This window comes from Balearica regulorum, chromosome Z (genome assembly GCF_011004875.1).
Source record: "Balearica regulorum gibbericeps isolate bBalReg1 chromosome Z, bBalReg1.pri, whole genome shotgun sequence".
NCBI lineage: Eukaryota > Metazoa > Chordata > Aves > Gruiformes > Gruidae > Balearica > Balearica regulorum.
The window spans coordinates 4,851,478-4,923,566 of record NC_046220.1 but is presented as its reverse complement, the minus strand read 5'-3'; the positions used below and the strand labels follow the sequence as shown (position 1 = coordinate 4,923,566).

At 39.6% G+C, this 72,089-nt stretch overlaps 1 long non-coding RNA gene across 1 annotated transcript; it reads left to right on the top strand.

Moving 5' to 3' along the window:
- The first annotated feature begins 41,309 nt into the window (after positions 1–41,309).
- Positions 41,310–60,234, top strand: LOC142599542 (uncharacterized). The gene is made up of 4 exons (XR_012833105.1): positions 41,310–41,432; positions 57,274–57,355; positions 59,145–59,249; positions 59,869–60,234. It is a non-coding gene; the product is annotated as an uncharacterized LOC142599542 (long non-coding RNA).
- Positions 60,235–72,089: the final 11,855 nt, after the last annotated feature.

Genomic DNA, 72,089 nt, shown 5'->3' with positions numbered 1-72,089 from the left:
ACCTATTTTACATGATGTGCATAGAATATTTGACAGTTTAGATTGGAGGCATCATTGATGTGGGTAGGAATGGTGCAGTTGGTTGCCATGGATATGATTTTCCCTACTGGCAGTGCAAAGATTGGCAGGGATGGATGCTGAAAAAAAAAAAAAAAGACACACAGACACACACGCACACCCCTGCATGCACACAAAAACGCCCAAACCACTGCAACACTCTGGCACCCTTATTCTCTTCTTTTGATGAAAAGGTGTGTATCCTTCTTTAGCTAATGACAGCTCATCTACTATGCAGTGTAATCTAGAAACATTTATATTTCTATAATAAATCATTTATGTACTTATACCCTGCATACAAAGCCATAGACATACAAAGTATATTTTATATGCATATATTCTGTGAAATAGATAGAAAGATATAGATATCTAATACTTCAGGGAAAATGTATGTGTTTATAATAAGATTCTTTTTTCCTGATTTAACTTATAATCTGACACACCCATCAACCTTTATATACACATTCAAACTTGAACTGCAAAATATGTGTACCACAGTATAAATGTGACTTTGTGCAAGAAGAAAAGTGATTTTTCACTCATGGTCTGCAGTAGCTTTTTGATCAGCTGGTTACTAGTGCACATGTGAACCAATAAAAAAACCCCAAACAATCCCAAGCATAACACAAGTTCTGCCCTCATTTTACAGCTTCTGTCAAATGGTTGTTCAAGATGTTTTGATCTAATACAGCAAGACTGAAACATATACTTCACTTAGCTGAGAGGCCCTACTGATGTCAGCAGGACAAAAGTTGGACTCTTAAACGTTAGTGATTTGCTGATTTGCCACTTGAGTGCTGAGCATCTCAGGTGCTGTTACAAGAACCAAGCTCATGCTCTCCTACAGTCTAGCTCGGAAATAAAACAGCTGATATTAGCTTTCCTCCAAATTACTCTAATGAATGAGGCCAGGTTCCACTCTCAGTTAAAGCAGAGCAAACCGCAGCCAGATATAGTTTAACTGAGTGCTCATCCATTTGTGATCTTATGGGTATCGGTATAACTACCAGCATAGTGCTTCTTTTGAAGCAGATGACATTTAGAATTAACATGTGACTTCTTAATCCTTGGTCTTGTGGCGGTTTTCTTTTAATAGAATCATATTAAAACATAGGGAGACTGCTTATTAGAAAGAAAAAAAGAAAAAAAGCACAAGGCAAAATAAAAGTTTACATTTCTGATGAAACTTTTCTGTACGAAAGAGATATTCAGGCTTCAATCACTGCCCCCATAAAATGCAATGACCTTACAGCAAAGGGACAAAAATTGTCAGTTCTTTATTTTAATCTGGGAGACAGATTTATGGGCAAAGAGATGGGTGTTAAGGTCTCTGTCTAGTCCTACTTCTTTCTGGGTAGATTGTCTTTAAGAATTAATTTGACTTTCTCTTTCTGTATCCTCACTACAAATAGGAATAATTATGAAGAACAAAGTGCCTTAGGATCTGTGGATGAAAAAAAAACATCTAAAAGTGGTCATGTATATTAGTATTACCTTTTCCCTAGTTTGCTCAGCTGAAACAAGTAGTTCTTCTCAGTTGCAAATATGTATGTGAATAAGCTTCTCCACCACCTGCTTTGAAAATGGAGATGCTCGCCTTCCCAGTGGCTGTTACCCGAGCTTGCTGCATTAGAGCTACAGGGGCAGTAAGTTTTGCATTGTGGCAAATCCACATATAAATGAGACAGAGAGATTGTGAGGAGGGGAGAAAAAAGCAGGGAGAAGGAGGAAACCAGGACTGATCTCCCAGGCAGCAGTGATGAAGTCCTCTCCTTTTTGAATGAGTTTGAATGAGGAGACAATGACCAGCACTGCACTAATGCACCCAAACTGATCTGAAGGAACTGAAAAATGGACTGAAAATGTCCAGCTATTTCATCTCCTCTTCAGCTTCCTGTGAACAACATGATCCAGGTACCAGTGGTGATGGAACAGGAGTTAATGGCTTTCAAACCTTAATGATTTTAATCTGTTTGTCTCAAGAACAAAGGTTTATTTAATTCTTATCAAAAAGAACATGCATATTTCTGTTTAGTCATGTCCCGTTCCATTTTAATCCCCTTCAAATAACTTTTGAATTTCTTGGCTAATTTCAACCAAGCTTGCTAGCTAGGCTGAAGCATCAAAGACATTAAGTTCCCATAAGGTTTCTGACTGTTAGATAAAGGTAAAGGATCCTATTGATGTCCCGAGAGACTATATGGGAAAGATCCTTCGGAAAAGATACTCTGTTACTTTCCCTGCTCGTGAAACTATGTGCTTTGATATCTAATTAGAAAGGTGAGAGTGCGAAGCATAAATATGCAGCTGATGGATCTCCTTTCACGTGCCTGGCAGTTCAGGTGGGAAGAGATGACAGCATCTGTGACAGGCACTATGGCCTCATGGCAGCATCTAAAATATGATATTTCTCCATTTTCCCTGTTCCTGCTCATGGAGCAGGCGATGTCCTGCGCTTTTACTGCAGCGCAGAAGCAGATTGTCTTTCTGAACAAAAATCCCTTTGGTCTTTGAACATTTTTTTCCTAGGAGCATAGGTGATGAACGTTATTGCAACATTGCACAAACTTTTTCTGTATTTTGAGCTTTGAGTATAACTCTTCAGTGATCGATGGGGGAGTTTTGCAAACATCTGTTTGTCTTGAGTGAGCAACCACCAGCCTGAACTGGACTCTGAGACCTGTCTACAGTCTTGTATGCTCATTCTCAGTCCGGATAACCAGTACGAACCCTACTGAAGCCTTCCCAGGATATTAATTTAATGTTGGGATCACCTTGTCCCAGCTGTGTTGATGATTTACTCGGATATAACTCAGGTGAGAAGCCAGTGCAAGAAATCTGCACTGTTTTCAGCATGCTAATTTCACTAGCAGAATAGCTCTCCTTGCCGCAAATCAGCAGATGCTTCAAGATGCCGTTTTCTGGTTGATTTAAATGTTCTGATTTCCTTCACACTCTCTCCCTCTCTCTTGTTTCTTTTCTCTTCTGGGTGGAACATATGCCCGGCTTTGTAAATAAAACTTCAGGAAAAAGATATTTTGGGTTTCATTTTCTGACTAACATTGCCAGTACTAGTTCAAAACAGCCTTGTGATCTCTGTCTTTGGTGTAGAAAACAGCTCCACTCCTTGTTTTCTGAGCCACCCAAATTAAAGCTTGAAGTGAAGGGAAAACAATGAGCAAGGTGGATGTAGCCTTGACATTTAATTATATATTAATAATTACTCACAATATTTCTTTTCATATAGGGGTTTGAGGGGCCTATGAAGCCCCCTGCAGAGGGCTACGGGGATGATGAGGGGACTGGAGCATCTCTGGTGTGAGGAAAGGCTGAGAGAGCTGGGTCTGTTCAGCCTGGAGAAGAGAAGACTGAGAGGGGATCTCATCCATGCTTATCAATATCTAAAGGGTGGATGTCTAGAGGAAAGGGGCCAGACTCTTCTCAATGGTGCCCAGTGACAGGATGAGGGGCAATGGGCACAAACTGGAACACAGCAAGTTCCATCTGAACATGAGGAAAAACTCCTTCACGGTGAGGGTGACCGAGCACTGGGACAGGCTGCCCAGAGAGGCTGTGGAGTCTCCTTCTGTGGAGAGATTCAAAACCCACCTGGATGCGATCCTGTGCAACCTGCTCTGGGTGATCCTGCTCTAGCAGGGGGTTGGACTAGATGATCCCCAGAGGTCCCTTCCAACCCCTGCCAACCTGTGAATCTGTGAAACTGTGAAATCCAGTCTCACCACCATGGAGAATACTGCATCTCTTTCATCTGAAAAAGACATTAACAGAAGTTCCTCTATGAAACTAGTCTTACTGATATCTTATACTGTAGTTTCCTCACACTTAAATTAAAAATATATATGCATCCATTTCCCTACTTCAGTGGTGAAAACACATGCATGTATGGGATTTTTAATGGCCTGTCTGATATCTCTATTGTAAAAAGAGATAAAGGGGCCATCAGAAAGTTGAGTCACTTGAATGATCCAGCCAGCTGAACCTTCTTGGATGCTTTGTCATGTTTATGACAGCCTTGGAACCACTTTCCCACCCTTAACAGTAGCAGTAAAATGAACATGGAGCTCCAAGGTGATAAAAAGCAGCATATCAAGGACTACAATGCTGGAAGTCCCGTCTTTCCAATGCGGCTGAGCTTTGCTAAGGCAAATGTCATGTATAATACCTCTTGCATTGCCTCCTCTCACTGCTAACCTTGTGGTTCTAACTTTATTCTAGACCACAGGAAAGGAAAGTCAGCATATACAACCATGCAAATGTTTGTCTGCACCCAGCAGTGTACATTTCATCCCAGGTTTCACTACAAATTTATATTTTGGGACTATTCAAAGTGTCACAGATCAGTATACTCCTGTTTCTGCACTGTCAGCCATGATGAGTCAAACTGTGCAAACATGGACTTAGTATAATAGACTGCTCAACACAGTGATGCTCATCACCATTCAAACTAAATTTCAGCTATACGTCACAGCACCTAAGCCCCTATTCATTATTTTTTTTAAATGTGGTCACATAACTGCACTATGGCTTTCTCTAACGTACCTATCTCTATTATTATTTTTTCCTAAAGATAAAGAAAGTACAGAATGCTATGATTTACAGCTTAATAGGTTGACTTTTAAAACCATTATGCAAACTAGTAAATCAGGCTTTGCAATAAGCTGAACCTGTTTCTTCACATCAATTTTTTTTCTCCTTTCTTTGATATATTCTTTCTTTGAACATATTGCCCATGAACTTAATGTGATACAATACTGTAAAGTATGATAGAGAAACTACAGCATAATAAATAAATAAAAATATCAAACGTGACTGACTTCTTTTGAAGTATTCCTTTAATAATCCAGTATGAAATCTTGGTGATAATATCACGGAAAACAAAACCAAGGCTTTTTTGTGCATGCTGGCAGTAGAGTTTGTCTTTTTTTTTTTAACAGTGGACCTGATTTTCCAAGCAAATAGTGAACTGCAGAGTTAGACACATGCCACACATTATCTATGCATTATCTTATTTTCCAAATATATGTATGTCTATACAAACCAGAGGAGAAGAAGAGGAACTGAAGTCTTCCTTTTGCCTCTGAAACACCCAAAGGGTGCTCCTTTACACCTCTCAAAACCTTCTTCTTTCTTTATACCACTAAACTCTATTCTGGTGGCAGCTACTTGCTGCACTCTTTCTCATGTAATATTTTGAGAAACTCTGTCAACAGTTATGAAATATCTGTTCAAAAATCATTTTTATGTTAACCTTTGTGCATATTCTGTGAGATAGAAAACGTGGATTGGGACTCAGATTACTTGATAGATCAAGTTCATAGGGAATGGCAACCACTTCTCCAAAGTTCTGCCACAGAGGAAATTAAACAATCCAGACAGATATCTATCCAATTAAACCTTCTACTCATGCAGACTCAGGTGATATGAACAAATCAGAATTAAAATTTTGCTATGCATGCATTCAGTCAGTTTGTCTTCCAGTGGCCTGTTTTTTAAGAATGATATTTCAGGCTGTGATGTTTTGGTCCTAAAAAACTCGTTTCAGCTCATCTAACTATTTTCTCATTTCATCTCTGGGAAAATTAAAACTTCTATTGTTCTGGAGACTTTCCTTCTAATAATTTAGGTTCATGTGACCAAAGTACAGAAAAAATCCACCCCATAATGTACAAGACCAATCACAGTTCATTAACCAAAAATCAATTTTGCATATTGATTGCTTGGGCTGCATCAAAACCAGCGTGACCAGCAGGTCGAGGGAGGGGATCCTGCCCCTCTACTCCACTCTGGTGAGACCCCACCTGCAGTGCTGCGTCCAGCTCTGGGGGCCCCAGTACAGGAGAGACATGGAGCTGTTGGAGAGAGTCCAGAGGAGGGTCGCAAAGATGATCAGAGGGCTGGAGCACCTCTGCTGTGAGGACAGGCTGAGAGAGTTGGGGTTGTTCAGCCTGGAGAAGAGAAGGCTCCGGGGAGATCTTAGAGCCCCTTCCAGTCCCTGCAGGGGCTCCAGGAAAGCTGGAGAGGGGCTGGTGACAAGGGCAGGGAGTGACGGGACAAGGGGTAATGAGTTTAAACTGAAGGAGGGTCGATTTAGATTAGATGTGAGGCAGAAATTCTTCCCTGTGAGGGTGGTGAGGCCCTGTCACAGGTTGCCCAGAGAAGCTGTGGCTGCCCCTGGGTCCCTGGCAGTGTTGAAGGCCAGGTTGGATGGGGCTTTGGGCAACCTGGGCTAGTGGAGGGTGTCCCTGCCCATGGCAGGGGTTGGAACTAGATGGGCTTTGAGGTCCCTTCCAACCCAAACCATTCTAGGATTCTATGAAGATATCAGGCTTATGTCCTTGGAAGAGGGTGGTAGGCAGAACAATGATGGGGTAAAGGGCAGAGAAAATGACAGAAGAAAAACAAGAAAATACTTTCAGGTCAGTAAAATCAAGGCACAGTTAACTTCTTTGGGAATATCCTATTACACTAGATACCATACTATTTTTCATTTGTATTTAATAATAGGAAATCATAACTGAAACTCATGTTTAGATAAAACAAATCTAGCAGCTCCTGCTGCAGGTAGTGCTTATTCTGCCTTCAGTTTGAAGAACTAGTTGGATCTTATCTCCTTGATATATCCATATGAGTGTATTTCAGGAGACTAGAGGTAAAGTGACTATGAGACAGATAAAGGGAGACATTCTTCTTGTCCAAAAGAAAAAGACTAAAGAGATTCATGGCAATTAGCTGAAAGAAGGGGGTTGGAATAACATGACATCTAAATTGTGAGCCAGCTTTGACAACTGATCTGTGGACATTTTGGTTTTATTTAAAAGAACTGGAAATAGGCAAAAAACTTGAATCCATCTGCCAGAGTTCAACCAGCGCTCATGAAAACAGAAAAATATTTTTTCCTTCTAACTATGTGCACTGGGAGACACCACAAAGTTGTGTATCATTTGTATTTTCCTGATATCATAGCCTTTGCTGGTCATGATCACCTCTAGCAGTTCTGTTTTTTATATGCCCTGGATGTAAGTACAAGCGCAGGCTGTGAATACTCTGTGATTGGAAGTAACAAGACAACTCCTCTGATGCTTTAAAATAAAAGATGGGGGAGATTTCACTTGAATGTTACTGATAGAGATTAGGACAAAGGAATTCGTTCCAAAGTGTCTGCTTTCAATATCTTCAGAATAGTCTAATTTTTGACCTTTTCCTTCCAGAAAAGACTGTCACAGAAGGCATAAAAAAAAAGAAGAAAGGTCCCTTGAACCATGTAGTCCTCCTCCGACCACCCGAGAACAATCACCTTGTCCTGCTATATGATTTTCTAATGCTTAGTCCAGATAATTAAAGACCATGATGGCTGCCTGGGTGGACCACAGGGTCTGAATAAGAAAAAGTATTGGTGGCTCTCTCTTAGACATAACCGCAGTACTGCTTTATGCAAACCTGGTTCCTGTGCAAGAGACTTTCGTGCTGATGAGCACAACAGGCACGAGCAAAATGCCCCTGTGGCCGGCCATAATGTGGCACAACAGCTGTTCTTCAGGGACTGACCATTTACAGCTCTTTTTTTTTTTTTTCTTAATGAGGCAGTGCTGCCAGACAGTTGCATATCTTATGGAAGATGTCATGCAGACACTTTTTAATGAAGTCTTAGACATATTTTGCATACTTTTACCCATCAGCCTAGCCACACTTCAAAGTTTCAATGGTGTGATTGATCTCACTGATCCTGTTTGGAAAATCTTCAGTAGCTGGTTGGGGGTAGATCCCACAAAAAGTCAATAAACTTCTGGATGAAATAAGCCTCTAATGTATGTGAAAAAACTCTTTTTTTGTGGTGTTAATTCTGTTTCCATTCTATTTGTACACTTTCATGACCATGATTTTCTCCTTGTCAAATCACTCATTAACTATAGCCCACAGCAGTTAATTTCTCCAACTCTCCCTCCCATGGTTTCACTTTATTTGTTTAGCTGACAGGATTTTGATTCAAGCAGGGCTATGTCCTGGACATTATAAGTGTTCTTATCACATTAGAGAGACTGACATGTTGCTAGCATTTATATTCCATCCACAAACCTTGCCAAAGTTTGTCTCTTGAGAATTGGTCAATTTGCTTTGGGATGATTAAATATGTTTGTTTACGTTAAAATAGAGGGTGATGAAAGTTACCAAACCAGAGCTGGAAAAATTCTAACATGACATAAGAAATATCTTCCTCCTTCAAGAATATACACATGTTTAGCTGCTGATGAGAGAGGGTGCCTTGAGGACACCAGGAAAGGACAATCTGATTACCATTTAAGTTGGCTATTGATCCCACTCTTTCCACTGCTCTTCAGGCATCTTTGACACCTCCTTCAGCCTTATTGCATTAATTTTGTGTGAAACCTACCACTGACCAGAACCAGAATCCTTCAGAGTTATTACACAAAACAAGTCCTAATCCACTTAATTTCTCCTGCACTATCTCCTTCTACAGCTGTGTGAAGCCTTGCGGCTCCTGTCCTCACAGCATTTTGCAGACTTTTCTCTGGTTCATTTCATGCACAAATTGAAAGCTGTACGTTCATAAACAGTCCACTTTTGCATGAATGCAAAATCCCCCCTCTTCACCAAAGATGATTGATTGCTGCATTTCCCTTCAAACACCAAGCCTGGTGACTTCATTCAAGCACACTGGAATTCATGCAAAGTCACTGGATAGGGAGGAAGAGCCATTTTTTTTATGACCCTTCAGTTGTGTGTTTCTATCAGAAGATAACATGGAACAGAATAAGAATCACTGACATACCAGTGGAGAGTAAAAATGAGAAAAATATGCCCATTGAACACCACTACTCACAGGGACAGGACTTTTCCAGCAAAGTAATAGCACACAGAGGGCATAAGAAACAAGTAGTTTCCAAATCATCTTCCACTCATGAGAAAAGGCTCTCACCATAAAAACAAAATACGTGATGGCTGGGGCCATCAAACCGTGCCAGTGTGGTGCCAAGCATTTGAGTCACTTCCATGGGAACCAATGACCAGCTTAACAGCAGAGATGGAAAGAAAAAGATTTGGTGAAGGTCTCAGGTTTACTTGGGACTTGGAAAACCTGCCAGTCATTTTTTATTAAACCAATACATCCCACAAATATTCCAGGTCTGAGAAAATTACAGGGTACTTTACCAGCAAGAAAAGCAGTCAAAACATAAGCACCAGTTTGAGCAGGTGCTCATACACGTATCGTATTGTAGCTACTGAGTGAGAAAGAGCACTAACAGAATTTTAAGCCAGCTTTTAGAGGAATACAAGCCTTATTCTGTCTAGCACTGTAATGCACATTTGATTTCAGAGCCTATGCTTCACTGAAAGTCCTCCATGATGAGTAAGTACTGGCAAATTATGGGGATATAAATACGTGAGTCAGGAGGAGCTAGAGGAGGAGCTGGCAGTAGTGTCCCCAGCACTAATCCCTTACCAATATGCATTTTGAATGGTGAGTCTATTCAAAGAAAACCTGTGCATCAACTTAGGCTCAGGCAAGCTTCTGTATTAAATTCTTATTAAATTCCCAGAAGCATCAGGAGTATAATAAATGACAAAGGCGTTCGTAAGATGAGGCTTTCTGAGTGCCTCCAAGGAGAACATATAGAAATTATGACAGTGACCTATAAATAAAATATAACCCTGCCTGAAGATGTGCAAAAGATTTACTTGGAACTGTGTTTAACAGAGCACAGAAAAAGGGTCAGGTTTTGGATCTGGAACAGCTAGGACAAAGTTTTGGGAAGTTTTGACTTGGTGAAGTCTGTGGCTTTCTTCAGGAAAAATAATGAAGGATTCAATTGCAGGATTTGTGTTTATGATAGGGAATATACCCTTGGAGCCTCACTCTTTATACAAACCTGGCAAGCATGACACAGAGCCTGGTGGAAACCCAAGTCTTTCTGAAATGTCAGTCAGGTAGAGTAACACAGGGCTTCTCAAATAGCTTTAGAAACCTACATCTTGGTGATCGAGGCAAGCCCTGAGCATAACACTGCCACAGGTTGAAGAGAGTGTTGTAGATGTGAAGCTTTCTCTTCATCTTTCTGGTGGCCTATCATGGTGAAGTTTTTCCCTAGAGAAACTAAGGCCAGGTTGCAAACTAAATCCTAAGATGTTCAGGAAAGGAGTGGGAAATTTTCATGAAATAAAACCAAGCTGGTTTAAGGCAGTATCTGTTTGAGTGTGTGGATTTTTTTTTTTTTTAACTTGCACTTCTCACCTTGACCTTATGTAACCTCATTTGTCTTTACTCACACTTCCTTGAATTTTATCCACAAAACCCTGCTGCACTGTGTGGATGGCAGTGATGGGGCTGTGCTCAGATATCAAGAGGTTAATTTTCACCACGGTGCTCTTGCTAAACTGTACTTCTCTGTTTAAAATAAATAAAAATTTATTTAGGCAAAGGCCCACAACATCAGTCTGGGGAGAACACAACAATCCATCAGTCATGGGTGCTTCCCCACAACCAGGCACTCGACCCTCACATCAACTTCTCCATTCATTGGTGTCAATATCTGGTGCACACATGTCCCTTGGACGGCTACCCCCAGGCCATGCAGACCTGCCATACCACCAGCTGCTGCACTTTGATCTCACCTCTCACGCTCCTTTGCCACCATGCCAGAGCTTGGTCTTCCAGCTCCTGAGCAGATTCAGCTCTGCAGGTATCAGACAGGGGTGTCTTGTCATGTCCCATGCCTGGATCTGGAAAATCTATTCGTGAAAAGGTAATTAAAATGTGATGGTGAAGGATAGACACCTGGCTACTCATACTCTGCCCTCCCACATTGTCCAGCCTGGAGCTTGAGATGCTTGCCTTTAAGATGGACTAAGAGAGGTTAATTCTGTAGTTGATTAAGTTTGGCAGGAGGTTCAGTGCAGTGTAACACCCCCATAGCACCTATTCCCCAGGGATTTTATTCCTCATGAAATATGAGGAGAGTCTCCTCACTGAGCTTACTCAGGATGTTACCTGACGATACCTGACAAAAAACGACCGAGAGTTGTGCCTCAAAAATCCCTTCACTGCTCTGGCAGACTATGGCCTAGGATGTGCACTATTCCGTTTTCTTTATTGCTTCCATTCATCTATGACTATTGAGTTTCTTTGCTTTGCCTAACTTCTCATCGCCCTTTATCTTAATGTCTTTCAAAATTTTACATCGCAGTTGTTTTTTACTGCTGCAATTGCAGTAGCAGCACTCTCATCGTACTAAAAATTATGCAAACACTTGAGGCTGGATCTATTCCTGTAAAACTCTTTGCCTGATGGGGGGGATGCTAGTAAAATCAGCTGCCCATGATTTAAACACCACAGCACTGATATCCATTCAGAATAATTTTAAATGCCAGCAATTTGGGGCAACTGATTCCTTTCTTCTTGTATCTCAGAGTCCTGTCCTAGCTAGCAAGAATGACAGAATCTGTCCTAAAGCATTGAGAAAGAAGTTGATTAAAAGGTGTCTTAGGATCCATTTCCCTGGTGAATTAGTACCCTTTCATTCACTGAATAATTAGAAAGAAAAATACTCAGCTGAAAAGATTTTAAAACCTGAACAAGTTTCTTCTCCTTTCACCTATTCATTTCAAACTCCATCCTTCTATAAATATATAGCACTATTAATAGTGTGTCCTAACCAGAGCTCTAACATAATCCCATTTACAAAAAAAGCAACCCAATTTTCTTGATGTCATAATAGCAAATAAAAATTACATTTTTCTTGTCATATGGGGCCTGATTTTCACTTTTATATATAATACTTATCAGATGGTGATCTTATGTCATGCTAATGTAGCACTCCAGGAGCCATGGTGACATAGTCTTCAAGACAAAAAAATTTCGAACTTCTCTCTAGCTTTGTGGAGAAAATTAATTTTGGTTAGTTTATTTTTAGTTAGTTCACTGAAGCAACTAGCTGTAACATCTCCATGGCAATTAAACCAGACTGGATAGAAAGGTGGAATTAGGTCCAGACCCTCTTCCCTTTGTCCAGTGCTACAGGGAAGGTGTCATCCCAGGAGTGCTTGTCTCCTCGCACCATTGCTCCTGACCATGTTATCTGAAAGCTCACCCAATGTCCCTTGAAGAATTTCCCATGGATTCCTGGATATGTCCCTTCGCTCTTCACAGCCTTTCAATCCTGATGGCATTACAGGATTTTGCATATTTCCTCAGTGCTTCCAGACAACAAACAGCTTAGCTGAGACACCAGCTACTGCATACCAGAAAATCTACATACGTGCACCTCACATAGGTGATCAGCTTTGTAGTGCATGTGCTGAGCCCAGCCCTTCCATGGGTGTCAAATCTATAATGGACATGCAAAAAAGTCTGTCCCAGACTTACTGGATGCACTGCAAATGTGCATCCCAGCTCTGTAGAGCATGTGATGTAAGTCTAGAGCTTCTGAGAAGCATTAGCCTCATGATGTATACTTTAAACAGTGCACACGTGCTTTTTTTTTTTTTTTTTTTTTTTTTTTGCCTGGATCTTACCTTTAGACAAAAGAAATAACTTCTTCTTAGGGCTATTCATATCCTAGAGCTTTGATTCAAGACACCCAATAACATTATTTCCTAGTGCCAGCTGCATCACACTGTCATTCATTTTCATACAGCAATAGGAGTGCCATGCAGTACCAGAAATAATCCATTATTCCAGTGCCCATGCCTTGTATCCTGTGGGAGAAGAAGTATACAAAGCAAAACTTGTATTTCTGTGCTCAATGAAATAGTCTGCCAACAGTTACGGTGTGCTTCCTCCATGCCTTGACACCTAGGGCTCTTGTTTTGATCCTGGATGCAGAATTAGACTGTTCCTGGACAATGACAGTCTCCTTCAGTAACTAATTTTCTAAGCATTATGCAGGGTCTATCTAATCATCAGTAAAGTGACTGCCGGTGCCAGACCGGAAGTTAGTTTAAGGAAAACAGGGTATAAAATTTCTCAAAGGAAGTGTGAAAACAGCCATTTTAGAAGTACCAGTCTGGGAGGACATTTGCTAGCCTTGGCTTGGAGCTGGACTTACTTAATATTCCCATGAACGGTCTTTGCAGAAGGAGTAGGAAGATGCTGATGATATGCATTGACAGCACAGAGGCAAGGGGCATTATTTGTACAAAGGTGTATCAGAATACCACATAGGGAGAATTACTGAGCCTTGAGACAAACTGGGAGGAATTTTTTAAAATATAGATAAAAGGTGTCTTGATTAGGGAGTCATCAAAAGAATTTCTGCTATACGGTAGGACTAATTAGCCGGAAATGGTAGATAAAAACCTGAATGTCCCAGCTGGCAGGGGAATGGATGTGGTTTGCCACTCTGTGCAAAGAATAAGGATGGCAGATGTGGCCTTAAGATCCATGGAGAAAGATATGACCAGAGGGGAGTGTAAATACAGCAATGAAAGGCAATACTAAGACCTCATCTAGAGTCACTACAGTTGTCCAAATCCATGAGATATATATTGAAATTAGGCAAGTGTGGAGAAGTGCTACTAGAGTCTGATAGGCCTTGGAGTTCAAGCATATTGGCTTGGACATCGTTCCTGACCAGGAGGCTGGCGTGTCACAAGGCAGCTTGGGCTACGTGTGGAGGAGCCCAAGCTCGTTGAGATCTTCTGTACCCACCTATTACATATTTTCTAAAATAAATTGTGTATGGTTTAGAAGAAGGCTGCACATTAATTGGTTTTTATTTTATGAATATGCAAATACTATTTATTAATGACCAAATAAGAGGCACTGAGGTTAAAGTCAAAACCAAGGAGAACAAATAGGTATAAACTGGAACTATCAGAGCTAAGAGCTAAGGATGTCTAACAGCCTTCTCATAACAGTATGTGGGCAAAACAAGTTAATATATGCTTATCTGTTGTCAAAAGGAGAGTGGGCTGCCTTTTGCAGCTAGAGACTCTTTTAGAATTATATTACTTAGTCAGATGCAGAAAATTATACAAATATGTCCACACTGAAGGCTACTTGTCTTACCTGAGATTTGCAAGGAGGAGTAGTACAGATTGTAGAAGAATATATTGACACAAAGAGACCATGGAAAGGAGTGTCCCCATTGTTACTATTTCTGGCTGAAAACATTCCTTTCCGAGTTTTATTTGTATTTTCTGGAGAAAGCCATCTGGACTATCAGCAAACTCAGGGGAAGAGGAGCTAATTGACATTATCATTGAGAGGCTGTGGGAGGATGGTAAAGGATGAGGTCAGTCAGGAAAAGACAGTTAAAAATAGCTGTCAGGAGCCTGGGAGGAACCTGATGGCTCGTAGCATGACCAGTACGGAGTACTGGGGGAAACCTCCTTCCAGAGCTGTAGGCAAAGCTGGTGGATGAGAAACCTGTTCATCTTTGCATTTATTTGATTTTATTTTTTTTTTGCTTTGGATGGATTTGTAAGAAATGCTTATAGTCTGAGGCTTCCCTTTAGAGACCAGGAAGAAAAGCTTTTATCACACTTCTCAAAGAGAAGCAGAGTGTCCAGGTGAATCTGATCCACTGCTTAATGCCAGTTAGTGGTGGCTCCGTGATTTGATTTATGGGGCAAGAAGGCATAATGTCAAGAACTAGGACTTCTACCTAAGTCACTGAAAGCTGAAATCATCACCTCCATTTGCAGGTTGTTTAAACTTTTGCTTATAACCCTAATATGAGGGCAGCTGTATTACCAGGCTCTGTTGCCAGCCAGAATTATTTGTGTCTTGCTGTGCCCATCTCCTCCTTGACATCTTGCCTTTTGTCCATCTTCATCCTCACCTCCAAGGTGTCTCATGTTTAACCTATAACCTTACCTCCAGGTGGATAGTGGTGGAAGATGAGGTAAATCCAGTTCATGGAGCAAAACCTATGCCTGAAGTGTTGAAAATGGTTTATTCAAGTACATGAATAGGGAGAAAATCCAGTCATTTTCACCCTGATTTCCTTTTCCTTTTCATCTTGCAATGTATTTTGCTCTTTTTTGGCTCTTGCACTGCCAAAAAAATAGTTGCCAGATAACACTGGTCATCTTTGTGAAATTTTGCCCTGTCAACCAAAGAAGGAATAACTTCCATTACAGAAAAGCACTGGATTTAGTTTTATTTTGAGAGCAATAGAAAACCATAAGACTTGTGGTAGTGCAATTTTTATAAAAATACATATCTCAAAGTTCAGATCATTAGCATAAAAATTAGAAAGGGTGTTACTAATTAGGTCAAGCCAACTTAAAAGAAACAAAGTATTTGGGACCAATAGCACGTAAAAACACAGATAACCTTTAAACAAAGAAGTTTGCAAAATAAATGACAGATTATGTTTAGATCATGTGGCAAATAACCTGAGAAATTTTTAAATGTGCAGCATATGCTAATATTTTTAGTCAAAACGATGCTCATATGTAGTATGAGTAACATAAAATAATATCTGGTCAACAGAAAAATTGTTAACAAAATTGAAGACAACTGAATTATCAAACTTTCATTACATCACCAGTAGTTTGTAGGGATAAAAATCCACGATCTGGATGAATAGTGTCAACTGTTTGATGACAGATGGTCTGGATTTTGAAGTGCAGCTGACATCTTAAGTATCTGGAAAACCATGCATGAACTCCCTCCATCTCTTAATTGGCTGTAAACAAGTGGCCTGTTACACCTACCTGCCACTCAAGACTACCCTTTCATTCCTGTATTCAGGGTTGTACGGGGTGGGGGACACAGAGGAACTGTCTTCTGCAAATAGTGTAAAAAAAAAAAATTATGTGTAAAAAAAAAATTATATATAAAAAAAAAATTGTCTGCTTTGTCCTTAGAGATAGGCAAGTAATAATGTTTCCATTTCACAGATGGAAAAGGAGGCATAAATATGCCGAACAAATAACTCAAGGTTAAATAGGTCAAGAAGTGAGTTAGGTAAACAACCGCTAAGTTACTGGTAGTCAGAGGGAGAGGAAAACTGTATTTTATTGATGGAGAGACATCAGGAGTACCTATGGAAGAAGAGCTAACAAGAAAAAATTACATAAGTAACTCAAAGTATGTCCATTAGTATACAACATTGTAAAATCATTCTTCAAGCCTCATATGTAGTAAATTGTAGGTTGTAAAAATTACCTTTCTTACATTCTGAAAACAAAAGAAGTGAAAACCATTTTGAAGAGATGTTTAGTGTTCTTTTACACCTCCATGTCCTCTGAATTTAAGTTTATTAAAATGCAAACTAGTGATAAGGCTATGTGGTGATGGAGCTTGTTGTCTCATTTGTTGTAGAGGGGGTTATTTGACTGAAACTTAAGACATATTCTTTTTCTGCTGAGGTAAATGATGACAGGATATGATTCATCCCCTTCTCACTAGGGACTAATACCATCTGCTATGTTTGATTTCAGAAAAATTTTGTGTTTTTTTCTTTCTAGAAGCCTCATTACACCTGAAAGCATGGCTTTTATTTTTATAGAAATAATGCACTGCCAGTTTTCTCTCTTATCTAAACATATTAGCAGCTCCATAAAACCTATGAAATTAGTGTTGAAATAAAGCATTACTAGGTTCTATAAATTAATGTTAAGATACATTTAATTAACCTGGGTGTTCTAATCTTGTTGAGAAAGCTTTCTCAAACACTTGCAGCCAGAAGAAGGAAACATCTTTGCTAAGAGTGCCCAAGTTATTGGTACGGCCTTGGACCATCACAGCTGTCCTCTGGCTGCCTAAGCATCCCTTGATGTACTTCTGATTGACTTTCTCCAGATGATGGGGACTGCAGACTGGTCTCATGCCCAGGGCAGGAGATGGAGTCTGCAAGGAGCCCTGGCTCCATCCTTGGTGACTACATCTGCAGGGATAAGAAGTCACTTTAACAAAAACAAGGAGTCAGAATTCACTTTTTTCACCTGTAGAAAAGGCAAGTGAATAAGAAATTCTGCCACCTGAACCAGACCAAACACTTAATTCTCAGCTCAGTTCCTGGGTATCATGGCCACATGCCACCTCTTAGAGCAAACTACAAAATTACAATTATTGTATGATTGTTGTGATGATCATACGTTTCTTATTCTGCACACAATTGTTTCTACGACATACAGAGTTCACAGTGTGTGATCTTTGTGGTGTATAACTGTTATTATATGTATTATATTATATTAGCAGAGTGGATGAATAGTTTGTAATAGGTACGTTTTTGATGGCTTTTTTTTTTATATGTCTGTTCAGTTTTTTCTTTCCTTTCAAGCTGCTAAAAACTGGCCCATAATTTTCACAGATGCATTTTCTGTTTGAAATTATTCAACCAATAATTTCTGTGAATTTTCCTTAACTTGTAGCTCATTTGCAAGCTGAGGGTTTTTTTGCAATTCTGATATTGAGAAGTTGTGCTATTTTGCCTGAACGGGGGGGTCACACCAGCAGTTTCTGTTCTAGACTGAATTAACATCCTTCTTTGAATTAGTTTTGTGTTGTAAATTTAATTCTAAGGAATTATCTTTAAACAGTGAGGGTGTTTTGTCAATATTCTTGCCAGAAAAACTTACTTCCTGGATATTTCTGAGAATAGATAGAAATTTGTTCACAGGAAGCTCAAATAAAAAGAACAAAAATGCAATAAAATACATATATTTGTAAATGTGAACAAATACTCATTGGGTATTTTAAAGAATTTCCTTTTCTCTGATGGTGATTATCATTACCTCCCCCCTAGTCTGGAATCTGAGAAGGATTACTGGATTTTTTTTAGAATATTCTTTTTGACCCACTGCCACATTAATACTAGAAATGGGGGGGTTTTAATCACTGTATAGGGTTTGAGATTTTACTATACTAATGATAAAATATTGTGATAGATGGCAGTTCACCTCAGTTAATTGCATTAACACCAAAAAGGCTTCTTCCTAACAAATATTCACAGCTTGTATAAATACAAACCTTTTTCTTTGCAATATATGTTGTAAGCCACTTTCAGTCTAAAGGATCCCTCTGTCTTCAATCCCAGTCCTTGGTAAGCTGCCAAACACAATAGGGTATTAATTAACATGTGCCAGGGATTCATCAACGTGCACGGTGGTAGAGAGCAATTGCAGACACTTGTTTTGTGCTTTTATTTTTTTCCTTTCTCCTTTGCATTTCTGTGTAATTCATGAAAGATCTACTCCAGTATGTAAATCAGCTCTTGCTAAACACCCTGTAATACAGTTTCCTTTATTTTCCAGGGCGGTTGTCGAATTTTTCACACATCCAGGAAAGACATTTACTCTGTCTCTTTTTCATGTTCAGAATCCATTTGCAGACTGCAGACGGTAAAAATAACACATTTGTTTACTTGCCATACAGTCTACTCTGTAAATAAATCATCTGATAAACTAAAAAAAAAAAAAAAAAAAAAAAAAAAAAAGGAATAGAATGAGATTCATTTCCCTTAATGTTGTACTGGGGGAATGGTGGAATTACTCTCCCTGTTAGACCAGGGTGACAGTAAGCTGGTCTGCTAACTTATGCAAGTGAAATACTGTAAGTCATTCAGTATCTAGCTTTTACCACCCAGCAGTGAGTAGTCAAATAAATCAGCAATGTAAATTAAATTTCAATTAGTCTTCAGGTAGACCTCATTCCCTTTATCTCCAAGGAAACCAAAGTCTCCTCCCATTTCCTCATTATTGTGATTGTTATTATTATTATTAATAATATTATTTATAATATTTTTATTATTGTGATTATTATTATAAAAATACTTTTTAAAAACCTCTCTTAATCCTAAACATTCTCCTTTTATTATTCACTTATGCCCCCAACACCAAGGGAGTGTTGAGATCTCCAATTAGGTTGCTGGTATCTTTTTGCTGGTATAATTTATAGCACAGAAATATGAAAGCAGGTAACAGAGGGGAGTTTTGTTACACTTTTATATTGTAAATACCTGGCAAATAAAACGATGTACCTGACAGCCTGGAGGTTGCGAGAACTTCCTTTTTTCTTTCTTTTCCTTCTCAATCACTCCATCTCTTTTACTTAGATCCTTTTCACCTAATTTCAGACAAACCTTTCTCTGTCTGACCATACCAAGTCCACTGTCTTTGAAAACATGCCAGGGGAAGTTGCAGGTTTTACTTTTGTGCTTCTGGCTATCAATAACTTCAAATTACATTATTTCCTGGGATTCCCCATTAAACATGTTTCAGAAATTAGCCCATTTTACCTTAGAGTGAGTAAGGCTCGAAACATGAGCATCCCACTCATCTCCATAGTAAAAGGTGATTTTGGCTCATGGGCAAGACAGACGGATTTTAACAGGGCTGAACTTACAAAAGTATAAGAAAAGAAAAGTAAAAAGCCCACTGGAATTTAAAAAAAAAAAAATTCTCCCACCTTTTCCACATTTAATAGCTATTACAGAAAACTAAACATTATGTCAATCTGCACATCTTAGCCTCACCCTCCTATGAAACATGTATGCCAACACCAGTTTGAAACCCATTGAGGAAAGCTAGTAATACTCAAATCAATATTATTTTTTTTTAACATGATATCATGTAATCCAGAGATTTGAACATAATGTTGTCCTACTGAAAATGATGTTACTTCTGCAAACATTGGGACAGTCAACAATCTAATTTGCTGTAGTACTTCTGCAAGGAATAAGAAAAAATATTCATGGCACTCTAAGAAAATTAATGGGATTTGTCCATTTAGAGTTGCACCTAGATCAACAATTTTCCAGGTGTGCAGTTCTTCAGATCTTGAATTACTGAGTAAAAATGTCAAAAAAAAATCACAGAAATTATTATGCTTCACCATAATGTGTATAACTTTAACACAGCAAGTACTTAATGGAATGACTGTCTTCTAAAAGTTCACATATGATGTCAAATCAAGCAAGACCCATTTTCCTCTGGTCTTTGTAGACAGTAATGCCATGACTGTGTGAAGGAAATGGCTATTATGGGTGGCTGTGATATCTGTTAGGCTAAAAATAATCGTGGTACAGCGTAGACTTTGGACAGAGTGTGGCTCCTGGTCAAAAAAGAACAAATTGTTGTGCTCTTTAAGGATAACTAAAGTCTGAGTTTCTAAACTTTTTGCAGTTTCATGCCTGTACAGCGTAGCTGGCTTCAAAGCAGTTATTCTTGATAAGAAGTAATGCAAACAAAATGAGACTAAATACCTTCAGAATGTCTCTAAATAACTTTTAAGTATTGAGAGGAAATTTAGTATGTCCATATTATGCCCATGAGATATCTTCAAACAAGTTGTGTGACTGCAAAACTAGTAGGTTTTTCCTCCTGGTTGAATTGTACAGAATTTAGTTCTGGTGATAAATCCACATGGTTCTGTCTGCCAAGCACAAAAATGAATTGTAAATGCTGAGCTAGATAAAAATGCTATAAAGTCTAGCAAAGATAGGAATTAAACTCTACCACAAGCAAAGATTTTAGAGTTTTGAGGTTTGCCTGATTCCTGATGTTTGAGTTCTTCAACTTCTGCCCACTTTATGGGCAAATAAGGGTTGTATATATGTATAAGACCTGAATAAAAATAATGGGCAGTGTTTTCCCAGGGAAGCCTGGGGGATTTGAGGGATGTTCCATTAGTACCAGGTAAGAGGCATACTTAAGTCCTCTTGCACATCACTGGGAGAATGCAGCCTGACAGGTTTCCTCTTTGTCCTTTCATACTGCATGTTTAATCACCAGGTGAAAATAATATCCTCATACTGGCATTTTACATCATGAAATACTACTGTGTGATATTCTAAAACACTGAGTTATATCATCCCAGTGCAACAAAAAAGGATGGCAATGGCACATTCCTTTGTCAACATGAAGGAAAAATAAAACCAACGTAGAAATCTTGTGTAGAAATCCGCAGCATCAAGACATACACAAGCACTGAGTCAGATTTTATTTAAATCAGAAAAATCAGCTTGCCCAATGTCTGAATGTACAGAATGTACAGCAGCTCTGAACTCGAAGGATCAATATGGTTTTACTGAAATTCTTTTACTAAATCAGTCTGGAAGTAAAAAGTCATGGTAGTAACAGAAAAGGTAGGCATGACCCACTTTCGAAGTGGTGTTTCCAGTCTGAAACCATCCCATCCCATCACCATTGCTTGAAAGAAATCGAGAATACCTAACTTCTGTGAAGCAACAACTCAGGAGTGCTGCAAGGAACCTTTTCAGATATGTGGTGTGATAGAATATTTATTCATTATATTTATATTATGTGCATAGTTACAGTAGTGTACATGTACTCATATTTATTATGAGACCCAAAACAGATTTATCGCCAGACTGAGGTGTCTTTGTAATAAGTTAAAATACAGAATCAATGTAGAATATAAAAATTACAGGGATCTATATAACACTCTGCAAAACAATTAGGAAACTACTGCCCCTAAGGGATAAACTATTGAGCAGGATACTTAGGCATATGCTTTATTTGTGTATAGAGATGGGGAAAAAAAAAAACCAGTTACAGGAATATATTCAGAGTGTCAGTGCAATTTTTCATGTTTCCAAACTTTTCCATTTCTTCCATTCAAAATTTTCTATTATTTTTTTCTGAAGATTTTAATTTTGTCACTAGAATTAGTGTTGCTAAAAGCTATAAAATTTGAAATCTCAGCCAGCGGCAGAGAATTTCATCTTTGTGGCAATATGTAGTTTAAATCAGATATATGATTCTTTATTTTGCTAATAGCAAAATTTTCACTATCATTAGCCTGGCAAAACTTGTCTTCCTAAAAACTGAAAAAAGGTCTCTTTTTGTGTAGGTAGACTTCACAAATGGTTTTTTCTTTCTGTATGGGTAGACATTTCTTGAATAGGCATTGTGCTTCTAGCTTCTTAGAGACATGGCAAGATGTTACATTCTTACTGCTTTCAGACTAATACGCATTTTCCAATGATCAGTTTGGTCAATTTTATTTTCTATTCACCTGTTTTCTGAGATACGTAGTAGTAAGTACACAGCCCTTTTGTTTTGTGAACACTTTTAATACAATTATGTTAGCACAACAAATGTAAACTTGTAGTGAAACAAGGCACGGATATCCTATCAGCAGCATCCTTTGAAACACTGAATTTTGACATAGCTATCCCTATCATCCTGGGAGCCCAGCTGTCTTTCATATAGAGTATCTCTGATTTCTTTTCATCACCATCTCCTTTTCCAGATTGTTGTGGGTATTTGTTAAGAAACACATGAACAACAGGAACTACCAAGCCTGGCATCACTAAATAGTTAATTTGGTTGCTTTTGCTATTCAGTCTTGAAACTAATTCTTTCTGCACCGGGTAATAGCTCTGTTCGAAACCAACTTCACTGGGAGCAGAGAATCAATATGGTTTTACTGAAACTCTCTTACTAGATCGGTCTGGAAGTAAAAAGTTGTGGTAATAACAGAAAATGCTGGCAAGACCCACGTTCAAAGTAGTGTTTCCAGTCTGAAATGCACATGGTGAGAGATTTCCCCAAAATCAAACAGAATTCATAAACTGTACAGAGACAGACTTTTCTATGACTGATTCTTTACCCCCCCAAAAATTACCTTAAAGGTAAGAAACAGCACAGGGCTCAAGCTAGTAAACATGTTGGGCTAATTAGCTGGATTCTGCATCAGCCTTGCACTGCTGCAAGGAAGCAGTGGTGGAGTGTGTACAAAGAGCAAGGAAAGAGGAGAATGGCACTAGCAGCAGCTTCTCATCTGAAAAAAACCCATGAACACATGGAATGCAAGACAGAATGGTATTGCAGAGAATACTGCATAGTTGCATTGTGGTTGCATGGAGAAAGCACTAGCTGGAGTGTATCAAACTCGTAAAGATTAATCAGCACACATGATGGCACATACTACCAGCAATGCCTAAAGTTACTATTAAAAGCATAAGATACAGGGTTACATATGTATGCACAAACTTCTTCCTCCTATAATGTCTCCACAAACGGTGATTTAGGAATATTCCAATTTAGAGGTTGTATCTAGACTGTTTCATAGCCATCAGTGAACTTGCACTCCATGAATTTGTTCAATCTTTTCTTCTTTTTTTTAAACCTTTTTTTTAACAATTGGTCACCAGAACATTGGCTTTTCTTTGGCCCCATGGAAGTGAATCTCACAGTTAAGTTATCTTGATCTATTTTTTATGTTGCAAGTAATCACAGTTTGCAGCTTCACGTTCCTTTTCTCTGTATCTTTCATACTTTTATACACCTCTTGCCCAAGCCAAGAAGCCTAGTCTATTTAATCTCTTTTCATATAGATTCTGTTTCATATCTGATCATACTTTTTGCCCTTTTTCTATATATTTGCTAGTTCTATTACTTTTTTTTTTGAGATGGAAGAATCAGAACTTCACACAATCCTTAAGACATAGGAACAGCAGAAATTTAAACCATGGCATGATGATATTTTTTGGTTTCTTCAGTTGTTGTTTTCTTAGTACCTCTAAATATATTTTTTATGGTTTTGGCTATGCACTGACTCCAAAGTGTCTTTCCTGTGTCTTAATGTTTAATGTACAGATCATTAATGTACACATGCAATTGCAATTCTTTTTTGGCCATTTGCATTACTTTGCAATGATTTGCATCTACCTTTCCACCAGAAGTTTTTGCAATCAGCATTAAATTTGAGTAACCTGAAAAGTTTTTCAGTGCTAAAAAACTTTTCCATGTCACCACTCACCCAGTTTTTTCCAGATCATTTCTGAGGATGTTAAATAGCATAAAATGCATCACTTATCTTGGTACGACCTTCTTGGTAACCACCCTGCAGGAGGACAACCGCATAGGTAAGAAAATGACAAAATCATGAAAATGGAAGGCTAGCCCCTTTGATATGTCAAGGACAAGAATGTATTGGAGAAGTACAGTTTATAGAAGCAAGAATTGAAATGAGCTATGGATTGAAGGACAATTCAAAAGTAGCAGATGTCAAGTGCAGACCTGACCACAAAATGGGAACGCAAGGAGCAAAGGATAGGGAAGGGAGATGGGGGATAAACAGAGAGTTCACCTGAGTTTATAAAGAAATTCTTTAAAGTACTAGTTCTTGTGAAGGAAAAGGAAGTCCAAACAACCACTGAATTATAAAGGATCAGTAATTAATGCAACAGGAATTCACAAATAAGTACAATATAGCATCATGTTATAAGAAAATTAAAACTGTAGAAAACCAGAGTAAATACAGTAACAGAAAAAGGTAATGTTCCTCAGAAGATGATTATGTGAAATTTGTAGAAAAATCAGCCTTCACCATAACGAAACTTCCTCTTTCTATAACCACTTCTGTTATATCGTACATGTACCTGAGCAGAGCAGGTCATTAAGCAGGAAGAAAGGAAGTACGTATGAATGAGTTTATGTTATGTCTAGGGTCAGGTGATTATTTTGATTTACATTATCACTGACGTTGGTGTTTGGTGCTAGGGTGCTAGTAATTATTAGGCCATGAGTAAAAAACACAAAAAAGCGGTTTAATGTCACTGTGTAAATTCACAGGTACTTCCTGACCCTGAGCATCTAAAGCGATTCTAAGCACTCTGTTCTAAAAAAGGCTATCGAAACAACACAAGAATACTTGGAAAAGAGGATCGGAGCCAGTGGCTACCGGATGCCAGAAGGCGACAAAGAACAGTTGTGAGGAGGAAAGGGTCACACTCCTCATGGTCTTGTCCCTCAAGAGTCTGCTGACAGCCATGCTCTGCAGTTTAGGTGAACTTCAGTCTGACACAACGCGCTTGGTCCTGTGCTCTTCATCCTGTTTACATCCATCCATGCTCTACCACCCAGCCACCCTGGAACAGGCTGTGATTGCTCAAAATTACTGTACTGCAACAAATATGCTACAGCAAATATGAAGAAGAGTAACCCATCAGAAAACATACTGACCAGGAATACTCCTGAATTTTGTTAAGCCTTAGATAATCAGAGATTGAGATAAAAGGACCCAGGGAAGCCTCTTTTAAAATGTGATGTAACAACAACGCATATTTAAGCTCGTAACATCAGATATTTTGCTGCCTAGCTGTAGTGCCTCCTGTGTATGAGACATTTGTAAGGGATTACATTTATGTAAATTTATTTAAAGGTGACTTCTCCCTTGGAGAAGGAAGGCATATATTAGAGTAGACAATAGTTTCAAGTTATTTCCCATTTATGACATCCTTTTGCAGTTATTCTAAATCTTACCATATAGCAAACAGAAGCACCTTAGAAAGAATTTCTTGAAGAGAAAAATTGTTAGAAGAAAAAAGTGTAAGAATGGCTGAACAAATAAAAGAAAAAGTAATAACCCGTATATCTATTCACATTTTAGAAAAGCAGTGGTATATTAATTTCCCTTTTTGCCAGAACTACAGTGATCGTATTTTATTACCTTTTGGGTTCTGCTTCTCTTCTTGACCCTGCTTGTCACCTTCTTTTTACTTCTGTGTTTTAAAATAGGGTATGAGAAAAATAGGGCTAAGAGATTAGTGGAAGAAATTTCTTTTACTGAGAACGAAGCAGGCATGGATCTGAAAGAAGAATTTTACACATAAAATGAACCCTATGACAATCTGGACTTTCACTATCACAATAATTAAATTTGTTGCAGAATTTCCCAGAATATCTAGAATACCCTGATAAAAGTAAGTATTGTTGTGCAACATTAGTTCAAGGTGATACTGAACACCATTCAAAAGCTACTGGAGAATCGATAGAAAAAGGCTCATTCTTTTAAACGGCCTTTCCATCAGGTCGTGGAGGTTCGTAACGGTGAAGCTCAGCCCAGCTTTTCAACTGGTGTGCAAGTTTTCTGCAAATGAAATGCCAAGGCTTTTCTCTCCTGTGCATCCGCACAGTGCTCAGCGCAGGGAGGGGTTTGCAAGGAAGAAGAAAGTGAAGCCCCCATCAGTGCAGGGGCAAGAGGTCTCTGGGGGTTGTCCCCCAAGCCGTAACAGGACTGGGTAAAACTTTCATCTGTTTTTCTGTGCACAAACCTACTCCATGGTTTCAGTAGGAAACTGGTAAACATTGTACAACTTGCTGTAAAAACACAACCAGTTTCATCAGATATGCTGACCAATGCCCTTATCAAAGCCAGAATTGTCCCTCCTCTTTAGGTGAAACTAAACTCACCTTTGTAAAAGTCAGTAAAACTTACTGTGTTTTGAAGGACTTACAATATCGGAGCGGGGGGCATAGAAGTTTTCCTAAATTTATTCATATGCTTCTTATTAGATGGTTTTTGTGTCTGTGCAGCATCCTGTACTCTCAGCTATTAAGTAGATATTCCAGCAGGACCAAGGAGCTACTTCACCTTACCATGTTGCTAAGTGTGCACAAATGCAAGCCCACAATTATTCTTGCAATCTGCATGCAGATATCTTTTAAATGTTGCCCTTTAACACTTAAATTTGCTGAGAAGAGGGAAAAAACCAGATTAGAGTCAGCATTCTGCCAGCATGTGGAAGGCACAATGATTATAAGAGTCAGTCCTGTGAATATGTCTGGGAACTAATGATTTCAGAAATTGTCTTAATTTGGCCGTTCTGCAGCAGCACCAGAGGAGCAGAGCTGGAGGAGGCTGCTGGCCAGGGCCGGATGCATAACCTCCATCATCACAATGATGCACCTCCGAGTTAGCTGTGGTCCTCCCCTGGGGCAAATGTACTCTAATATTTTATATATTCCTGGTCAGCGACATAAGACGACACCCAATTGCAGCCTGCCATTCAAAAAAGAATATTTCTGTAAAGAAAACTACGTGAAAATGTAGGCATTCAAGTGATAATTCAATCCTTCACAGTACAGAGACTCTGCAAAGTCTTTTAAATGACTCTTTTTATCATGGTGCCATGTCTGTACCTTTCTGAATAGTGAGACCTGGTAACAAAAATAGATGTATGTATACAAGTGGTTGAGTAATGTATTACTCATGTGCACTTTGTTCTTTTTGGCAAACTGACCTTATCAAAGGGAAGAAAGCCACCCACTGTGACAAGCTAAGCCCTACTGGAAAGCCTGAATTAGTAATGAGTGAGGTTTCTCTGTTAGCACATTTTAAATGATCATCAGTGAGAATCATCTTTTTTTCTCTTTTCTGGGGTGATGATACTAAAGCAATGTCACTTGCTTGCTTTTTTTTGTTATTCTTATAATTTTCTAATCAGATGCTCTATGTTGCATGCTTTAAAGAACAAGCCCAGTTTACAATAATGATAGTAGTTGTCACAGTAGCAATATAGCAGTATGCTGATGCTCTGGTTACTTTTCTGCCAATACAGAAGTAAGAATTGTTAAGATTTTAGAGTGGCATCCGATGTTTACAGACTGCTTACGGTGTAAGTCAAGAAATGCCGAGGACAGTTTTATTGCTGCACTGAAGTAGAAGTCCATAATGGCCATCGGTTGAAGGGGGACAAGGCTCGGGTGACTGACACAGGGAGAAGATGTGGTCTGGTTTTGATCAGACAAGTGGAAGAGGGTTGTCGGACCACCTCGCAGTGGCAGCTGCACAGATGTATGGTTGGATCTTGTCATTTATCAGCTGCTGCTCTGCCATTTGCTTCAGGAGGGTTGTTGCAGGTGTATGAGACCTATGAAGAATCCAGGCCCAACACACATCAGAGGTGATATGTTGTGTGATGTTTTGAGTCCTCACAGATGAACTCCCTTCTTCCCCTCAAACTGGAAAAGTAGTGCGCTGGGGCAGTCTACAGGAGGAGATCATAGGTTGTTGTTTTACAGTAGAGTACGGATAAAAAATTGTGATTTACCTTGAATATATAGACATCAAAAAGCATTGTGTACACCAGGCCTTTCTCAACAGAAACATTGGCAGAAGCTAACATTACCCAACATTACTCCACTTCTCTTAAAACCTACAGCAGTGACACTGACTTGCAGCAGGGATTTTGATGTATGCAACATAAAAAAGCTTCCTCTCTTCTTTTTTTGCAGTTACCCAATTCAGTAATCTCTACTTCCTTTTTTTTTCTTTAAATTGTGGACCAATGAAAAATAATCTTTAGTCAATACTTATTGTATTCTCCATGTCAACAAACTCTTCCTTTTAACCGCCTCTGATTCTTCTCTTCATAGAGTTGTTCAACAATTTGCTTTGCTTCTCAGCACTAGGAAGTTTACTGGTACTGTAAATGGAGATGTTCTGCCAAGTGTTTAATTACTCTTGTTTGACTTTCCTAAAATCTTGGGCATTTCTTTTAGGGATTTATCTGAATACTAATAAGATTCCCCAATCAGCAGCAATCTGGGCTGAGCTGTCAGAAAACGATGTGTCTCAGAGATGTCTTCTTCTGGAAAGGGTCTTCTGTTGTGGAAGGTATTGCTACCACTGGGTTCAGCGACCTGATAGAGCAACAGACCATGGTCTGGTGTCCTCAGCTCCTGCCAATCCCATGACAATGGAACTAACATTTTTTTACAATCTTTGCTCATATGTGTCCTTAGCTGTTTAGTCTGCCTCTCTGCTCTCAGTAAGGGTGATGTAAATTAACCAATATACTTTCAGAAATAAGACTCTCAATTGTAAGGAAGCATTAGAGCCTGTAACTTATTCAAGGATACAGCTTTGTTCACCCTATCTGAATTTCTGCTGGCATTTTGAAATAGAACATCACAGAGAATAAATCTTTTGGAATATCCATAAGGAGCTCACCTATGATTAATATAGCTGGTGAGTGGGTGGTGTAATTAATCACTACACAACACTATGGCTGAGACAGTGTTTCTTTGAAGAGAAGGGGAAACCTCAAGCTAAAATAACTCATCTGGACTTCTCTTTTAGGGCTCATTTCCCCAGGTGTCCTGGAATAATTCCATGAATACAGCAATAGTCACGTCTGTCGGTCTCTGACTTTTATAAAGCATCTCTCCACACAGTGAGGTAAGAATCATTAAAAAGTCATCATTTCTGAACATCCAGTGTGCCATATACCAGAGAGGTTGTTTTCTGGTGAAAGGAAGTACTGAAGTACCCCAGTGTGCAAAGGGTTGAAAAATACTGACGTTGGCCATTGATCACTGCACCTAGGAGCTAAAAACAATGGTATGAAAGGGCAATTATCTAAAAAGGTGATTATTATTTAATGGTACGGGTACTGTTTTGCTCACTTGCTTGTTTTATCCTGCTGATGAAAGGGAGGTTTTCCATCACTTTTGGAAGTTCTTGGCTGTTTTACTGAGCGCTGTATGTAATGCATTGGAGGGGGATCTGTGCACTGGCAGAGCAGGCACAGCAGACGACTGCAGAGGGAAAACAACTGTGAACATACTGTTTTGCCCGCACCTGGGAAGCCAGTTTTACTGATGATAGTGAGAGCAAGGTAGGCATCAATGCTGGTGGGCTAAATGCTTTGGGCACAGCAGTGGACAATCCAGCAACAGTAACAGCGCTCTGAAACTCTTCTTCTCCTCCTTCTCCAGCTTCCCCATCTCCAGTCCTTGTCCCAGAGTGGCTCCCCCAGCTTGACCCACGCTCAGAATAAGCCTTCAGTGCACAAGTGCAATGTCTTGTGCCTGGGAGTGCATTGCACAGTTTCTCTGATGCACAACCTTTAGCCAAAAGGAAACATGGGGTGTTAGGGCTGTAGGGATTTTTCCTCTTACTAAGCTATTCTGAAAAATGCTGCAGTCAGAAAAGAGATTAAAAAAAATTTAAAACCAGTAATTATCAAACTGACTTGACCAATACCACCATGAGATCTCATGCCGTGCATTGTCCTGGTGAGCTGGAAGGCACTATATAGCCATGTGACAGGCACAGACTAATCTGTGCAAGCAGCATGCTAATATGAAAAGTATAATCTGAAAATAATTTATAATCTGAGTAACTTCAGACAGATATCCTCAAATTTATCTGATTTCTGTCTTCTTTCCGTGTTTTCAAAGCCTGTTTTGGTGTTAGTTCTCTAAGTTCATTTTAAGTTTGGTACATAATCAATTTGTAAAATTACATTTCCTATTATTTTTTTCATTGCACCTTTTTCATCCTAAAGAATCAGTGTGAATGTCAAAAAAGGCTTCTTGGAGTAATAGGTTGTAATACTGAAAATGTAGCATTTTCTGCTCCCATTGAAGTCAATGTCAAAATTCCTACCAGCAGTAATGAACCAAGAACTGGGCTTTTAGTATAACACTATTTGACTGCAATGAAGCCAATTATGCTTGTTCCCATGAGAAATCAAATATGATCAGCATATTCATACCAGAGTCTGCACACAAAACCACATTCACATACAATTCCTATAAAAACTCTGATTCTGTTGCTCAGCACTGGGGACAGATGAAGACCAGCATTCAGTTTCATCTCAGGCAAAACAAAAACAAAAACAAAAACAAAAAAAACAAAACCAAAAAACAAAAGCCATCTTTTAAAAGGCAGTATTCCCTGTGTCGCTTAAGGTCTCAGTTTCAAAGATGCTTCAGAAAGTATTCAGCTTTGCTGCTTTTTTTTTTTTTTTTTTTTTCAAAAAAAGTGGCACTGAACTGTATCTCTGAGCTCCTCAGCAAACGTAATAGCAAGGATCTTTCCCCTGATTAAGTCATTGGGGCTACTTCTATCATCTGCAGTGGAAGTTTGATTGATGGCTGTAATTGGTTATCACCATGGCGTCTGAGGATTAACTCATGGTCGTATACCTTTAGTAAACTTGCATCAGCAATATTTGAATCCGTAACAAGTACAGAAAATGCAGTGATGCATGTAGATACTGTACACAGCACAGATTGAAATGAGCAACTGGACCTCATTAGAACTTTTTTGCCTGCAGAATATTACAGAGAAGTGAGCATACCACCTCCATTTTACTATGATGACAGCAATGACGCCCCTTTCTAGAGTTCTTATGTAGCACATGTACTACTTACGTCTCTTAACAGTGTTCGTTTTCACTCTGAACCATGAAGGGTGTGGGGAGGTATCATATACACCAGGGGAAAATATACATAACACTAAAAATTAAAGAAGGCAATAGATTTATAGTGATGACAGCGGTGAAAAACAGCAGCTACTCTGTGTGACTGGATTGTGGGGGGCAGCTGCCAGCTCAGGAGGTCGAGCCCCTGGTGCAGGAGCTGAAGGAGGTACCTCTGGTTTAGGTCTCCTTGGTGCAGAGCCTGCAAAACACAGGTTCAGCTGCTCCGCCTGTGCCTGCTTCATTACTGTAGCTAGCACAATAGCTAGTTCATTACTGTAGTTTACAAGAGTGAGGCTGCTCAGTGACTAGACATTTCATTAAATTGCCACAAGCCACCTGTCATTTAACTTGTTTTGATTTGCACAATGCTGGTCTGAACCGCTAAGTGAATGAAGAGCTTGTCCGGCATTGTGTGCCGCGGGGTGGAAGGCAGCCCAGACGCAAAGTGAGGGACCCGCGATGGGAAAGCCGTTACTCAAATGTGGATGAAAAGGGTTTTCTGTTTCCTTTAACAAGAAACCCAGAAAGGAGAAGCAGGGAGTGAAACAAAAGGTGCTCTGGAGCACCAGGAGATGCAGAGAGTGTGTGTGAAAATCAGAGGTTTTAGGAACGGCGGAAGGAACTAAGCTGTACAACGGGGACCTTCCTGCCCAAATCTAAGATGACTACGTTTGTAGGAGCAACCCTTTAGGTTTTAGTCTTTAAAAAAAAAAATTGTGGAGAAGCTACAGTCTTAAGAAAAATACGAAAGGACCTAAAATGTAGAAAACCAGGCTTCAGAACAGGATTTTTATTTATGGAGAGCAGCACAGATCTTTAACAAATCATTTTTTCCATTTCATTGAAGAACTGAAGTCTTCCCAAATCAATAGTAGAATAAGAGCACAATTATAACAGACATGCTTTTCTAGTTTTAGATAAGGAATTATGTGGCTATTTGGATTATATGGAACAGTTATGAATTTTTCTCTGTTTCATGTGAGGAAATGTGCAGAGCAATGGTAGGATTCTGTTCTACCTGGAATGATATTCAAAATACAGTGCATTAATTTTGATGTAAAAGTACCAGTGTTTGCATCCTTTCTGACTTAAAGCAAAACAAATCTTATTCAACATACCTAGGTTTTACATTGTGCTCCAGGCTGAACATCCAGATTATTCTGTGACTCTGTAGAAATCCAAAAGGGAGCAAAAGAAATTGTCACATGAAGTGAATTTACAAAACAAATAGACATTACATTAGATTATGAAGGAAGGCAGTACAGAGGTTTCCAGGCTAAAGAGTTAATCTGGGCATATTTTAGTCAGTTATTTGTTGGGGAATTACTCCAATGCAGACGGTACAATAAAATACTTCCCTCTGTTCTTTGACTTGGTCCTGCAACGTTCTGTCATCTCCTTGTTGTCGTTTTGAACATGTTTGGTAGAAAAAAAAGTCTGTATTTTTTGTCTCAGTATTCAGACTTGAGATACTGCTTGAGAGTCTTGAAGATGGAGGTTTGGGCTGATTTTGACGTTTCACAGCAGGATTCATATACAACCTTTTTTACGTTGCTTGTTTAATAGATAATTAGTACTATCTGGATTTCCTTATGGTTTTTGAGGAATATGAATGTTGATGCATACATTTGGTCAATAATAATAACTATTTCTGCATGTAAAGTCCTCATCACTACCTGGAACAGCCTTTCATAATGGGGTAGAACAGACAAATTTGCAAGTATTAAACAATAAAGACTATGTAAGAAGATGGGGAAATGGTGCAGATTTGTGGCAAAGGGAAGGGAAGTGTCATTAACCCGTTGAGAAACCTATGGCAAAATACGCTGGTCCCAGGTTGTATCAGAGTGGGAGCTCCCAGTAGGATGAGGCTAAAGGGGAAAGTGGTGGAGCTATGGAAAGGGAAAAATAATACCTCTGGGCATCTAGAAACAATAACTTAGAACCACAAATAGGCTGTAAAGTTAATTATTCCACATTATTCTGTTAAACCAACCAATTGGTCTCTATTATGTACCGAGGGAGGATGTTTCTTTGTTACTGATTAAGGGCTGAAATACACATCTGACATGGAGATTCACAATTTGGTCCAGCCCATAAACTCCTGTGCCAACATGCAGAGAGAAGAAAACAAAACAAAACAAAAACATGCTAGAAAAGCATTGGCGCCAGCTGGTTCTGAATCTTCTGACTTCTGGAGGAACAGGTATTTGACTCATAATTATCCTGCCTCGCAAACAAATACTTGGGATATGCAGCATTATATACCGATCCTAGAATTAAGTACAGAGTATTTAGTTAACAGTGGGTATGGTGAAAAATTACGCCGAAATTGTCAGTTATTGGTAACCAGAGAAATTGAGCATCAGCTATCAGCAGTAACAATTACCTAGGATGGTGAAGCATGCTGCCGGGACGTGTGTGCCCCCCTTCCTCCTGTAAATTCTGGTGTGTTTCTCACAAAACGATGAGAGATTCCTATAAAGTTACCTATACTCTACGCGAAATTTGAAGATTTTTTTTTCCTTTTTTTTTTTTTTTTTTTTTTTAAATTATTCAGGAATAGGTCCAGCCTATTCAAGCCCCCACCGGTTACCCCTGTACCGGCGGCGGGAGCTCCGCGGGGCGGCGCGGTACCGGGATGATTGGCGGGAACCGCTAGATGGCAGGAGAGCACCGCGCAGCGCCGCGCAGCGCCGCGCAGCCCCGCGGGGACCGGCCCGGCCCGGCCGGGAAACAAACACGTGTGGGGTTTGTTTTCTCCATGGAAAAAAAGCGGGGGGGGGGGGGGGGGGGGGTTGGTTGGTTTGGGTTTGAATTGGGTTTTTTTGTTGTTTTGGGGATCTGTGGGGTTTTGGTTGGTTGGTTGATTTTTATTGGGTTGTTTTGGGTTTGCTTATTTGGGGTTTTTTTTTCCGGGAGAATTTCCAACCATCCCATTTTTTCCTGGTGCCCGTTTTCTGATCTCAGCGAGGCTGCATGAGGGATAAAATTGGCCTGCTGTCTCTGTACTTTTGCAACACACCTATCAAACTTTTTACCATTAGTTGCACCTTTACTGTATGAAAAATTACTATATTCCGGCATGCACCATCATTTCCTCCATCACAAAATGTCCATGTAAAAGCTATTTTGATCTTTTGGTTAACCAGTTTGACTTAACATAACAGGGGAAAAAAAAAAAAGTAAAATTAAGTCTCTGTTCAGCAATGTGTGAAAGACAAATCTGTTGTAGTTTGGAGTGTATTTTAAGAAATTCTTTTTAAACCTTTTGTAGAAAAATTACATAATCTCAGAAAAGGTATTACACACTAGGAAACTGAGCAGTATGATTTATTTCATATGCTATTAATATAGTTATGTTTATACAGATACAATAGATTTCCTAGTTCCTGATTTGCTATTATACAAGTCCATTATCATCTGCAAAGATTTTTAAATTTATTTCTATTTTCTAAAGCTATGTGAAACACAGAAGTTTTTTCCCTTGGTCTTAAGCTAAGATTTTAATTTCTTTCTCTATTCAACTTGAAATGTTTTAAATTGCTAAGTCATTTATTTCACATGGTCCCAACAAAAAGAATTCAAAACTCAGACACCTCCAACCTGGCTAGAGACAAAGCTGTAATTTTTGTGGCCTGTGTAAAACTTCTGTTTTTTGACACAGCAGATTCTGAAACTGGACAATGTTTGCATGACTTGGATTAGAATATGGATGCTTGATATACCTCTTGGGGGTTTGGGGAGGATCATTCCTTTCAAAGATGTTTTAAATAAAATTGTCATATCTTGTAACAGAGCCAGAATTTGGAATTCATGCCTAAGTCATAGGCAAAACAACACAGCCCCAGAAACCTTGAGATGAGTCTTGCTACTGTGCAACCCAGACCCTGAAAGCGTCTTCTAAATACTTTTTTTCAGAGTAAGCCACTCTGTGTTTACACTTTTTATTAAACTAACAATCTTCCTTGGTTTGCATCACAACTGTGTGATCTAAGGCAGAAAGCTCTGAGGCACAGTAAGCACAAGTGAGTGCACTTCATTTGAAGTATATTAGGAAACTGGCCCCCATGTAGAAAATTTTATTGCATGTGCAAATCCTTGCATAGAATTTTGTGCGGCAAAGAATTTGAGGTTAAATTTTGTCAGATGAAGCACCTCCCCCCGAAACAGACTAAACCAAAATAAGTCTCGAAAAAAAAGTCCACCTGTGATGACAACTCATGAGGTGCTCTTGAACTAAGTCGTTTCCACAAATATAATGTGTAGCTTTTCAGTTGCACCAGTGAATACCATTCCTAAGCAGCAGTAAAGTGAAGCTTAACCGCATGTACTTTCAGGGCAGGTAGTGTTAGTCTTCCATGGAAACCACCTGCAATAACCTAGCTATAAAGAAGTAGGTGGCAAGAATTATGGCAGACCTGTTCCTCTGACTCTCAAGTCATTTTCAGCCTGTTCCCATAGAGGCACCCAGACAGCAGGTACATTATTGCCAGCAAAGCAGCTGCTCCCCGCAAAACATCTCAGGCCATTGATCCCAGACAGCTTCAAGAGAGTTTGTTGTAATCCCCCTCCGTGTCAGCACACAGCTCAGCTGTAAAATTTGCAGTGGAGCTTGATGCACCAAGGCGGTGTCCAGCGGATAGCAGTGGTGCACGGTGATGTGCACGGTGCTGTACAGGGAATGGTGCTTGACGGGGGCTGCCTGGTGCTCAGGAGTCCTCTGCTCAGCTAAGTGGTCTCTGCAAGCATTTCTAGCAAAGCCAGCAGCCATTTCAAATCTGTGTGCATGCATAAAACTGAGCCATGAAATGCAATTTAAAAATGGCGGTTTTAATTGATTTCTTTAATTTTTTTGAATTAAAATGGTTTTAAAACCATCTTAAAAACCACAGTTGGCATGATTCGTAATGACTTTGATATTATGATTTTCACAGACATTAGTGCTCCCGAGTAGGGCTACAGAGCAATTGTATCTGTCCCTCTCATTTAACCGCACTGCTGTGGGAATAGCCAGGGAACAGCACAAAGAGCAGAGGCTCTAGTTAAGCTGCTGATTAAAGGTAGGGCTATGAAAAGGAAATAAAGGAATCCCTGTGTTGCACCTGTGCACAAATAGTACAAGTTCTGTAAGGACTTCTGACTGCATTAGCTGATGTTTGGCTTTGTGTTATACTTTTTATGAAAATAGACTTATTTCAAAAATTCTGTCTTCTGGCTATGAACTTTCCATCCTATGTTTGCACAGAAGACAAACTGATGCGAATAAAGACTGGTGTTTTTCTTTTCCTTTGCTTTTTTTTTTTTTTTTGGTGTGTCCTTGTGATTTATCTTAGTTGGTTTAACTTGCTGAATTACTGCTGAATATTAACTCTGTAACTGCCAAGTGCATATATCAAATGCTCCTGTCCTGCGTATCAATGCATACAGCTGCATTAATCCCTGAACTTCTCTTCTTGACAATGCAGCTCCACAGAAAAATCAGTACTTACCTCTCCCTCTCCACAAGAAAAAAAAAATCCAAAACAAATTTCTGCTTTTTTATTAGGAAAGGAAAAAAAATATATTATTTTGAAATATTGGAACAGTATTATAGAATGTTTCAATTTTTTAAAGCATCTCAAAATCCCTTAAAAGCAAAATAACATAAAACTCCAGTAGAGAAGGAGTATTCAGCCAGCTACCAGCCAGCTACCAACCAGCCACCACAGGTCAAATACAAACAAAGGGAGCTCTGGTGAAACCCGAGTATTGAAACAGAGATAAATGTGTCCTGCTAAAGAAAAAATTAATATCATAGAAGCATCATAGCTGTTTTAAATACAGTATCTCATATCCATAACACACAAAATAAAAAGGAAAATAAAATTAAGGGACACAATTAATGCTTTGGAACTTTTTACCACTCACAGAGGGACTTGAACTTCCTTCATCTCATGCCATCACAGCAACCAAACTCAACAGACGTGTTAATGCTGCCCTCAAAAACAACACACAGCTACCTGAAGAGTCTTTTCCTAGTAGCTTTCCATATATGTTTTATGAAGTCCCATGCACCTTGCAAGCTCCTCAAGGCTACTGGTTTCCAGCAAAGGTCAGCCCAGCCATCAGGTGGAAAAAAAAAAAAAAAGAGAATATAGCTGGCTGCCACTAAGTGACTTTCCTACGCTGTTGTTTTTGAAAGTAGAAAGAGCGGGACAACTCTTGTTGCTTTTCCTGTGATGGATTTCTTCTTCCATATCATCAGGGTGAAGGAAATGCCTTCAGCAATGTTGTCTCTGCCATAATAAAGCTCTGAGCATCCCATCCTTACCGACATAACCTTTATTTATGAAGGGGATCAGAGAGGAAATGTAGAGGTAGACCCCTTTCTCCACCACATCGCTTAAGCGATCGCTTAAGGGCTAAGGAACTTGGGAAGGAAAGCATTGCCTCTTCAAAAGGCAAAGTAATTACCCAGCAAACACAAAAATGGGGCAGAAAGGAACAGACCAGAGGAATTATTTCTCCTATGGCTGCTGGTGAAAAGCATGGAGAACATGGCTGGCTGCCCTCCCCATCCAGCATATTCCTGCACACCAGTTATTTCCAGTCCCTCTGCACAGGGAGCCTCTTAACTTCTTTTAATGAATGCTCTGTTTTGGCTGGAAGGGGTAGAGAACCCTCTGGGTCAGCAGTGCCAGAGACCCTCACAGTGATACGGTGGGCTGCCTGCGCACCACCAAGGCACCCATGGGGACTTGCCCGATGGCCAGTGCTGAGCAGGAAGGTGAGCCTTCCATGAGTCTGGCTCAGTACTGCAGCCACATATGGCCAGTTATTCTTAGAAGTATCATCAGAGAGTCTTCTTCATGGACAGCAGACTTAAAAATCAGAGCCCTGGGGTTCGACACCAGTTACAATGCCAAGCAATGACATTTGGTTGGTGCACGGTGTCGCTGGTACTGTTTATGTTAGAACGGGAAACACAGAAGTACGGTAATAAATGTAGCTACCGTGGACATAAAGTGCTAATGTTATAGTGATCCCTTGTGCGGAAAACCATGACTGCCAGCAAAAGACACCATTTTTGTGTTAAACCTCAGTTACCGGTGCTGTTACCACCCGTTGTCTGCTGGCATGCCGAGCCAGAGAGTGGTGGTTTGATTCAGGAGACCAAATCATGCTTCTGCTGGCACCGATGGCGAATTGGATGCTCGGTGTAAAAGGATGGCATTTCCCTCAGGGCACGTACGATGGGGAGAGGGCGGAGATATTGACAAGTCCATCAGGTAGGTGCCAAGTGAATGTGCGGTAAGGGAAGACAGCTTAGCTTAAACACATGCTTGTATTTCAGCTGGGTAGTTTGGTTCATAACACCTATGTGCAGGAACTGTAATAAGCAGCACTGTTGTGTGCATACGGGCACGGGTCTTTCTCACTGGGAACCTCTACTGTGGTTTCCCTCTGCCTTCTCCTCTGAATCACTATTAAACAGCATCCCTCTTCTTTTATGCCCTTTTCCACCATATCCCACATGCAACACTTTTTCCTGCTCAGTGCTGAATATTCTTAGCACAACATCTACCGTAAACCAATCAGAAAGTTTGATGTTCTCTGCCCAAAATTAGACTCGCCCCTTTCAGTTGAGGCACAGTTGAACATATTTTTGTTCTCTCTTATCCCAGCTCTGCTTTGCAGGTTAGTATTTATAAAGAATAGCTACTTCATATGACATTTTTTAAGTACATTCTGTCACCTTCCCCTGACAACAGAGCTTTAGTTTTAAGACAAGATTGGGAGTATTTATGATTCAAAGTGAAAAACAACATTCATGGAGTTTATCACAAAATGCTCATGTGAAATCTGGAAAGCTGGCGAGCATCAGAATCTTGCCACTGCCCTTCAGGTTCAGGGGCTTTAAGAGTCTCAACGTATTTCTGTAAGCTTTTTCGGATAGCACCTCTTAAAAAAATTGTGTAGAAGAATTTAGTAGAAAAGTTAGTATTTTGTAACATATCTGTAAATCTGATCATTTTCCTAAGGTGGATTGCCTTCTGAAAATACACTGTCCCTTATCTAATGCAAAGCATCATATCATGTGGGTGAGTGTCATAGACCTATTGCCAAAGAGAAACTCTTACACCCCCCCAAAAAAAAAGGAGAGAATGAAGCTATTTGTCAACAGGGAACTGCAAAACCATAATAGGGTTCGGTTTTGTCTTTTTCTCTTCTTTAAAATCTGGAGTAAAAAAGTTACAATTGGCAGTCTAATCTCAACTATTGGTACAATTGCTGCTTAAACCAATTAAAGTATACATGCTTACATTGGCAATATTGCATAATATAAGTGGCAAGTAACTTTTATTTCCCTTAATCTATTACATAATATACAAAAGTAGGGGTACAAATACATCTGCTGACTCTGGTATCTTCTGCCTGTGCTTAGGCATAACAATTCTTATTTGACCAATTCTGTTTTGTGGAGTAGTCTAATTATAGCACAAAATGTTTAGAATTCTGCTGAAATACATAAATGATGCAAGACTGCATCTAATAGCAAAAATGCAATTTTTAAGAGAAAAATACATAAACTGGCATGATGCGGGAGATAAGTTTTTTTCAGAGAATAACAGCTGTGCAGTGGAAGGTGGACAAATAATGCAGAGTACAGAGTGAATGCATGTCTCTTCAAAACAGTACAAGCTCTCTTTTGACATGCAAGCAATTCAGTGAGGAAAAAGGCTAGAATTGAATTTAGCTGATGCAAATGAAATTAAAGCTAAATTGGTTGTCACATCAAGATGATGTTAACTATGTAAATGTTTGCTATTTATTAAGGCACCATTTAGAATTTAGACTGTGATAAAAATATAAGACCCTCTTGTTGTACTTTTAGGATACAAATTGTGCATTTAAAAGAGCATATATATGGATTATTCACCCCTTCCACACCTTTGAGATTTAAATGTAAAATCTCTCCTGCTTTTTTTTGAGTGTATTTCTGTAATTATAGCTCACGTACTGTAGTTCCAGGCTACCAGAAAAACATGAAACAAAACCAAAAAAACCCAAAACCACCAGACTTTTCTAGCTAAGCAGTATCCCATTACATCATTGCTTCAGATGCATTCATTCTTTACAATATTGTTGGCTGTTTCAGGTTAACTACCAAAATCGTTTGCCCGAGAAGCAAGATTTAATTGTCTTACAACTACCTCTGTGAAGTACAATGGGGATTACAAGTACTCATTGGTTATATTATTGGGTAGAATAAGGGACTCTTATTCTAACATTTCTCATTCATTTTGTCATTGCATTCTCTTTGAAAGAGACCAAATAGGTCCCAGCAGGTGAAAGCAAAGAAACCTGAAAGGCCCCCTTTGATGAATGACAATACCACAACTGCCCTCCCCCCATTTTTTCAGATTATAAAACCTTATTAAATCATGCCCCGTTAGATATTGATTGAGAGGGAGCTAAACTAAAACCAACAATAGCAGCATGGAGCAGAGAACTGTGCTTTCATCAATGGGCACTGAAAGCTAAGCTTTCCCGTCTGTTTGCTGTGACAGTTTTGGGGTTCTTTTTTTTTAAAAAAAAAAAAAAACCAAAACCCCCCAAAAAACCCAAAACCAAAAAACCAAAACAAAACTATTTACTTTTGTTTAAACCATTACACAAGAAAGTCATACAATTATACCAGCTTTGTCAGTCACAGATATCCAGTAGCTGTCCCTGCAGTACTTGTGATTAATCTTTCAGACTGTTGCAAGAAATCCTAGAAACAACATTAAAGTTAAGACTCTTGGGTTCTTTCTTTCTTTTTTTTTTTTTTTTTTTTTTACTGCTCTGGGCAATTATCGCAACTGCTATTGACTTCAGGATGCCCTTAATTATTACAAGGCTTTGAGCAAACCACGTGAATGGAACAAATGAAACTCTTTGGTAAAGACTGCTTCGGGAAAGCAACGAATAGAAATACTGTTTTTTAAAATCATATTTTAATTTAGGCTACTTTTTTTACTTGCCTGTCATGTCACTCATTTATGAAACCCACTACAAAAATTCCCTTCATGGCAGTCATCTGCCTGCTTTTGAGGGGACCTCTTTAATAGGACTTTGTGTTAACTAACTGACGGTGATTTATTTATATTTAGAGCACAGTGCATTTCAGACTCTGTTAGGAAACGTGTGAATAAGCACACACTTAATCCTACAGGTATCTTTCTTCTGATAACAGAAAGTCTTGGGCCAGCCTCTGAAGAATTTATTTGCTTTAAATATTTTGCTTGTGATTTAATTTCCTTTTTTCCTATGAGGGGTCTACAGGTGGTTTTGTCATGGGCAGAAGATTCCTGAATGAAGGACATTGCTTAAAGGAATAAAAATGGAGGAATGATGAAAACAATCTGGTTTTAAATGGTGTCACTCTTCTATGTAGTAGGTGGTTCCTAAATTTAATAAACTGTAAAAATTTTACTTTTTAATTAATTTTGTTTGAAGAATCAAATCATCATCCATATCACAATGATCTGGATACTAATGGTATTATTCATCAATATCAAAGAAACGCAGATTTTCTGTTTATTGTTGATAGTCTTATTTGGGGGAGCTACACTATTGTGTGTGAAAAGCCTCTTTTGGTAACTAAATGTATTTCTGCTATAGCTGAAATTGTTACAGAATTTCTGAACCCATCATTCAGAGCTGAAAATTGTTTTGATAGTGTTAAAACAAAATTAGACAATTAAAAATAATGTGTTCATACTACGAATATGGGAAATAAAACAGCTTTTACTGCTAAAAATTTGGTATATTTCACTAGTGCTGTGAAAGCTTCTGAAGAAAATCCTAAAAAAAAAAAAAAGATAAAACAGCATAAAATAATGAAAGAATTATGGTTTTGAAAAGGATGTAAAGAAAATAATTAATTATATTATAATCATATGTTTATAGTCATATTCATTTTTGATTTATTTACACTATCCTTATCCTAATAGCTGTCTTGCTGCTATTTAAAATTTTCCATTTGTTTGCCTTCTCCATGTCAAGTCCATCAGGATTATCCTGTGATTTCATACAGTAACTTGCATTAATCTAAAACATTATTAAATACTTATTACATTCCTCCCCATTAAGCTAACTGTACATTCCTGTGTCTAAAAATTACAAAGGTTAATTGCTACTTAAATTGAAACCAAAGTACCAAGTTTTACAGCTATCTGTTTTGTTGTTTGTTCGGGGTTTTAGGCAATTTGTTAATGTCAAATTTGATAGTGGAAAAATCTGTATAGACCACAGAGCTCAGCTTTAAACCAGAGAGTTTCAAGTCATATTTTACAGCTAAGCTGAGCTGGAGAGTACAATATCTCAAACAGGTTTTATAAATGCAGTTTGCCAGTTACAGAGCTTTAAATTTGTATATGCTGCTCAGGATGAATAAATAACTGGCAGAAATCTATGACTAATTGTATTTTAATTTGATTTGACTTTTCAAGCACAAATGTTACATGCTAGTTTTATACTAATGATTACCCATTTCTGGGCAGATCTGTGCTGCCAGGAAGAACATCTAACATCATTCTTTTGGTTGTAAGGGAATCTGGTAATTCAGCCAACAGCAACTGCTTTGCAAAGCCTGTCTGCCTTAAAAAGCTCTGTGAAAATATAATCTGATGGCTCAGCATGTTACAAGATTTTTACTGTCTTATACTCTCCGCTCTCTAGGTGTAGAGCTGTAGTAATTCTTCAAACTCTGTTGCAGAAAACAGTATGTAGGCACAGGAATATGATTGCAAATTACTCGATGGTAAACTACATCAAACAGTTGTATTTCCATCTATCTTCTACCAGCTGATTGCAACGATTATAATTTTTAGCAGAGGAGGTATTTTTAGTTTTCTCTTTATGTTTCCTCTTGTGTTCCATTTTGACAGTGTCCTTCAAAACCAAAACCAATAAATTTAAAAAATTCTAGCTCTAAGGAAGAGGCTGCACTTGAAAGTTTCTAAGCTGAATAATTTGTTAGATTTTAAATAATTTGCCATACATTTAAGGTAGCAGTAATATAATGGAAGCAGTATTTTGGTGTCAAGTATTCACTTTAATATTTCAATACTGCTTAAGTTTTAGTGCTCTCAGGTCACCTGGGACTAGAGTGGGCTGGAGTATGTTGTCTAATTATACAAGCCCATGAACTGTCATGCTCTATTACATTACTATAACACCAATTTTTATTTAATAGCAGAATTTATCAATTAGGTTGTGATGCTGCTTCAGCCAACATGAAACGAGAGAAAATGCTCATGAGTTCAGGTATTTAAGTTGTTTAAATATGTATTTGAAGTTATTGTAAAATGCAGGCTATCAAAATAGGAAGTATGTTTATAGACCTTAAATGTATTCACTAAATTGTTTTAAAAGCTTTCATAGAAATCATACATTTTTATAGCTGGCTTCCATTACTTTATTATATAATTTCTAGCTAGTAAGAATCACTTTGTGTGTTCATTCCCATTTTCAGGTGTGTCTACAGAAGAACATACATGCAGACCTACATATGTACCCAAATACATATGCGTTGTTTACTGATCAATGTTTAATCGAACAGCTTTCATCAGAGGTAATCTGGTGAACTGAGGAATTTTTAGGAGAATTCCCACCAGGAACTTTTATGGATTGAGGGTTTTTTTAAGCTCTCTGTATATTTCACGGAGGAAAACAGGTGTCTCCAGAGAACCCCTCAGAGCAGGGACCTCACAATCTGCTCTTGGCGAGGACTAAGCATCTCACGGTGTTGGCTGCCCAGTGCTGGTGCTTGACCTCCTGTCCTTCCCTTTCCCTTTCGGGGAGAAAGATGCTTATCTCACCTTCCTAAAACACACCTCCAGCACTCTGCTGGCCTCCCATCAGTGTTTGGGATGCCAGCCCCTCCATGGAGGAGACACCCTCCCAGCACATTCCAGTAGTTGCTGTCTTGGGAGCTAGAAGGTGTTTTTCTTTGAAATCAGCTTAGGTGTTCAATCTAGTAAACACTATGGATTGGTACCTTACACTCACTCCTGTAACATTGGGCCGATTACCAGGTTCATCAGCCATTTTTCCAGGCACTGTAGTCCTCTCAGGACATGGTATTGCCTGCGTTCTTACACAACACACTGGAATTCAATTTAGTGTAAGCTGAAGTACAAAAAAAAATTTAGTTTACCTCATCCAGGTTCAGAAGGCAGGCTTCCTTAACGTTCCCCAGATAACTGAGTGCTAAACTTATGCTAAAGTTAAAGATCTGAAATGTTAAGTTGCCAATATAAACTTTAACTTGGATAGACTAAAAGAATAAAGCTTGTACAATGAATATATGCCTTTTCAGGTATAACAACTCTTTTGCTTAGATTTTCAATCAGTGCAGCCTGAAGAGCCCCTATTCAGTTGCAATGCAAAGTGTAACTTTGATTTCCAACTCCTGGGTTTAAATTCTGAACTATACTATCCTATTAGCATGATTTGTGTATTTAATTTTCTCTATTAAAGAAATTATATGAAGTTGATTACACTTCTATAAACACACATTCAAAAGTGTCTGTTCAATTTTCATCTCGAGCATCGCATTAATGTATTTCACATTCCTTATTTTTTTCATTCCCTCTCTTGAAGTTTCTTCAAGTCCCTTTTCCATGAATATTGGTGATGATGAAGCATTTATCAGCTACTCGATTGCTGAATAGATGGTTGTTCCAGTCAAGAAACTCAATTTTCATACATTACAATTACTTACGATCGTTACTAATGTATGATAATGAAAGGAAAGTGTAGACTTGTTCGATATCTTGGGAGGAGTCATTTGATATCATTAAGTTGCAATATCTTCACTTTGTGCAAATTCCATAAAGCTATTGCTGGGTGAGTATCTGAATGCAAGAGAATGAAAAAAATCTCAAACATGTTCTATATTGCTTCTAAGTACTATACATACATGTGCTTCACTTGCTTGTACGTATTGTCTATATGTCTTTTTCCACACATATACCATCACCATTGTACCTAGAAACTATAGGAAAAACTTCAGTGTCTTCAATGTCAAGATAGTAACCCATGAAAAATTAGGTAAGAAATCATCGTTAAATTATTTGTAACCCCTTACTGAATGGCTGCAAAATTGCCGGTGTGACACTGTGTGACAGCCAATACACTAAATATATACAATGCAGAGGTTACAACAGTGGTTTTAACATATGAGTTTACAGAGGTAGTATTTGGAGGGTGGGGGGTGTTTTGGTTTGAAATAACACTAAATTGATGAAAATTAGATTTGCAGGGTATGGTTTTACCAGGTGGGGGCATCTTTTATTGCTGTTGAAATCCACAGCAGTTAGGGACTTCAACCCTCTTATAGACCTTTAGTGTCAGCTCAGCTCTGTGAAGCCAAAGTTGATATCTTGAAAGAGAAACAGCAAGAGTTAAGAGCTACCTCCTGGCTAGGCTTATTAAAGGAGGACTAGACTGGGCAGAAGAGCATAAATAGTATAATACTTCCAGGCAGCTGAATTAAGTTGTCTGGTAGTGAAATGTGCTGCTAGACTCAAGTGTAAAAGCTGAGAACGCTTTGCTTGGTGGGGCGAGTGGCTCATTTGATCACCAATTTTGATGTAATTTTTTTGCATAAGTAAAAGACATTAAAGAAAGACCTACTCAAAGTTTCAGATATCAATATATGTATTTAAAACAAGTAGCCTACTGATATATTGAAAAACACATCTTCCCTCCATCAAGAGAAAAATACAAAATTATTCTCGCAGCTACTCTCAGTCCTTGCTGCCCAAACTCTGATTCTCAGCAAAATCAATCTGGACCACCTGGAAGTAAAAATTTGCTTTTTTACTTAGAGAGACATCAGCCTCTTCTATGTCACCCCAGCAGTAGAAGGAGGGCTGGTACACTGTCACTGCTTGCTGTTTCCAGGCACTGACTGGCTGTGACACAAGTGTAGAAGGTGGAACAAGACCTTCTTGAAGCAAATATTGCTGAGGTCTGACCTGGTAAATTGGAGAGGCAAACATGTTAAAATGACTTTAAAAGGAGTTCCACTACCAATGTGGTACCTGGGAACTTACTGCTCCTTTCCACTTTTTAATAAGCCACATGCACACTCAGTTGAAAGGTTGTTGCTCCTCTTTTTTGGTCGTACTTCTTTCTATGTCATGTTTAAGCGGTAGAAGAAAAAATCTTTTCATCTATTTTTTTTTCTGTTCCTTAGCTTGTCTGCCTCTAAGTATGTTTACAGAATATACTTCACAGAGTACTGTTTATGTTTCAAGGACTATTCCTACATACTTCCCTGTAACAAAAAGGGTCTGCTGTCTATTACTAAAATATCACCTGAAAATTAAAACTATAATAATGCCTTGGTAATCTAAAATCATTAGGTTTAAAATCATAGATGTGTGCCAGGAGGAAAAGAATATCATTTAATGGTTAGTGAAAAAGGAACAATAGGATGTACATGCAACTACAAAACTGTTCTTACTCTCTTGTGATAAAAGACTTAGCTCGGTATTATGTAGTGAAAGGCATCTGGGAGACAAAAAGGCTTACCAGAGTTAGCTTGGTTCCTCCCTAGGTTAATACCTGGTAAATTTCTGGGTTAACAGATAGAACAGATAGATAGAAGCCTATTTTTTTGACAGAAAACAAACAACATAACCACCAGTTTCGCATCCCATTCAGCTTGTAGGTGGCCAACTTGTAATTGCTAACAACAAAAATTATGGGCGTTATCATTTCTGTTTGGGGGAAGAAAAAAAGAGCAACTCTTCCTGTGGGTTTTTTCCCCCCACATCTTGCTCTGTGATAAATGTCTGTAACAGTGGTACATAAAGACTATTCCTTATCCCTCACCCAAAGTCTTTGAAATAAAGTTTGCGTGAGACCTTATGTTTGATTCTCAGCAAAAGAGCAGAGATGTCAGGCATATAATATTTCAAGGCAGTATTACAGGGTGGTTGCTATTCAGAACAGTTGCTCTATCTGTTATGATTTTCTGTTTACAGTGGCTACTAACATACACACTGCTTAAATGATAACTGCAAACGACAAAGTGCTGCATTCCCTGCAAACCTGAAGGAAGCCTTATCTGCCACTGTTTTATGGCCAAATATGGGCTATGTCATGCAAGTGTGTATCAACTTAATTCACATATTTCAAAATACATTAGAGCCTTGATGACATTTACTTAGGTAATCAGCTGATCTGATTTTTTTTTTTTTTCTGCATGTATTTATTTGTTGCTAAATCCAAGCCCTTATTTCTCTGAGGCTGTGAAAAGTGGTAGTAAAGGTACTTCACTTCTTAGCTAATGAGTGTGGGTCTTTTTCCTCTGTCCATTTATTTTCTTCCACACCTACCCCTTTCAATTTCTCCTGCCAATCTTGCCTTTATGTTTTCTTAGCACCAGTGTTAAAAGTGGCTCCAGCTGGTGGCAGCTTCACTACCGCAATGTGTTACTATCGCAAACAATTGTCTCAATGTGCTAATTCATCAGTGTAATTTCATATGGGGCCCTTTCTGACTTCCTACAGAAAATCTCCCTCCCAGTCAGGCCAATATTAAGAAATTCTTGATATCACAGTTCCTGCTGTCTGAGGCTACTCTTCTGAATAAGAATCAAAAGAGGGAGCAAGACAAATAATGAAAACCATGTAACGTGCAAACAGGTCTTGCATCTGCAATACGTGATGCAAAGAAAGGAAAGAAATAGGAGGAAAACGGGAGCAGCTGTAAAATGCCACAATTTTTGACTTTTGGGGGAGAATGCAGGGATTGAGGAGACCACCTGTCTTTGCATCCTAAGTGACTTCTGTGGGCACCCTGAGGATGCAGGGACTGCTCAGAGTCCTAGCAATGGGATGAATGTCATGGGAAGCATCCTAAATATCAGCTCTTAAAGCACAGGGTTTCAGGCAGGAACACATTTAGGGACATCCTGGACAATAAGTTTCTTTTTAAAAACTATTGAAGTATATTGACATATTTTATTAGCAGAAGTAATGAAATGCTGTATCACTGTAAATTCAAAATAGGATTCAAAAGCTTGGAAAAAATCTCAGCTGCCAAAAAAATGTCATTTTTAAGGGCGGATGAACTGTAAACAAGGAATTGGTTTAAATCAAATCTAAAATACAGCAATTTCAAGCTCTCATTTTTAAAAAGATTTACTTTATTTTATTTTATTTTTATTTTTATTTTATTATTTTTCCAGTTAATCTCATCTTTTTTTCATAAAATTCCATCTGTTCAACCTCTAGTATGTTCCATTTGCAGAAATCCTTCCAACAGTATGTTGTTACATGACTATTATCAGTCATCTATGGGTCGTTTTCTCTTTCTTAATTTTGTCCCATGTTTAAGAAATAGGAGGAGAGGATGAGGAATAATCAGAAAGGAAAACTATTCTTGCAGTATATCTAACGTGGTCAGAATCCAAAAGTGCTGCAGCAGGTTATTGCAAAACCTACCACAGCGTCTATTTCCAAATAATTTCTGGACAAAGGAAAATACATTGGAGAATAAAGGATTTTTTTTTTTTTTTCCATTTAAAAAAGTCTTTCCTTTTCAAAGTCTTTAAACTTTTTTTTTTTCCTTTGAAATTTCTTGTGTTTGATAATTCAGTAATATGGACATTCAGATTTTTGCCTGAATATGTCACAATAATTCACCAGACAATTGATGATACACAGGAAAGATGTGGAGCAGATTAAAACAATTTATTTATGTAAGTGATGAGTAAGCAGGTCAATTAAGGAATGAAAGCAACTGAACCACATACACAGTCTGATCAAAAAAGACCAAAATCACATAGCTTGTGCTTAATACAGCAGGCACATCTTTCACCATAGATAGCTGTGGAGACAGAATATTTTGTGGTATGAGTAGAGCTGTCAAAATCTTGCTGTTGGTGATCTGCATCAGGGATTGCACCCTCACGCCTAGGCACAGAGTGAACTCTTTGGCTCATGGCGAATTGCTGGAGAAAATGGACCAATGGCTGCTGAAAATTAACGTATGTGATGTGGAGAGGTTGGAGCTAGACATGCACCAGTTCCTGGGTTGCTGTGGATGTGAGATGGCTAGATGAGCAAAAATATGAAAAAAATAATACCCAGTATGGTTTTCTAATGGACTATGTTGGACTATATTGTACTATTGTTTTTATTGCAGTATGGGCAGCAGGTAAGCTGATATCCCACTGATATCTTTTATTTCTACTACAGCACTGGTACTCCTTGAAATCAATACTTGTGACTAAAAAGAAATAAAACGCAAACACTTATGAAATCCGAGTTTAACAAAATCAAATTCTATGTGCCTGCTGTGAAATGGTATCGATAGCACACGTCCAAGATTGATGCAGTTTCAGCTAAAGACTATATCAACTGAAGGAAAGTTCAGTTGTAAGTAAGGAAAACTGAAAAATCAATTAAGGATTATTACTCAGTCTCCATCAGGGCACAGAACCAGTTGTCCATCTAAAACTCAATAAATCCGTTGGCATATCTTCTGCCACCAGCTCTTTTAACCCAAATAATCTTACTGCGTAGGAGAAGAGATGGCCCCATGCCTTCCCCATCAAGCCTTGCCTGTCAGCATACTTCAGCAGAAATTTCTGGGCTGAGGGCTCTGCCCTCCTAAAATTGAGGATTAACTTCATGAAAGGGTTTTATATGTTGACATTTTTGAGGGCAGGTAAGCTGCTGTGGGGAAAAAAAAAAAAGGTTTTGGAAGCATGGTGGTGATTGTAACATCACTGAATCACAGAATGGTTGAGATTGGAAGGGAAAAAATTTGAATATTTGTTTTAGTTGATTTCTCCTTTCCCAAAATCCTTCTGAAATTTTAATTATTTTAATCCCTCATGATAAAGTGTTGGGATTTTTTCCTGAAGCTGACAAAAATATTTTAAAAGTTTAGAAAGGAGATTTTAGACAACCTGATGCCACTATGTCTCTTCTCATAACTGAAAAAATCATGAATTGTCACTTTGGGTCAATCAAAACCAGGATCTAAAGTTGGTTAAAGAAAAGGTGTTTCTTTGGGCTGGAAAATAATTATTTTCACAGCTCTACTTCAGAGAAAAATGAGAAGTACCTCAGTTCATCTACTATATTTGTCTGTATGGGTTGTTGCTTCCTGCTGTTGTGGGAGTTTTATTACACTGGGCAAGGAGTAATAGGGTCAGCAAGGAGTAATATAGCAGCCTAATATGGCTCTTCTTTGTATGAAAATGAAGTCAAATGGCTTCCATCAGTGCTCTCTACCCTCAGGAAAATTAAAATCACTGTCATGCAAATTATAACTAATGCACTTCAAAATAAAAATGAGTAGCAATAAAAAAAAAATTTCACTTCATTTTCTGCTTTTACACAATCCTATATTTACATGTGTATATAAAATGGTGATGAAGTCATCATTTAGCACAATTGTTTCGATTATGTGAATGCATAGAAAATAGACACATTGTGCTATGAATATTTCACCCAGCTTCAATGGTGTTATTATCCAGCCTGACTCATAGCATTTGAACCCATAACCAGTGAGCTGCAGGAGGAGGAACAGCTGACATTTTAAAGGATGCGGTTTCTTTTCCTGATGAATCTCTAGCTGTAGCTCAAATAAAGACAATTCCTTGAAGCTGAGCATACTGACATAAATTGTCTGCTGTGTATTTCATTGTTTGCTAGTTTCTCAAATAACTTTGCTGCATAAAAACTCCGGTGAAAAGGCAGCTCGGTCTCTCTCACACAGGGAAAAGTTAGTTATTTTTGTCATTCCTCCTTTTTTTTCTTGATTTTTTTTTTTTTTTAATAGCGTTTGACACCTTCAGAGTTGCACCATACTCTCCTCCATTCTGCCAGCTAATTAAACACATAAACCTGTGAGAAGGACACGATTGAACCCACCCTGCTAACAAACACTATTACTCAATAGGCCTAATGTCGAATATGTTTCAGATGCCTGACGAAACCTCTTCATGAAGCAATACATTTAGCGACACGGCTGCCACTTGAGGTTGGTGATTACCCAAAGCTATAAGGCAGTGACCGAACACTGCATGTGCATGCAGAAAAGTTTTAATGAATGCCCCAGCTGTGGGTCTAAAAGTTTGATGCTCGTGTGCAGGCATTGGTACAAGCAAGAACTTTGTGGAGTGATGACTTACAACATTATGCTTATTGCTAAATAAACTCATTCCTGCCATTAGCAGCAAGCTGTAATGGAAATGGGCGCTCGTTCTGGAGCTCTTGTCTCTCATTGGGACGTAGACACCAAAATGATAATGGCTTAAAATACCTTGGATAGATGGATGGAGGGAGAGATAGGCCTTCTTTGCAGTCAAAACCACTTCTGCACTTTGTCCACTTCAAACAGCAAGTTTGTGAGCCCTGCGTGCCTGATTTACTAAATACACCCTTTGTATATTTGCTCTTAAAGGTCACCTGTTTTTACCGTTATAATCATTATGTGCAATAATATTTACCATCTGCAGTAAATATAATTAATTAGTCCTGGTACACATAATTTTAATTTTATTTGGTGACTATAAATCATTTCTGATTCAGCAAATGGTACTGTAGAAAGCCTGGTAAACTAAGTGCTGTTTCACTTAATGTTGCTAAATAATTGAATAAAAAGAAGTGCTGAGTAAATGACACAAAAGTAATATCCAGCATCCCTCTTATCAAAATGAAAGTTCTTTAAAGCCAAGCCTCCTTTTCAGCAGCAAATGAAATGTCTAAAAAAAACCCCAAAAAACTATTTCCTTATCTTTTTTAGGGAAAAAAAAAAAACAACAAACCAAAAAAACAAAACAAAAAACGTGTTTTAACCAAATATATAATATACATAATTCTAATTTTACCAGAAATTCCATTTTATGCCAGATACAGCATTAGCTTCCTGCAGAACTATTGGTAGCACACACTAGAGTTTCTTTTATGGAGTCACCAAGCATTTACCTAATTCCCTTTACTTATCCTATAGTCAGAATTAGTTTGAGCTAAGGGGAAGCATTTTTGGAAATTACTCTCCTAAACTTTCAATGCCTTCACCATTACAATATTTCCCTAAGCAAGCAACAGACAGGTACACACACACAATGTCTATAGAAGTTATATAGTATGTGTATAGTAATAAATTAGTGAGTAACATAAAACTATATCATAGTTCTTACCAGAATCATGTTTAAAATGTACATTTAAAATTATTGAGTAAACTGGCCAACAATATCAGCTGATCAGTTTTATTAAGAAAATATTCTGTGGCTGGCAGCTAAATTGAAGGAAATGTAATAATGGCAAAGGGACTTACTTACACACGCTTTAGAAGACTGGAGTTCACAAAAACTTGAGAGGACCTGGGTAACACTATAAAAGTACAGAATTACTTACCTGTAATGAAGATAAAGCAAAAAATTCAGCAGAGGTATTCATGATACTGAAATAGCTTCATTAATCCATGACCTTTGAAACAGGCTTCTTAGGTGATCAACTTAACCACGTCTACACATAGAAACTGAGGCATATTAGCTGTGTGTGGTTTTGCACCAAGCAGTAGTTACTGAAGACAACACTGAAACCACTGACCAATTTCTGTTCATCAAGTGCTTCACTTGTGCCAGAGAAGATCCCAGGTTTTGTGAGTGTGAGACAGTAAGATATTCATGTGAAGAATGGACCTGCTGGTCATTAGAATCTATATAATAAAGTTTCAGGTCATTTGATACATGGTGGTGAGTGACCCCCTTAAAAATATATATATTGATAATTTTAAAATATTGCAAACTTGGTTCTTCTTGGTTTCTGGGTGTTAATGGGAAAGAGCGGTCACTCCTGGCATTGCAACATCATGCTGAGCATTGGAGGGAGACAAAGGTCCTTAAACTCATCGTGCTGCAATATCCAATGTCACACCCTCAGAAAGGAGGTCACACCACTACAGGTCTCCAACCCCTGTGTAATCCACACGTAGAGTTCTTGAAGCAGCATCACATGTGATACCATCAGGGTATTGACAAGGCTTCTTGGCATGTATTTCTGAATCATCTTTGTACTTGCAAAACTTCTATCTCAGGATGTTTTCTGAATGAATTTTTTAACATAATTTAAAAAATCCTAAGTGCATTTGTAACTGCTGGCTGTAGCTGAGCTCTCTGCAAGGAAAAAGGAATTCAGACAGGTTGCTTATTTCAGTGTAGAACCACTTGATGTATACAGGATTATTACTTATAAACCATTATTTATAAACTACTCATTTATTTATAAGTTACCTCATAAATTACCATGCAGGTATTAGGTTATAAAGCTATTTTTTACAAGTTCCCCACTTTTTATACTTTTCAAGGAAGCGGAAGTTTTCTGCCTGTCTAGCCTTCTGTTGCTAAGATAGCAGCCTAGCTGCATGCCATCCAATGCAAGATCAAAGGCACATAGACAGTGAAAGTATTATATAGGTTCTATAAGAAAAAAAAAAAAAATCACAATTCTACACCCTACTACACACATATTAAAGTTTTATCAATAGAATGGACTAACCAGAAATAGTCAATGTAACATAATCTTTTGACAAAATCCATCATTATTGTCTGTTAATGAAAAAAAGATATTTTGACTAAAAAAAAAAGTTCTGAAATAGATGAGATGATAGATAGATTATCTATGAATAGACAATGCATTGAAAGGCAGAAAGGAGAAGTAGAAATACACAGATTTTTATTTTAGCAAAGTATAATAGTTAAATACTTTAAGATCTGTACAATTATAGATGTAATCTACTTCCTAATGATCAAGAGAAGCCTAACAAGGGCTACGAGTAGCAAAAAAAGAATTCAGGGTAGTCAAGACAAGAAAGATTGCAAGAATCTGCAGAAGCAGCAAAGAAATTTTGTGTCTGCAGAAGTCAGAGGTAGGTGGAATTCAGCATCAGGATGTGTAAGTGAAAATGCTCTGGAAACAATTCAAGGATGGCTCAAAGTACTTGTAATATACCCAGGTTCTGATTGAAATGTAGGCATTCACATGGGCAAAAAAGCCAAGAAAATGTTTTAAGTAGGACAGCAAAAGATTCTCTGCACTGAGAATACCATGCCAACTGTTAAAAACATATCATTCCCTCACTCAGAATAGTCTGTGCAGATATATTGTCACCATATTGCAAGGGAAGAGTAAAAAGAAAAGCAGTGAAGGTAATGGAAATAATTAAATACATTAAATGTGTCCTATGTGAAGAGCTGCTAAAAAGGCAAGAATCCTATACTATTTTTAAAGGGCGCACAATAAGAGATTGCAAGATGGATGCACATAAAACAAGCTGCATGCAGGTAAATCATACTCACAACATATGACGGTGAAGTTAGTTGAAAATGTAAGGAAAACAAGAAAATTCTTGCTTTGTAGTATGTGCAATCTACCTGTGGAAATCACTGCCATTAGGTACCACCCAGCTTTCAAGTTTAATGCAATTAAACCACATTTGGGTGCTGGTACAAATATTGAGGTTATCTGTAGTTGTACTAGATAGAGTCTGTATTAATTAAAGGATAAATACCCAGTTGTTTCCGCTGTGTGAGACAGTTTTGGACTCACAGCAATAGGGATAAAGGCAGGGAGGGGAATATCTGACATGGCCATAGTGTCTGCATTCCCTGTGAGGAATGTGGCCTGGACCAGTGTCGCTGAGGATGCTGACAGAGAAACATCTGGGGTGATCTGCCAAGACTGTAGATTTCCCTATTTTCAAATTTAGAATTGGGTTAACAGTGAGAAAGTTGTTTTTTCCGATTAAATCCGCTCCTGGCTTTAAAATGCAGCAGCTAATTCTTTTTAGCTTACTTTTTCAAATCTGTTACAGAGGCTTTGAACAATGACACTGAAATAACATTTCAAGTACATCACTGTGCCTAACAAATTACAGAGCTCTTGATTAATGGCACTTGTTCAACATCACACTGACAGTAGTATGAAGTGTAAAAAAAAGTGTTTCTGCCTGGTGTGTTTTCTCCTATGAGACAGACCAGGCAGCATCAGAACAGATTTTTTTAATTTTTTTTTTAATTACCTCTTTTTTCTATTTGTCTCTTGTATTTTTATTTTGGCAAGTGTGAACTTTTCTCCTGCACTGGAGCTTGAATGAGATGAGTTATCACGCAGGAGATGTGCAGCAGGTTTTGCTGAAGCATCGCTACTTAACATTGACTCCGCAACCAGAAAACCTCATTCCCGTATCCTAACGGGCAGCACAGCGGTGAGGAGGCAAAAAGGAGGCAAAGAAAAGGAGCTAAAGGCATGTGCTGGTCAGATCCATCAGCAAACAAACCAGGCTGCTGGAGTATCCATCATGATGCCACCGGTGAATTGCAGTTGACTGGAGGCATACTTCACTGCATGGTATCAGAGTTTATGTATTTTACTAACCTTATTTCACTGGGTTGAGGCTGTACAGTTTTATGGGGTCCCCAATCTCCACCAGTTTGAAATAAATTCCTGTTGAGCTGTATATCACAGCCTGACAAGGGTTGTGGGGCCATCCTTGTACGTACAGTTGTTGCCTGTATTTCTTCTGCTGCTTCCAGACCAGGAGGTCACTCTCCTCCAGGATGAGCGGGGAGGCACGCCATAGGACAAGGAGACAATAGCGGTTTCCAGCCTTTTGTTAGACTCTTGCCAGCTGCTCACAGCACCGGTGTTGGGGAGGGCTTGTGCTATTGCGGCTATCTCCGGGCTCCAGCTTCCCCCTCTCCTCCTGGCAGTATCAGTGACACAGATTTTACAAACAGTGGCAATAAGCCTAGTTTTGTCTGCAGAATTTCTTTTCCATTCATTATTTTGTTGTCTTGGCTAATGAACACAACTGATCTCTGCGGGGAAATGCTGCCAATGCACCCAGGTCCTATCTTGTCATCCTTAGGTGTCACCCACTTTTGTGAAAAACGCAATCAAGCCTGCCTCTGGGCCTGAGAAAGAAGCGCTACACAGGGCTAGAGGTGAATTAAAATAGCTCGTGGAAATATAGCAGTTAATGGAATCATATGAGCAATCTATTTTTATGGGTTTTGGGGAATGAGCTCCACTGAGTATCAGGAAAGGATCCTTCACCTTAATATATAGTACTGCAAGAAGAGCATACTACTGGAGAAAGTAGGAACAGGATGAAGGCCACTGAAAAAATCCTTTTTTCTTTGGCAGTGCCTCTGAGCTTTAAAGTAGTTTTCAGTAGTCTAAAGATATTTCCACTGCTGAAGCAACACCACTTAATGTCTGTGATGTCTGACAAAGTAATGTCCTTACCCGCTCTTTCTTCAGCTGAAACACTCGGAGCCTGATTTCCAGCAATGACTTCTCTTTGGTGGGTACAATTTCATACTAACCATGCGTACCAGCTTTTCACTGCAGCTAATAGCTGCAGAAATGGTGACATTTGAATGGTGATGGTGTGTTACTAAGATCCCCAGAGTGTGGTGGCAGAGAGAAGGGACAAGACTCAGGGCTCTCAGTCTACACATGTAACACCTGCCTCAGTTTCCTCATCCAAAATGGAGCAAAACTCCTCAAAAAGAGTCTGCAAGGGCTCATCGTGCACTAACAGGACTGTGAGATCTTTGGGCTTTGCAGTCCATAAAAGTCAGGGTATTGCAAGCACTGCAACTTCATTAATACATGGGCAAAACACCACTAAGTTTTGTATCCAAAGGAGACAGAAATATTCACATTCTCCTTTTCTTTATCACAAAGGACATAAGCCATTTTAATACTTACAACACAGAGAGAGGCTGAGAGCATGGCTTAGCAAGAGAGTCTTTTTTCTAGCAATTACCAACTGCATCATCCTGACTGACCATCATATTTTTGAGGCAATGCAGGGGAGGATAGAGAGTCATAGCCAAGCTATGAAGAAAAAGGGCAGGGCTTATGAAGGAAATTAAAATGATATTGCATGAGGAAAGAGTATAGTGCAAAAAGTCCCAGCATGATATATTTTTGTTGTTTGTTGTTGGTTTGGTTTTTTTTTATTAAATGTGACAGCTTATCCATATGTCAAACAAGCAGTAGTTTCTGGGTAGGTACCATGATCATCCATAGGCAGAAATAATTACAGCAGTTTTACCTAGAAATAATGAAACATAACTCACTGGTAGAGCATTGCAATCCAGGAACTTAGTTTTAGGGATTTATCTGAATAATGTATTTACAAAGTCTCACAACTGCCTAACAATGTCTCTCTTTTTCTGTATGAGTCTGGGTGAGATTCATCTCTGAAGCACTTTTCTTTTGCTGAGAGACCAGAGTGCTTGCTGGACATGACCTTGCCAAATGTAGGTATTATTAAAGTATTTATATTGCTTATTGCTACGTTTGTTTATTCTAAGCTATTTCATGTGTGCAGTGTGTTTTGATTTCCCAATAATAGCTCATGCTGCGGCATCAACCTGATTTCAACAACTCTGCGTAAGAAGCAGTTTTCAGCATTTGTAACTGCCTCCACTGAAATGGACAGAGGCTGAATTTTGTCTTTGCGGAGCCCCTTCCATGCAACACCTTTGGTGAAATTGCAGGCTGTCGGGATGTACAGGGGTTCTGTCAATATACCTTCAGGAGCACCCATGTTGTAGGACATCTGCAACGTGCTCTAACACAATAAGAGTTTTCAGTTGATGGATGCCTTTATCAGGGAAGCAAAAGATCAGAACAGGGAAAATTTTAACATCGCCCACAGCTGGTAATTTAGGGCATGTCGAGTGTGTTTCAGCTTTCCCAGTGTTCATCTTCAGACACTTAGAGCACTGCTTTTCTGTTTGTTGTATTGGATTTTCCCCCTGAATACTCCTCGGATATTACAAAGATGAAAGAGCTGTCACATGTTGTTGACAGATAGGTAAGTATGGACAAGAGCTGAGTGAAAACAGACCCAAGAGCTGCTTCTTGGAGACATAAGGCAGGTTTGAGGCTAGAAATCCATTTCAGCACCCCCTGCTCACAGGAGCAGCTTGCCAAAACGTGGCTTTTAGGAGAAGCTCAGGGAACTGAGTGCTTTGATAAGTGACACTACCAAACCTTGAGGGTCCTGATTCAACCAGGGCCCTGGTTAGAGCAGGTTTGAGAGAACACGCACAGACAGAGGCTTTTTCTTGACCTTGAAAGGGAGAGGCAGGTGATGCCCCTTCTGCCCTTGGGTTGTCCCTCACTTCTCCCTCATGCTCACTAAGGGCACCTTTAGGAGGTGGCGGTTCCTCTCTGCGCTCTCCATACAGACACACAATTACTGCTTCAGCATCCGTAGTTTTTCAGCAGCCGACAGGTTCAAAGCAGAAGGAAGCCCGGGTATTAGGGCAGAAGGAGGATATTAAACATCAGCTTTATGTTAGGAATAATTAACCAGGAAGAAAACCCCAAATAAACAGAAACTGTCCAGTATGCTTTCTGCCCAGAAAAAACCTCCAGTTTTGGTTGCTTTCTTTCAAAATCAGTGCTGTTTGAGATGCATAGTGGAAATCTGTAGGTCCTGTACAAGCAAATTAAATGCTCATTCATGGAGAGCAATGGCTATCTCCAGCAGGTGTTAATTACAGTTGCCTGACAACACTCATTCCAGAATGATAAATCTAATTTTTTGTGCTGGGTGAACAAAAAAATGCAAAATGAAATGTATGTGAGTGTCTGCTTTTTTTTCTTTTTTTTTTTTCCACTCCGAGTGAAGACAATTTTTCACCAGTGAAGTGGCTTTGCACTCAGTAAAAAGAAAATTTACTCATTATGCTGGCTAAAGACAGCTGAAGTTCAGAGAGCCAATTCCAGTTCCCAGGATGCTTCTTTGCAGGTTAGTCTTTAGCAGTATTTGAGAAAACTTCTGTCAGGAGAGAACCTGTAGAAAAGGAAACTTATGTGTTGCTTTTTGGAAGAAAAATAGCACAAGAACAGAAATTCTAGCTGTGAAGACAAGCTGTCTATATACGAAGTATTTTAGAACTATTCACTCTACTTTCTGCCTTTGGCAAAAAGACAAATTTATTTTCCTTAACAAAAGAAATTAGTAAATTATACCAGGACAGACATATTTTTTTACAAGGGGAAGTTTCAACATTGGAGATGCAATTTCACTATTTTGCAGGGAGAGCCTTTAAACTTCAGAGAAAAGGTGTAAAAGATGAAGAAAGGATGGATCTCTAGCACAAGGAGCTGTGAGAAGCCAGCTGGCAGCAGGAGCATGCACCAGGTCTGACATCAGTAATTCCCTGAAAACTGCATGACTGTAGATACAGGCAGAGCTGTGTATCCCCTCAGGCTTTACCATCACTGTGACTGGTTTCACTGGGATAATGCAGCGACATAAGCAGGAACCCAGGCTTCATGCATCAATTTGGAGGAGAGGGGGAGATGGGCAGGAGGTGGTTCCAGCCCTAAGCTCTGTATCACCTTGCTGCAGATGAAAGCAGGGAAGACAGCTACAGGCAGTGACTCTAAAATCAGTGCAGCTTCCCACCCAGCCCTGCCTTTGCCACCCTCGGCATGACAGAGCAATAAAACAGTGGCTGAATTTCCACCTGAGCGTGGGGCTGACACTGTGCAATGCTTCCCCACACATCTTTTCCTCCGTGACAGACATTCACGTGTTTTGGTGTGCACTTCCAAGTGGCTGCTTGTGCTCTTCAGGAGAAAGACTGAGGAGGCATTGAGCACTGCAGGTTGTTTTTCAGTCTTGGAGAGGAGCAGAGATACAATGGTGGAAGGTGACATAGGGAAACCTATGAACTATGAAATAACTGCAAAGAAAACAATTGCAGTAACAAAGTTTATTCTGATGCTCAATCTGTCTTCTCTTTCTTTAATCGCAGCAATGTCTGGTTTTTGGCCACGAAGTGCCTCCAGGTGAGCCGTGTTGGAGCGCTGCCGAGAGGGGTTGCTGCCTCCCTGCCCTCCCATTTCAGGTGCCTACATCCCTCTCTGTGTTTAACATGCCAGTCACCATGGTGCTTAGGCACCATCTACACAATTTCAAAGGCTTCACAGTTCCCCCCATCAGGACAGGGGATTCTTTGGCCTTCTTTGAGAAAGGAGGTCCTGCTACTCTGCTGATGCCTCTCTTGAGGAAAGGGATGTTCCAGAAAATTATGCTGTGCTCTAAAGGAGATGTGTCCTCCTGTCAATTTTCCCCTGCAAAGATTTCAAAGCAAACACACTTCAGCTTGTCCAGGCTGCTTTGCCCTAGCACAGTCAATGCATTCCTCCTTGGAGACAATTGGGTCTGGGGTACAAGTGGACAGGGTAGCTAAGAGCTTGCCCTTTGAGGAGATACATCAATGGGGAGATTATCAGTAGGGAAATTATTACCTCTGCCTGAAGATCTAGTAGGGTGTCTGAGGGGCTGCTGCACAGCAGAGCTATAAGCCATCCTCTGAGCACCCTATAGGGTAGGTGGTGTATGGTAGCTGGAGGCACAAGGGACCTGTTACAACCATGACGTTGCAGTGTGTTGCTGTAGAGATTCCCTGCTCCTCTCAGGCTGCCCATCACTTGGAGAGTATCCAGTGGGGCTAGGATGGGTTAGCCCCTCATAGGAGCCCTGCACTGCATCATTAGAGCAGCAGACGCAGGAAGCATTACCCATACACAGAGCAAGACTTGTGCTAAGGCATGCCGTCCTCTCGGTTGCCTTCACTAAGCCCCCTGGTTGTAGGACCACAGTGAAAACATGGACCCACTGTAGCTCTTATGGCATCTTCCCATGTCCCACCCAAGCTTTGGAAAAGAAGGTGGGAATTTAGATGAGTTAACCACCTGCTCCCCTCCAAAATACAAACAGACACACAACCACCAAATATCAGATTAATGGATTTTACAAGCAACAAGAAAATACTTCATGCCTCTTGCTGTGTTTGCCACCTAATGCTGGCAATGATGTCAAGGTAGCAACCTGGATGGTACACACCTTCACATGCCACTATCAAGTTTATGTCAGTAGCAAAAGCTGAAAGGAGCTTCTTTAACAGCTTTACTTTTACTGGCACCAGAAAAGCCTGGAATTAGTTTCTGAGAGCAACCGCTATCCTTTGCAGATTTGGTCTTTACATTCCCATTCAAAGTCAGAAATTTACTATGCAAAACATTGTCAATCGCTATGCTGTATAAAATGACATTAATAATCTGTATTGGGGTTTCCCAGAATTACTACTATTGCTGCTAAAGGGGCTCCTTTACAAAAGAAAGGGACACAGCAGGTGGTTCCCCTACAACCGCAGAAGCAGCAGCAATTATTATTTGTGAACAAGACATATAATACAATACTGGGCTTTGGAAGGCCTTGTCTGTGGTAAAATCACAGCCACGACGAGGGACGAAGTTACAACATAGTTATCCCCTGACCCAAATACAATATGGTCCTATTTTGCAGTGTTGATGGGTCCATAACTATGTTCCACAGCAAGGCTTAAAGGTTAAGGTTACCAGCTGCACTCTACAATGAAACTGTGTGGTAAGTGGGTCCCGTGACACAATTGTATTTCTAGTATAGAAAAAACCTTAAACAGGCTAGATGCTATAGATCTCTGCCTTTTTCTCCATCTTCCTTGTGTATGCATACACACTTTGCCCTAAGGATATCTCTAGAGAGCCGTGCTTCTCCATTTACTGTAATAGGAAGTGCTTTGATATGATGACAGGGTCATTGTCTATCAAAATCAGATCAAAAGATTCACAGTTAACTAGTAACAAGTCATCAAAACATTTTATGACAAAATTTGAAAGAGCCAGGCCCTTCTTCTCATTAAGCAGTGACAAAGCAAACATTTTTTGTTGTTTCTTCCAGGAATTTAATTGCTATTTTGCAGTTTACTCAGGCTCCTCCATCAAATATACCTGATACTTAACTCTACAAATAGAGAAAGCATTGCCAGTTTTACCAAGGAACAGCTGAAAATCAGGAAAAAAAAATAAAAAAAGAAAAGAAAAGAAAAAAAAAGAGGTAGTCTGACCTTTATAATGGCTGCCAATATTTTAATAGATACGTTTCAGCTCTTTGACACTTACATGCTGAGTACTGTCTGTAAGAGAAGAGCCAGGGAAAGAGGGATGGGAACCACCCTGGTAGTGATAAATTTCTAGGGGATCCAACTGTTGGTTGGATCAAATGATGGAGATATGCCAGCTGCAACCTCACTCTACTGCATCAGTACAGTTCTTTCACTTGATGGTGTTATGTGCCTTAGAAATGGTAGGTTTAAAAAACACAGATACAATAGGAAGCAAATACTTGAAGTCAGAATGCTAAGGAAATTAATTTAAAAGTTTCTGATTCAGGATCTGTGCACTTCAATAGTTTCCAGATTTTTCTGACATCTGTTTTTAGAGCATACAGTACCAGTTTTCATCGTTTTGCCAATGACGCCTCACAAAGGTCTTCCTGCTGCATAGGCTGGTCAGGACAGGAGGTCTCAGCTCTGCCATTGTGCCAGCTGAAGTGCACATGTGAATGTCACTGGATTTCTCACAAATCTTAGCTGAAATGTTGAAAATTGGCTCCCTCCTAATTTGTTAAAATCTGCTCTGGATTTTAAAGAGGGAGGTTTTTCCCCCTTTCTGGGCACTAAACTGATTATTCCTTCCAAAGTAAATTTCTTTCATGTGAAATGATGTTGCAGACTTGTCATCTTAGTCATCTGGTGTTTCATAATGTGATGCTAGAAATTGTTGCTGAAGAATGTGCACAACTCAACAGCAGTGAATGATCTCAACACAAAGTTTGCCTCTCCTTCTTTTACATTATTACCTAAAAATAACGGTGGTCTAGGACATTGCTTAATTCAGCCAGATAGAAAAGTGGTGCTCCATATTTTCCTGACTTTGAGAAACAATTAAATCCACCTCTCTGTTTCCATAAAAATATCTGAAGGGTTTCATGACTGTTTCAGATTTTACATCTATTGCATCTTACCAGCTCGAGCACAAGATGATCTTCACATTCCTTGAGGGACAAAGAGCAAAGCAGGACAACTCCTGCAGTTCTGCAAAAAGAGACAAAATGAACGTGAAGCCAGGGGAAGAAGAGGAGAAAGGAGGTGAGGCACTCAGGCAAGCCTTAAGAAAAAGAGTTGCCTATTATTGTCATATGGCAGTGATAGAGAACCCCAAAGTGGATGAGATACATCCCACTGTTTCTCTTTATGGTGTTAACAGCTACACATGGGGTGATTGCTTTGACCCAGTGTCAGTATGCAGGTGGGAGAAGAGGAACCAATTGTCTCCCCTATATCGTTATTTTTTAATGCCTAGGCATGTTTTAAAGTATGGCACAGCAAAAGCTTCTTAAAAATCCTTTTGCGTTCTGCATCAGCTAGGGATCTGTCTTTACATCTGGTAAAGCTGTGAAATGTTGTGGCATTAAATTAATTGGAGAAATAGGTGAGAATATGGCAAATTATTAAAATGCACGTTAAAGGCCATTAAGTATGCTTCAAAGTGCTTCGCTGGATGGCACCTTTCAGGTAGCCATTTGTGGTGGGTTGACCCAGGCTGGAGGCCAGGTGCCCCCAAAGCCGCTCTGTCACTGCCACGCAAACCCAATACACTGTTACAGGGCAGTACTGTGGAAGCCATGACATAAAAGGCGTAATAAAATTCAGACTGAGATTCACAGGCAGACAGACTGCTTACAAAAGTGGATGTAGGAGTCGATGAAACCAATGAAAATTGGGCAGTGGATTAGTTACATCCCCCAGGTATTTGTCCTGTCTCTCCCGTGACGTTTTTAACCCTGAGGCAAAGCCATCCAGTCCATTCATGAATCCTGAACCAACGCTGTTTTCAGCATGGTTTACTAAGAAAAAACAAAATCTGAATCAGTTCACATTAGTGCGCCAGGCTGAAAACTGGGAAGTCGGGAACTGATTTGTGAGCAGATCAGTTCATTCTGAGTTGGCCATCCATCTGTTTGAAAGATGGGTCAAACAGCTGAAGGCAGTAACAGCTTTAGCATCCTGATTTTAGTTCACTGCCACAAGTCTATCAGTCCTCCCAGACACACTACAGGTTCCCTCTTCCCCTTCTGCAGGCCCAGCTCTGCCATTTCAGCACTACTTATATTTTCAAAGGCACTTTGCAGCAACTGTCCTAACCCCGTTTAACAAAAACAAGCAAAACAAAACAAAACAAAAAAAAATCCCAGGGAACTTCCCAGGGGAGTTATTTGTTTTAAACAATGTATAAAGTGTGAGAATATTCCTCTGAGCTCTTTGCAATTATATAATCCTTTTTTGGTATTTTTCTTAAAGAAGAATATAGAAGAAATAAGGAATAGAATAAACGTATTACACATAATTTACAGAGAAAGTTTTAAAATTAGCATTATAGAGTAAAGACCTGTATAGTAATTAAACAGCTAATTAGCTATATGCTTTATGCCTTACTAGTGAAGAGGAGTCACTGCCTATGCTACTATACTTTCGTTACAAGTAATTCAAAGTCTTGAGGCACATCTCAGAAAAATTAAGAAACAGTAGATGTGTACCTGAATTTAAGCATATGAACTGCCTAAAAAGGATGAATAGCAAACAGTTCACTGGACTGAAATGTTGTTAATCCCATCACTGGTTTGCATCCTATGGAAATTCAAGCAAGCAGCCTCCCACCGCAGCAGGTTTATGTTTTGCAATGGTCTGCTGGAGTTTCTGCAGAACAAACGGGAAGAAGCAGCAAGAGAGAAGGCCCAAGTGTGTGGCTTCCTCATCTCACTAAATTTACAAGAAATTTTTCACACTAATTTGAGAGAGGCTTGGAGGTCACGTCATGTATTCAAACTAGAAGCAATGTCAAATGCAATCAGCTCTCACATATTTGAAAGTGAACTTTTTCAGAGTAGTCACAACTTATTAGTGAGTGGGCCAGAACTGGGGTGGGCTCATTTGGGGTTTCCATTTTTGGAATGATTCTGCTAGCAATTAGTAAATTGCTAAGCATAGTCCTCCCTAGCCATTTAGGTAATTTAATATTATTAAATGTTTCTAAAATAAGAAGTGGGTTATAAAGTGTATCATTTAACTTAAGAGTAATTTGTTCCATTATTTAAATTTCCCCAAAGGATTTTTTTATGGTACAGTCTTAGAGCATATGTACAATGCTACTGTGCCCGTAACACTTGGGTATTTAATTCCAGAAGATGCCATCATAATAACTTGTCTTGGTTTTCATCATTTCTAGCTCATGCATTTCTTTCTCCCTTATATTCATAGTCAGCTATGGTACCAGCACAGGTCCAGGTCAACACCTTTTTCATGCCTACATAAAGGTTCGTTCTTTGTGGAGTGTTCCAGATTGTGTAGAAGAACATGCCTGAGACATGTCTGTGTGAGCAGACATGATGGCTCCTTTTTAGCACCTCCTTCAATATGAACACAGTCCTGATGAGAAATGTTATTTGAAGATGTAATGCCAGACCACCATAAACAGGAATGCCTTGCTCTGAAGACCATAACTAATCTCTTTCTTACCTTAGTTGCCTTTCACATTATCATGTCAATGTCTTGTCCCACTTTAACCCTGCTAGCCTCAATCCTTACTTTGCTGCTTTTTTAATTCCCAATGCTCCTTTTGCTTTCATGCCCTATATCAATAAGATAAACTCCCTATTGAAACTGCCTACACTCTAGTTTTTGGCTTGGATATCCTGAGATATACAGTGGAAAAATATAACCTCTGGCAGATTCATTAATAATTATTCATTAATATTTTGCTCCCAAGTTTGAATTGTAATAAAAATATGTTTTTAACAGTGTGAATCTTTACAGAGAAAACACTGTCAACTGTGGTCCTGTCAGATGCCATAACCTTGGTTGCATCAGGCAGAGTAATGTCTTAGACAGCCTCTTAGCACCGAAATAATCAGTGTGCCAATATTTAGCACAACCTCCAGCTGAGTCAGTTGTCAATAGGTGGTAGAGGCTGCCACGGGGCTGAAAGTGCTTTCATTTGAAAGGTAAGATTAAGATCCTCCACTCTGACAGACATTTAAGGTATCCTGTAGTATTTTGCATACAAGTTACTCCACATGACTTGGAAAAATTCCCCAGACTAATCTCTCTGATTGATACCTTTTCTTTGGGACTTCCTTTGGAAATGTTTTCTAAAGGGCTGGTTCATGTCTAGGTGGTCATGGCGAGCGGGGGGTCTAGCCTACTGGGAACAAAATTTTAACTGTTTGAGCGCTAATTCTCCTTTGAACTGGTAGCCCATTCCCTCCTCTTCCTCCTTGGAGATGTGTTACTTGAAATGAAAAACTGCAGAACATACTTTTAAAATAGAAAACGCTGCCTGTCATTTTTTTTTCCTGTAAGAGACACCTGTAAGAGCAAACTCATGCTGGTTTGTGGCCTTCCCTGCTATCTAGAAGAATGGTGTCCCCTGGGAAAATATTCACTCCTAATATTTCTGTCCCCAGTGCATACACTCACAAGTGCACCGTTGCATGTTTTAGAGCTGCCTGCAATACCTCAAACCCTGGGGTGTGCCCAAGGAATTAAGTGAAGCTGCTAGAGCTTTAACAAATGCTATTAGGCAATTAAAATATTCTGTTCCCAGCAAGAGCTGAGTACTTTCCATTATGTTTATTTTTCTGAAAATCTATTCCTGTTTTATCAAGTTTAACCAAGCAGTGGATAGAGACATCACAATGCAATTTTGGTTCTGAGAGATGTTTGCTCCTCTAAAGCAGCAACCATTTCTATCTTTCCTTTCTGCCTGGGGCCTTTCCTCCTCTTCCTGTTTTATTTCTGTCCTTTGGTCTTTCTCTAGCTCCCTGCAGGGTTATGCAGTCAGGTCAGTAATATTCACCTGCAGTGGATGGAGGGGTGTATTGTGCCTGGCTGGGATGGAGTGAATTTTCCCCAGAGCAGCCCTCACAGCGCTGTGCTGTGTATGGGTAGCAGCAAGGTGTTGGTGACACACCGGTGGTTGGGCTACTGCTGAGCAGTGCTGGCACACACCAAGGCTGTCTCTACAACATCCCCCTCAGCAGCAGGCTGGGGGTGGGCAAGGCCTTGGGAGGGGACACAGCCAGGACAGCTGGCCCCAGCTGACCAAGGGATATTCCATACCGTGTGACGTCTGCTGGGCAATAAGGAGCTGAGGGATAGGGGGAGGAACAGGGCAGGGGCATTCTTTTTTTTTTTACGTTTGTCTTCTGGGGTAAGGAGTACGCATACTGAAGCCCTGATTCCCAGGAAGTGGCTGGACATCACCACCTGATGGGAAGTGGAGAATAATCTTTTGCTTTTGCTTTGCTTCCTTTTGCTTTTGCTGTATTAAACTGCCTTTATCTTTACCCATGAGTTTGGGGCTGGTTTTTTCCATCTTATTTTTCTCCCCACCCTGTCCTGCCAGGGAAGGATGTGGTAGAGTGGCGTGGTGGGCACCTAGTGTCCAGCCAAGGTTAAACCACAACAAGGGGACCAGGGGCAAGGTCTAGCCCTCAGCATCCCAGTGATGGAGGCCAGTCATGCTGTGGACAAGCTGTGCTGGCAGTAGGATTTAATGGGTAATGGATCTGCGTGTTGAATGCACCTCTTCAGTTCAATTTTATAATAAGATAACAAATACATATTTCAAGGATATAAAGAGTACCATCAGTTTTGATGATTAAAGTTAAGTACATTCTCAAGAAATCTGCTTATTGTGTACAGGCTGACATAAGCACAGCTCTAAGTATATGTTTGTGCCTTGGAAATGTTTTGTTGAGTCAAAATAAATGTTACATCTCTGAAGTGAAATTTCAGAGCTATGTCCTGTCTTCTTTATTCCATGTCATAAACATTTCAAAAGACCAAGACTAATGACTTCTTCATCAGTCAAAAAAATTTATTTTGACCATGAACTTCTATACCATTAACTCTGCCAGAAATTCATGTACTACCGATATCTACATTTTGGCTTAACATGCAGACGCTTTGTTTTTAGAAATTACTATTTCCATTTTGCAACGGTGTCTTCTTGGGTTTTTTTCAGCAATCTGGAGGCTTACAAGTGGACTTATAAATAAAGGACTCTCAGATGTTCACATAGAACCAGGTTTGATAAAATTGATGTAATGTGGCCTCTGAATAAGACTGCAGTTCTTTGCTGCTCTTAGTTGTTTCTCATTATAGAGATGATTTTGAAACATTTTGCTCTTGCTTTGAAATGTGACAATAAAGTTAAACTTATAATTTCCTGATTTTGGTCTTGTAATTTATTGCATGTTTTTTTCTTGAAAGTGTCTTTTTTTCACAGTAATTTTTTTGATAAACCAGGAAGTCTGCATTTACCCAGATAACGTGTGTTGAAATGTGATGTGGGTGCTTGATTTTACTTATGCTGTACCTTTAGATTTTGTGTGTTTCAGTAACCAGTTGTTTTTCCAACTGATTAGTTATGATGTAATTCCTTTCAATTTTTATACAGCACATATCCCATGATAGCTTATACTTTCACATTCCTGCTAGCATAATTACAGAAACTGTTAACATAATGGTAAAACCTCTGTATACCCAAAATAACCTCTAAATGGTTTTAGTATTATGGAGCTTTTTATTGAGGCCAACTACATAGAATTGCCTTTACATTATTGATTTTAATTACAGTGCATGCAGCTATTTTCTCTCAGCACTGAGAGGCAGAGCTTGTGCCCATACTGTGTGCGCAGACTGTGCTTCAATAGAGATGCTAGCAGGACCTCACTCATCTGCCCAGCTGTTTATCGTGAATGTAAAATCAGCTGTGCACATTTAGATAAAGTGCCCAGCGGGATTCAGCAGAGGCCAACAGGCAGCAGAGTCACGGCAAGGCAAGCAGATGGCAATACCTGTTTTTCTCACAAAACTTGTAGGAATACAAAGGCTGCAGACAATGCACTCTTTGTAATTTCACTGAAATTGGCCCAAAGGATGTTAGGAAGACACACACACACACACACACACAGGTGGATAGGAGTGCATGCTCACACTCTATGAGAACGTGAGCTTTGTCTCTTTAGAGAGTGAGGTACGAAAGACATTTGAAGCTAATCTCATCTCCTTGCATCTCTCTCTTGTCCATTGTCAACTTCCTTTCCATGGCCAAATTGTCATCTTTGTTGCTTTGCCCACTTCAGATGCATTAGTTCAGCAATGGATGAAGAGGAGTAGAAGATCATAATTCTAAAAAATGAGTTAAGCATCCTCATTTTTTTTTCTTTGATGAGGCTCTTCTTAATCTCCTTGGATGCCACTCTGTGATTCTGAGGTGAGGTTTGGTTTCCCGTGCACACTCATTGCTTATTAAAAAGCCAGTATGTGGTGGGTTGACCCTGGCTGGGGGCCAGGTGCCCCCCAGAGCCGCTCTATCACTGCCCTCCTTCACTAGACAGGGGAGAAAAAGTATAACGAAAAGCTTGTGGGTCGAGATAAGGAGAGGGAGAGATCACTCACTAATTATCGTCACGAGCAAAACAGACCGAACTTAGAGAGGGAATTCATCTTATTTATTACTAAGCAAAACAGAGTAGAGGAATGAGGAACAAAACCAAATCTTAAAACACCTCCCCCCACCCCTCCCATCTTCCCGGGCTCAACTTCACTCCCGGCTTCAACCTCTGCGCCCCCCAGCAGCACAGGGGGACGGGGAGTGGGGGTTACGGTCAGTTCATCACGCGGTGTTTCTGCCGCTTCTTCATCTCAGGGGGAGGACTCCTCTCATCGTTCCCCTGCTCCAGCCTGGGGGCCCTCCCACGGGAGACAGTCCTTCATGACCTTCTCCAGCGGGAGGCCTTCCCACGGGCTGCAGTTCTTCACCAACTGCTCCAGCGTGGGTCCCCCACGGGGTCACAAGTCCTGCCAGCAAACCTGCTCCGCCGTGGGCTCCTCTCTCCACGGATCCACAGGGCCTGCCAGGAGCCTGCTCCAGCGTGGGCTTCCCACGGGGCCACAGCCTCCTTCAGGTGCCTCCACCTGCTCCGGCCTGGGGTCCTCCAGGGGCTGCAGGGGAATCTCTGCTCCACCATGGACCTCCTTGGGCTGCAGGAGGACAGCCTGCCTCACCATGGTCTTCTCCACGGGCTGCAGGGGAATCCCTGCTTGGCACCTGGAGCACCTCCTCCCCTTCTTCTTCACTGACCTGGGTGTCTGCAGAGTTTCTCACATCTTCTCACTCCTCTCTCCGGCTGCAAAAGCTCTCTCTAACTGTTTTTCTCTTTCTTAACTATGTTATCACAGAGGCACTGATTGGCTCGGCCTTGGCCAGCGTTGGGTCCGTCTTGTAGCCAGCTGGCATTGGCTCTGTCAGACACAGGGGAAGCTTCTAGCAGCTTCTCACAGAAGCCACCCCTGTAGCCCCCCCGCTACCAAAACCTTGCCACGCAAAACCAACACACAGTATTTGCCATCTGTTTCAGTGTGCTTCCCTACTGGCACAGGCAGTGAAAATAGACAAAGTGGACTTCAGATGAGGGGCAACTAAAATAACCAATGGGGAAGATGCCCCCATGCTTTTCTTGGTGGTCCAGATAGGTGGCAGAGAGCATTTTGTGCCTCCAAAAGAGCATGCTGGGAAGGGGAAAGATCTGCAAGAATATCAGTGGCAAAATGTGCACGGAAAGGGCTGAGAGGACTTAGGAAGACAAGAAGGAAGAGTGGGTTGGGGGCTGGAAGATATAAGAGGTCCCTTGATGACTGAAGTTTGACTCACGTGTAGGAAGAATCCTAAAGGATCCAACACCTCCACTGCAGACCTCACATCAATTTCAATTTCTTTAGCCGACTTCCACTTTTGTAGAGTTAACTTCTTTCCAATTAGACTTGCCCTTAAAATAAAATGCCCTTGATCTTTGCTAATATTTGTAATGGAATCAAAATCCCCAAGGATAAAGATATTAGGATTCAGAAGCAAGTCTATGCTCATTTTTGTATTTACTTTTCTATTACTTTTCTTTAGAATTAATACTCTCCTCGGCCTGGATTCTCCCTTCAAAGTCTACAAGGACCAGCTACAAAACAGTCCTCACACCCTCCCACTCTCCCCACACATCCCTGTGCTGGGAAGGCAGCAATCTCCTCTTCATCAGAGACATGTTCTGGGTGCAGAGTCAGAATAAGCCTGTTTCTGAAGTTTCAGATAGAAATTAAAGTAGTATCTTCTTGTCATAAACGTAGAGCTTAGATGAGAGGAAATCTTGTCCACATTTACACTGTGATTTTTGAAAACTGACTTTGTCCTGTCTTCAAGCCGAAAGAGCTGGTCAGACACTCGGACACAATGGTGGTGAAGACCACGTTGCCCTTGTACTTCAGGCAGGACTGCTACATCTTAAATAGCCGAAATAATTACACTTTCCTCCATCAAAGCACTTTTTCCAACTAAAGCATCTTCACTTCAGGAGTCATTTTAAAGTGTTTTCCAGTTCCTCTATGTAAAATGAAATTTATGTTCAGAATTCTGTTGATATATTTCATTAAGATTTGCTTCCATAAACCTTTTATCTCAAAAGACTCCAGTTATTACCAATATCACTAGTTCTAGTGGCATAGGCTGGGAGTGAAATACCTCATCAGAGGATGGACATTTATTGGCATAGTGAGGAAAGGAGGGATGGGTCACAGGAGGCTGGGAATGTCCAGCTATTCTACGAGGTGAAATGGTCCAGAAAGTGTTTTAGGCTGGGGTCAAAATGAAAGAAATCACAAATGCCAGATTAAAATGCCAATCTTTTTCCATGCCAAACTTATCCAGAAGTTACATACCAGATGATCCCAAATGCTGTTCTAATCTAAATTGTTTGTACATCAGTCCTGAAACGCTGCTCTGATGGTGGAAACTCAAGGCTTGCACAGAAACTTAAGTCATGTCCTGTTTCCATGTGTTGCCAGCTCAGAGGATGGGTAATATGGTAACACTCTCTCATTTCCCACATGCAGGTAACTACTCGCTGCTACTTGGCTGTCAAAGTGAGTAGCAGGAGACAGGAGTTTTCATGTTCAGGTTGCTGTTGTGCCTGCTGCCACCCAGGAAGATGAGCTGAAAAACCATGGCACTGCACTAAACCTTGGTGGTGGCAGCAGTT